Source organism: Dendrobates tinctorius, unplaced genomic scaffold (assembly GCF_039654945.1).
Source record: "Dendrobates tinctorius isolate UK_male_01 unplaced genomic scaffold, ASM3965494v1 ptg000032l, whole genome shotgun sequence".
Lineage (NCBI taxonomy): Eukaryota > Metazoa > Chordata > Amphibia > Anura > Dendrobatidae > Dendrobates > Dendrobates tinctorius.
The window spans coordinates 5,710-77,798 of record NW_027361700.1 but is presented as its reverse complement, the minus strand read 5'-3'; the positions used below and the strand labels follow the sequence as shown (position 1 = coordinate 77,798).

The following is a 72,089-nucleotide window of genomic DNA, read 5'->3' as shown; positions in this document are numbered from 1 at the left end:
AGGGTCCATCGGACTCTAGTTACGCCATGGCATGCACCTCATGGAATCCATAGGAAATATAATAGTGTCTAATAACGACGGTTTGCTCCCAAAGAAGCAGCGATTCAGAGTAGAGTAGTGTGAACCATCATATGCATGAACCGTCCTTCATTCTGGCTGGAAGAGCAGCATATGTGATTACTCAGTGGTGATAACAGTGAGCACTGAGCAGCTATCTATGGATTAGTAATTCACAGCAGTGGTCATGTGCGGTAAAGATTAAAGGGGTTGTCCGGTCTTGTGATAAAAGCCTGCAGACTTAAGGCCCCGTCACACCTAGCGACGCTATAACGAACCCGACAGCGATACGACAGGACAGGGATCGTTGCCGCATCGCTATGTGGTCGCTATTGAGATGTCAGACAGTCCAATCTACCCAATGACGGAGCAACGATCTAGCGTGTGGTGGTCGTTGGCACTCTGTCACATTACATGTTCCATTGACGATTCACATCTCGACGAGGGATGTACGGTGTGACGCTGTATTTACACAGGCGTCGATTGCGCTCCCTTTCTCACGCCCTCTCAGCTGTGAATGGTGGACGCTACCGCATCCTGATTGGCCGTGCATTTAAAAGAAGGTGACGTACTAGAGCTTCATTTCATTGTTCTCGAACACGTTTTTTGGTTAGCAGAAGTGTCCTATTTGCGTTCAGCGCCTGGCCTAGTAGCGTTCACCGGCTGTCCAAATAGCGTTCACGGGCTGTGATTCCAGATAGATACCAGACACCCATTCAGTGTTGACGGTATGTATCTTTGGGGTATATTTTGCTGTACTTGAGGGTGGGCTTTGGTTTAATCGCCTATCGTATGGAAGCCATTTTAGTTGGTAGGTTCATATCTGGCTCGCCCACATGCAATGGAATGATCAGCAATCTGTGTAAAAGCACGTATATTGCCATGCCCGGTAATACGATGGTATACAATTGCATTTGTTGTTAAAGCCACGCCTGGGTAATAGGGTGTTATGGAAGGTTACACGTAGCTTGTTGTAACTTCTTTAATGTGTAAATAGTAAACATATTTCAACTTTATTTTTTGCAGTTCGCTCCATCATGAACAAGGCGCAGTGTTCGGTAGTGGTGGCTGCCTTGCTGGCTAAGGAAGCTCACCGTCGTGATGAGGCCCAGACCCTGGAGAGGCGTTCCAAAAGAAAACGTCGAATGTGGACCAGAGAGTGGCTGCAGAGGAGGTCCGAATTGTCACACATGCAGCTAGTCAGACAGTTGCAGGACAAAATCCCACACGATTTCCGGAACTTCCTGTGGATGTCGGAGGAATCGTTTATCTATTTATCGGAGCTAATTTCTCCACTTATTCAAAGGAGGGATACAAGAATGCGTTCTGCCATCCCCGTAGATGAAAGATTGGCAGTCACGCTGAGATTCCTGGCCACCGGGCGCTCATTTCAGGACCTGCATTTCTCTGCCGCTATTTCAAGGCCCCTCCTCAGTGTTCTTATTCCGGAGACATGCAGAGCGATTTTCCAGTGTCTACGCAGCTTCATGGATTTTCCTAAAACGGACGAGGATTGGAAACAGATAGCCTCCGATTTCCGATTTTGGCAGTTTCCAAATTGTGGTGGTGCCTTGGACGGGAAACATGTCCGCATCACCCAACCTCCAAACAGCGGGTCATACTTCTACAATTACAAGGGCTACTTTAGTATCATCTTGATGGCCCTTGTAAACGCAAAGTATGAATTTATTTATGTGGACGTGGGGATGAACGGAAGGGTTTCCGATGGGGGAGTTTTGGAACATACCCATTTCGGAGAAAGTTTATTTGGCTCTGCCCTTCAGTTGCCTTCAAACTCGGACACTCGAGGAAACATGAACTTTGTGTTTGTCGGCGATGAGGCCTTCCCACTTAATCCACTTTTGCTGAAACTGTTCCCCCTAAAAACTATAACGCCAGAAAGACGTATTTTCAATTACCGCTTGTCAAGGGCACGCCGAATGGTTGAAAATGCCTTTGGGATCATGGCCAATCGGTTCCGTGTATTGCACACGCCAATGAACATGAAACTAGACTCAATTGACTCTGTGGTGATGGCCTGCTGTGTGCTACACAACTTTCTCCGTCAGCGAGATTCCAGTTCGTACTGCCCGCCAGGGTTCATGGATTCTGTGGACGCAACAAATGGCGAAGTTCAGCTGGGTGAATGGCGTTCGACCGCACCCGCAATAGCGGACCTTAGACCTCTTGGACCAGGCAGATGCACCCAGGATGCCAAGGCCTGCTGTGAAGAGTATTGCCATTATTTCAATGGTCCTGGCGCTGTTCCTTGGCAGCATCAGCAGTGAATTGTTTTAAATTTTTTGTTGTACCATGTTTATAAATAAACTCTTTTATACATTGTCGTAATAAAATAAATTAATTTTTCACAAATATTAGTTTGCTGTGTTTATTTCTTCAAAAAACAGATTAAGGTACATGCCAATGTGAAATGTGGTTTGCTTTCGGAACGCTAAAGCGTCCCGTTCTGGTGGTTTTTATGGCGCGGTGAAAAACTTTTAGGTCACTATAGCGTCCTATAAACCGCCGCATGGCAACAATAAATCTGGGTGGAGCTGTAGCGTCGTGGGCGTGTGTTATGACCTAACTGCGGCCTAGACTTTTTGACATGGCGACCAGGCGGCGCTCAAGTCACTGGGGTGATGCAGAGGTGCTGTTTCTAATCAGGGAGGTGGATGAGCAGGATTATGCATGCACGCAGCTGCATCCACACCCCGTACTTCATAAGCAGGCAGTACTCCGTTGTATTAGGCGGGGCTTGGCCAGACAATTTGGAGTGGATCGGTCGACCAGACAGATCAGGAAAAAGCTTGCTGATCTGCGCTACCGCTCAAGCAATCGTATTGCCCGTGTCCGTACCCAGATGGTCTCCCAGCGTGGTAAGTGCACATTGTACAGACACCTGCACAGTACCAGGACAGACACACGGACCCCAATATAGTCGCTGAAAAAGTCCCTCCCAGAACTCGCACACACCCGCACACTACCAGCACAGACACACGGACCCCAATATAGTCGCTGAAAACTCCCTCCCAGAACTCGCACACACCCGCACACTACCAGCACAGACACACGGACCCCAATATAGTCGCTGAAAAGTCCCTCCCAGAACTCGCACATACCCGCACACTACCAGCACAGACACACGGACCCCAATATAGTCGCTGAAAAGTCCCTCCCAGAACTCGCACACACCCACACACTACCAGCACAGACACACGGACCCCAATATAGTCGCTGAAAACTCCCTCCCAGAACTCGCACACTACCAGCACAGACACACGGACCCCAATATAGTCGCTGAAAACTCCCTACCAGAACTCGCACACACCCGCACACTACCAGCACAGACACACGGACCCCATTATAGTCGCTGAAAACTCCCTCCCAGAACTCGCACACACCCGCACACTACCAGCACAGACACACGGACCCCAATATAGTCGCTGAAAAGTCCCTCCCAGAACTCGCACACTACCAGCACAGACACACGGACCCCAATATAGTCGCTGAGAAGTCCCTCCCAGAACTCGCACACCCCCGCACAGACACACGGACCCCAATATAGTCGCTGAAAACTCCCTCCCAGAACTCGCACACTACCAGCACAGACACATGGACCCCAATATAGTCGCTGAAAACTCCCTACCAGAACTCGCACACACCCGCACACTACCAGCAAAGACACACAAACCCCTATATAGTCCCTGAAAATTTTTTTTTTTTTCTTTTTTGCATCCAGATATCGCGAACCAAATGGGAACAGAAGATGAAGAGCCAGAGCCACTGCCAGACACACCGGAAAACAGAGGAGAGGATGCACGAGGATCCGGTTGGAACATTAGCCCCTCACCCTCTGAAGAATCGGAGGCAGGGAGAAACCGTAAGAGTTTATTAAACAAATAAAGTAACCGATAATATGTATCATGTTTTGTATTGTAAAGTTAGAAAATTTCACACCATAGGAACCCCTACACCTGAAGAGCTCCTGCAGTAACTTAGGAGAGTGACAAAAGCAGTGGAGGACCACAAACAGCTGCTGTTAAGGGCGGCGGCGGCCCAAGCAAGTGGCGCAAGATGATAATTTTGTTGTTGTTATGTAAGTTCTTGTTTCATTACAGTTGCCGAAAAGACGGCGTTAAAAAAAAAATTAAAAACATCAACACTTGTTTGTGTTTTCTGTATAAAAAAAAAAAAATACCCTCGCTCTAATGCATGATAACGCTTTTCATTCCTATTGCGACACATTTTTGTTAATAAACGTCAAAGTAAAATGAAGAATTCATTCCAATAAAGTAGAAACACAGGAAAAGTTTATTAAAACACAACAACCAATAAAGAATAACATTTTTTTAGATTATATAAAAAATTAAACAATTGAATAATTTTTACACAGATTGTTGAACAAAAATTAAAAAAGTTACAATTCTTGACACTGAATATCTGAATTTGAAAAAAACCGTCTTGGCGGAGAAGCTAGTTGGGAGATAAAAGACTGCGAGTATTGAGGAAAATGGTGGCTGGGTGGGGTTTGCAGATGATTTAGCTGTGGCCCAATCCTCCGCACTGGTGTGCTCCGAAGGGGCTCTTGAACTTCTGGCCAAGAAGGCTCACGGGCGATCGATCTTTTTACGGTTGAGGTTTCATCCAACCGACCGGAATCAGCTTCACTCAATGTTTCAAATATGACCCGTTCAGCATGTTTACGCTGGTTAGCATCCAGCTTTCCCAGGCGATCAGCCATGAATTGGGCAAAGGTGTCCATGGCCGAGCTTGCCATTATATGCTTGGCCAAACACATAAGGTATGGGGACGTGGGCAAAGTTTCCTTCCTCTTGGGAGTCTTTTGCCGTCGGCATTGGGGAGCAGGTTGTTGACTTGAGCCCTCAGATGCGTCATCCAAACTACGTTCACACTCTATTATGGTGTCACTCCCTTGCGTCGACGAATCTTGTTCACGCTGATGCTGTGGGAGCAAAGAAAACAAAACATTAGATGTTTAACAAACACTGTCATATATGGAGCAAATTTCAATGACGTCTGGGCCATAGGGTAATATTAACATTTTTTTCACTAAAAATACGGAATGTGCATGCAATTAAATTATTCATTAACTTTTTAAAAACAATATGGTACTTACATCTCCAACTGGGGCGTCTGGATCATTCACGATCTCTGTGTCAGAGTGCACATTTGGCCGCATTGAAGACACTGTTTTCCTTGGAATTTCTTGGTCGCGGGTGAAGCCGAGTAGGTCGTAGTACCACAGCGTGGGCACATAAACCTCATCTGTGCCGGCACCCGACTTCCTCGACTTCTCGACCTTGTTGAGCTCTTTTTTATATACAGTGCGGAGAGACTGGATTTTTTTCCGTACTACGGTTTCGTCCACCTTCTCGCTCGGGTTGTGACGCTTAAATAGGCAAATCATCTTTTCATACGCCTCCCTTTTCTTAATCCTGTTACTGTACTCTGCGCACTTTATCTTCCAAAGACAAGGAAGAGATCGATACAGCTCGATCATCTCCCGAATGAACTCCTCGCTGTTGTAAGACATCTGCAAAGAGGAAAATACGGTTTACAAACCATGAACACCAATGGAACATTAAGGTATTTCACAAAAAAAATAACAAAAAAATACAGGGTCTTGGGAGTGTTCACTTCATATAGCCTAAAATGGCTACCCAGATATGGCTCTTTGTTCGCACAAGGAAAATAAATAAAAAAAACCCAACAAAATAAAATAAACCCCCCCAAAAAATATAAAAAAAATATATATATGTGGAATCGCTGTTGAGACCCCCAAAAAATACCTACCGTTAACTGTTTAGAGAAGCTACGAAGATGGCAAAGCAGATGATCTAAAATGGAGTCGCAGCCGTCGGACAAAAAACAGGATCTCAACTGGGACACACCCGGGTCAGGAACACAGAACTGAAGCGCTACTTTGTTTAGCTTCTTTTAAAGGAAGCTGGCCAATCAGGACGCTGTAGTGACCACCAATCGGAGCTGAGGGAGGCGTGGAAATGGGAACGCTAATCCCGTCCCCCCTTTTCTTGTTTGTGAGTCGCTAACGAGGTCGTTAGGCTAGGTGTCAAACGTGACGATACAAGCGACTCAGTGGGACATGAGCGACCAAAAAAATGTCCAGACATTTCGGGCACGATCAGCGATACCCGGCAGGGGGGCTGGTCGCTGGTCTCTGTCACACACAGCGATCTCGCTGGTAAGATCGCTATAACGTCACAGTTCTAGTGACTCAGCAGTGATCTCGCTAGCGATCTCGCTTAGTGTGACAGGGCCTTTATGAATTCTGACAGGGTGTTTGTTGTGTGCATGCTGTCAGGATTCACCAGTATTGGTAGTGAGAGCGTGTGACATATGACAGCAACTATGTAATTTGCATACATGCGGTCACGTGCCAACTAGACGTGCTCAGTTTCCCTCAGTCCACTTATAGTCAGAGAAGCCAGGCACATCAGAATGTGCCCAGAAGTATGCAAATCGCATAAATGCCACCCGCTCTCGCTGGCGCTACCGGCGAATCCCGCAGTCACCAAGCAACTGCCACCTTATCAGAGCGCCAGACTGCCCGACTCACTGCGCCCGCAGAGGGACTGCCGCCTTATCAGAGCACCAGACTGCCCGACTCCTCACTGCGCCCGCAGAGCGACTGCCACTTTATCAGCGCGCCAGACTGCCCGGTGCCTCACTGCGCCCGCAGAGCGACTGCCACCATATCAGAGCGCCATACTGCCCGGCTCCTCACTGCGCCCGCAGAGCGACTGCCGCCTTATCAGAGCGCCAGACTGCCCGACTCCTCACTGCGCCCGCAGAGCGACTGCCGCCTTATCAGAGCGCCAGACTGCCCGACTCCTCACTGCGCCCGCAGAGCGACTGCCACCTTATCAGAGCGCCAGACTGCCCGGCGCCTCACTGCGCCCGCAGAGCGACTGCCGCCTTATCAGAGCGCCAGACTGCCCGACTCCTCACTGCGCCCGCAGAGCGACTGCCGCCTTATCAGAGCACCAGATTGTCCGGCTCCTCACTGCGCCCGCAGAGCGACTGCCGCCTTATCAGAGCGCCAGACTGCCCGGCGCCTCACTGCGCCCGCAGAGCGACTGCCGCCTTATCAGAGTGCCAGACTGCCCGACTCCTCACTGCGCCCGCAGAGCGACTGCCGCCTTATCAGAGCGCCAGATTGTCCGGCTCCTCACTGCGCCCGCAGAGCGACTGCCGCCTTATCAGAGCGCCAGACTGCCCGGCGCCTCACTGCGCCCGCAGAGCGACTGCCGCCTTATCAGAGCGCCAGACTGCCCGACTCCTCACTGCGCCCGCAGAGCGACTGCCGCCTCATCAGAGCGCCAGACTGCCCGACTCCTCACTGCGCCCGCAGAGCGACTGCCGCCTCATCAGAGCGCAAGACTGCCCGACTCCTCACTGCGCCCGCAGAGCGACTGCCGCCTTATCAGAGCGCCAGACTGTCCGGCTCCTCACTGCGCCCGCAGAGGGACTGCCGCCTTATCAGAGCGCCAGACTGCCCGACTCCTCACTGCGCCCGCAGAGCGACTGCCGCCTTATCAGAGCGCCAGACTGCCCGGCTCCTCACTGCGCCCGCAGAGAGACTGCCGCCTTATCAGAGCGCCAGACTGCCCGGCTCCTCGGCTCCTCACTGCGCCCGCAGAGCGACTGCCGCCTTATCTGAGCGCCAGACTGCCCGGCTCCTCACTGCGCCCGCAGAGAGACTGCCGCCTTATCAGAGCGCCAGACTGCCCGGCTCCTCACTGCGCCCGCAGAGCGACTGCCGCCTTATCAGAGCGCCAGACTGCCCGGCTCCTCACTGCGCCCGCAGAGAGACTGCCGCCTTATCAGAGCGCCAGACTGCCCGGCTCCTCACTGCACCCGCAGAGCGACTGCCGCCTTATCAGAGCGCCAGACTGCCCGGCTCCTCACTGCGCCCGCAGAGCGACTGCCGCCTTATCAGAGCGCCAGACTGCCCGACTCCTCACTGTGCCCGCAGAGGGACTGCCGCCTTATCAGAGCGCCAGACTGCCCAACTCCTCACTACGCCCGCAGAGCGACTGCCGCCTTATCAGGGCGGCAGACTGCTCGGCACCTCACTGCGCCCGCAGAGAGACTGCCGCCTTATCAGAGCGCCAGACTGCCCGACTCCTCACTGCGCCCGCAGAGTGACTTCCGCCTTATCAGTGCGCCAGACTGCCCGGCTCCTCACTGCACCCGCAGAGCGACTGTCGCCTTATCAGAGCGCCAGACTGCCCGGCTCCTCACTGCGCCCGCAGAGAGACTGCCGCCTTATCAGAGCGCCAGACTGCCCAACTCCTCACTGCGCCCGCAGAGTGACTTCCGCCTTATCAGTGCGCCAGACTGCCCGGCTCCTCACTGCGCCCGCAGAGTGAACTTTTAAATGTTCCATAAGATTGAAAAAGCGCTTAATAAACGTTTAAAAGAACGAACGTGTGCAGCGCAAAGTAAAAATGACTCGCTGTGCTTCTTTTAGCTGCTTCACATATCTATGTATAGATGCGCAGCAGTTAAAAGACGTGACCTGGTTATTCTTCAGGCGGCTCGGGCACTTGGAAGCCGCTCACCATTTCATACACACAAGAAAAAGTAAAAAAAAAAAAAAAAAGGATAAGACATATTTGCACACTGGTGTAACTTGAAGTCCATAGCCCTCAGTGCAAAGTCTCCAACATGGCCCCCACCTATCAAGGGTCTTTAGCAGTGTTGGGATTCCCCTTTGGGCCCCAGTGTAACTGCCCCCTCTGTCCCCTCGATAGTTACACCCCTGGATTATCACTCACCTCCTAAGCAGAAAAGCACAGCACACTAGTCGCTGGCTGCGGCTTGCCTCCTTGTCCGATCTCTGCTGGGGGCACCGTAGGTCTAAACTGACGAATTCCGATAGTAGATGAACGTGGCTCTATCAGCTTGTATTACCATTGTGCATACAACTTAATTAATTTATTAACTACAAAAAAAAACAAAAAAACATAAAATACATTAAAAAAATTTAAGTTTTCATCTTTGAACCAAAGCCTTGATCAGGTGAAATGCACATGGGTGTTCAACTGACATTTAAAAAGGTGAATCAACAGGTCAAAGGTTTAGTGACTCGGCTACAGAGGCTGCAAAGGGTCAAAAATACAAATTACTATGGCATTCTTAAGGGCCTGTCACACTAAGGCCTCTTTCACACATCAGGTTTTCGGCTTCAGGCGCGATCCGGCGCTTTTGACTAAAACCGGATCCGTCGAAATGCAATGCCGGATCCGGTTTCCCCCCCATTGACTTGCATTAGAGCCGGATCGAGCCGGATGGCCATGCGTTTCATCCGATTTTCGCCGGATCCGGCAATGTGACGCGATCCGGCGTCTGGAAAAAACGGAGACTGTAAAGTTTTTTGTATCCGTCGAAAAAGCCGGACACGCCGGATCCGGCGTGTCCGGCTTTTTCATACAATGAAAGCCTATGAGCGCCGCAATGCGCCGGATCCGGCGACAGCCGGATCCGGCGGCCGGATCCGGTTTCTTTGGTCTGAGCATGCTCAGTAGCTCTGCCCACAGGACATATATAAAAGCAAGACAATGGGACCCTCAGCCACACCCAACATGCCACCCAAGCCAAGAACCAGGAGCAGGAGAAGGCAGCAGACATCTGCAGCAGCAGCACCATCAGCACCACCCCAAATGGAGCAGCATGCTGAACAACGGGAGGGGAGTCCAGAAGCAGATGAGAGACGGTAATTATCAAATCCCCCATTCCTCCAAACTAGGGCTATGAAATATCAAGATATTCATTGGCCCTTTGTTTCTCTTTATTCAACAGCCGCCCAATAGATGCAGCAGCAGCAGCAGCAATGGCAGCAGCAGAAACACCACCCACAGCCATGGAGTCTGGCCATGAGGAAGACAGCACATCTTCTGGGAGCCCTCCCTCGCATCGTCAGCGTTTGACGGTAAGTTTTTATTTCCAAAATCCATCATCTCTGTAATATATGTGTATTCATTGCCTTTTATTTCAAAACAGGAATCACAAGATGAAGAGGAGCTCCCAGAAGAAGAAGGAAGGGGTGGACAGACACTTGGAGTGGGCTCACAATTGGTAAGTTTTTTGCATCAAACGCAGAAACACAACATCACACTACACACAACACATAGAAAACAATGTTCTGCAGACCACACACAGCAAACAAATGCCTACATCCAAAGACATAACATTTTTTGTTTTCTTCTCTAGTCTTCCCAATCTGGTGCTCGGCCAAGAGGTCCTCGCAGTGCCTCCCAGGGTCGTCGGCGACAGCAACGCGGCGGTCACCAGCGTGTAAGTATAAATATTTTTGCTTTGTTTTTTTTGCACTTTTTATTTCATTTCTTTTGTGGAGGCTAATTATGTTATTTTTGTCTTTTTCTTTAACAGCCTTCACAGCGTGACTCTGACGGTGAGGATGGAGGGATTGATGTGGACCGCCTCATCGATCTCGTCAGAGAAAGGGAGCCGCTCTGGAATATGGCTGACCGCCGCCACGCTGACCTTATCGTTACCCGACAACTCTGGGAGGAAATCTGTTCGCTCCTTGTGGACCGCTGGGAGGACCTCGAAGCTCGGGCCCAGATTAAAGAGCAAAAGTATATACAGTACCGGTTGCTTGATTTAAACCAGTGTTTCCCGAACTCCAGTCCTCGTGGTCCCCACGGATCATGTGTTCAGGATTTCTATTTACTTTGGAAATCCTGAAAACATGACCCCTGGGGACCATGAGGACTGGAGTTTGGGAAACACTGATGTTGTATACTAACCACTTTGTCCTTTCTCGTTTCAGGGGAGAGAATTGTGAAGCGGTGGCGGTCTGTGAGGGATCGTTTCAAGAAGGAGTTCAATAAAGAGATGCGGGCCCCGAGTGGATCTGGAGGACGCAGGAGCAAGTACAAGTACGCACGAGCCCTGTCATTCCTCCGGGAGACAATGCTCACCAGAAGGTAAATATTACACACCACATGTGACAAAAAAATGTTTAGATGTAACTTTTTTTTTTCAGCCAGGGCCATACCATGTCACTATTTTAATTGTTTTTTTTCTCTTTATTCCACAGCACGGTGAGCAGCACTCGGGAGCCTGCACGATTGGACCCTTCTGAGGCGATCCCTGAGGAGACCGGCACCGAGGGACACTTCGTCCGCCCCGGTACATCTGCACCTTCCCAGCCTTCCCACACATTCGACCCATCTGTCCCATCCACCAGCACAGGAGCATCGTGGCCGCCTACATTACATGAAGCTGCTGGTGAGGAGATCGCTTTCCCTTTACCCCACCCTTCTGCCCCTGCCACCTCTAGTACACCTGCGGGTACTGGGCGGCAGCGGCAGAGGGGTCAGGAAAAGACTTATGCGCCAGAGTTCTTGCATCTGAATGCATCTTTCCAGAACTGTCTAAAAGTCTTGTCAGAGCAAATCTCCGCAGGCTATCAGCAGATCAACTCCAGCATTCTGGAGGTGAAGACACTTCTGCAAACCATGCATTCAGAAGCAAGATCTTCGCCAAACCACACCTTTTTCAGGTCTGTTGTGGAGCGCATGGAAACGCTCTCTCCTGCCCAGCAGATGCATGTAATGCATTCATGCCACGCTGCTCTCCAGCAAGTTACCTCCCAACCTCCTCCTCCCACCACAGTAGTTCCTCCACCTGCACCCCCTCCAGCCACTTTCCATCCTCCCCCTCCTATTACATCTACACCCCCTCCAGCCACTTTCCATCTTCCCCCTCCTATTACATCTACACCCCCTCCAGCCACTTTCCATCCTCCCCCTCCTATTACATACCATCCACCTCCCCAGCACCATCCACCTCCCCAGCACCATCCACCTCCCCAGCACCAGCAACCTCTCCAGCACCAGCAACCTCCCCAGTACCAGCAACCTCCCCAGTACCAGCAACCTCCCCAGTACCAGCAACCTCCTCAGTACCAGCAACCTCCCCAGTACCTGCAAAATCCCCAGTACCAGCAACCTCCCCAGTACCAGACATCTCCCCACTTCCAGCAACCTGCCCCGTACCAGACATCTCCCCACTTCCAGCAACCTGTCCCGTACCAGACATCTCCCCACTTCCAGCAACCTGCCCCGTACCAAACTCCTTCCCCATACAACTTGCCATCAACATCATCTGCTCCTACAGTCCCTGCCCAACCCTCCACTCCACCACCCACCACCTCTTCTGCTTCCCACATGTCCACCCATTCTGTAGTTTTTTCCACACCTTCACCTCTAACTGTTCCTTCCCCACCACGATCCCAGTCCTCTCTCCACACTCCCAGTGTCGAAGTGTCCCGCAGCCCCTCCAGCAGTATTTCCACCACACACTACACAGATTTATAATGTGTGTATTTAAATAAAAATGACCAGTTTTATGGTTTCAAAGCTTTATTAAACAAGTTTATTAAAATTTTAAAAAAGTTTACTAAAAAAAACATTTTTCAATAAAAGTTAAATTATTTTACACTGGTTGTCTGTCATTTATTTCTGCGGCGAAAAAGGTTAAATACAGGGTATTTAAAAGGTGAAATGGTATTCAAAACCAGGTATATAACTGTGGGTAAATTTTAGCTTTTTGCCACAGTTGTGTTCCTGGTTGTGTTTGAAGCAAAGTATTTCACCTAAAAAGTTGTGTTTATTGTTGGTGATTTCATAACAATGTACACAACTTTTGTTAAAAGGTGAAATACTTTGCATAAAACACAACCAGGTACACACCTGTGGCCTAAAGCTAAAAATAGAGACCATGACAAGATAGCCAACTTTGGTTGGCAAAGGTATATACTGTTGGTACAGAAGGTACACAAGTTTGGTTAGGGCACAAATCTTTCACACTCTGTCATCCTGCCAGTGTACTCTGCCTTGAGGTGACATAAAGTATAGTGCAAAATTGTCCCTCAATACTGAAACCGTCACAGAACTTCTAGTGGTAATGTCATGGTAATCTTGCAAGGTGGTTTCTTCAGAGGTGTCCTCAATGGAAATGGGTTCCTTGCAGATAACAAAATTGTGGAGTACCACACACGCTTTGATCACCTCGTCCACAGTTTCTGTCTTGAGGTTGATCGCAGTCAATAGGACCCGCCATTTGGCTGTCAGAATACCAAAGGTACATTCAACCATTCTTCTTGCTCTTGTGAGGCGGTAATTAAAAATGCGTTTTGGTCTTGTCAATCCTCTGCTACAGTACGGTTTCAAAAGGTGTTCTGACAGCTGGAAGGCTTCATCCCCTACACAGACAAATGGCATAGGTGGACCAGATGTTTGCGGCAGCGGTCTAGGTGGTGGGAACTGGAAGGTGTTTCCATACCGTTTACGCCCCATGGCAGACAGTTTGAAAACTTGAGAGTCATTGGAGCGGCCATAGGCCCCAATATCAACCGCAATAAATTTGTATTCCGCGTCAGCGATGGCCATGAGGACAATTGAAAAATATTTCTTGTAATTGAAATATTCCGATCCCGATCCAGCTGGCTTTACAATGCGGATATGTTTCCCGTCCACAGCGCCCAAGCAGTTGGGAAACTGACATATCTGTTTAAACTTGTCAGCAATTTCAATCCACCTCTCTGTTGTGGGCTCTGGTAAAAACTCTTCAGCTAAGGAGTCCCACAGTGCACGGCATGTGTACTTCACTATTCCAGATATGGTGGAAATCCCGAGTCTGTACTGGAAATGCAGTGACGAAAGGGATTCTCCAGTTGCAAGAAATCTGTGGGGAATTAATAAACAATAAATTAGTTTTAAATCACAGCATTACATACCAAAACTGAGCTATAACACTTGGAGATACAAACTACCACCAACAAGATTGCAGTGAAAGTGTGCTCTGATGCGATCACATCCAATAAATGTGGCTTACCTTAAAGTCACCATCAGACGCTCTGCGGGTGAAACAGAGAAGCGGCAATAGGTGTCCGCTTTTCTTATGAGGTGTGCAATGCGCTCCACCAAGTAATCAAAATTCTCCATTTTCATCCTAACATATCCAAAAAATTTATCCAGGTTTCGTCGAAGGTCCATGCAGAGTGTAGAATAGACCCCACGCGTCATTCTCTTGGCTGTGATGGGGTGGATCCACAAACGTCGTCTACGATGCCTGATGCGCTGCTGTCTCGCTCTCTCCTTCTCCAGAACAATCACCCTCAAACGATTCGCCTCCGCTATAAAATCCGCCAAATTCTTCAAAATATTTCCAATGACAACATCCATCTTCGCCAGTAACTTGCTCTTCTCTCCAACCTGCACTTTCTCCTCTACAACCTGTCAAAGAAGGGCTGTAGGAACATGCTATATATAGTTTTCCAGTAGCCAATCCCGTTCGGAAGGCCACAAGGGTCAATTTTAAAAACCGGATCCGGCGTAATCTGTCGAAAAACGGATAGAAAAACGGATGAACCGGATGAAACGGATCCGGTTTTGTCTGTCAAGAAAAAGACGGATCCGGCAGAAAACCGGATCCGTCACATCCGGTTTTACTAAACATTTGCCGGATCCGGCGTTCCGGCACGACGCCGGATCGCGCCTGACGCCGAAAACCTGAAGTGTGAAAGTAGCCTAAGCGATATAGCTAGCAATATCGCTATAACATGTGACGTTATAGCGATATCGCTGTGTCTGATACTCACCTACAACCCGCTCCCCCGCTGCTTATCGCTGATCGCACGAGAACGTCCTGGACCGTTTCTCGTGGTCAGCTTCCTGCTGTGACGACGAGCGACGCGTGGAGCCGGGCGGGAGGACGCAGGATCGCCGCGTCTGACAGGTAAGTAGCGACCCCCGTCCCCAGCGATGTCGCTGGTGAGATCTGCCTGTGTGGAGGCTCACTAGTGACCATTTAGCGATGTACCAGCGATCCTGACCGCGTCAAATCGCTAGTCGGAATCGCTGGTGCATCGCTAAGTGTGACAGTAGTCTTAGGTTGGCGTCCTAAGGAAACCACCACTAGAGGGCCTCAGTGTGGCTGTTTCTTAACATCCATTGATGCTCGTTTCAAGTTACTTGAGCGCTGCAGCTAATCATAGGCTGCAGCTTGTTCAGTGAGTGCAGGACAGGATAGGCATAGCTTCCAGCCTGTGCTGGGTCCGCAGAGGCACTGGAGGGTGAGTATGCCTCAATTAGTCAATTCATGCTTAAAATAATGGTACTGTGGGACAATCCCTTAATACTTTATATTCCATTTATTTGATTCCTTTGTTTTTTTTGCAACTAAAAAATATATTATCTTGAGAAATGAATCAAGTTCTCTGCTTGATAAACCCTCATTCTTTTACTATTGGAAATCATCATGATCACAAGGCAAAAACACGTGTGAACAGAGTCTTATGGTATGTTTATTTTGCTGCACACGCAGCGTTTTACCGTCCCAGAGAGGTGAATGAGATTTCTGAAACCTCAGCACACGCTGCTATCAGGGTATGTGCACACGCTGCGGATCCGCAGACAGTGTTACAGCACCATGAACAATCCACAGTGCACGTGCTGCGGTTTTTTTCACTGCGGAAAAGCTGCGGTTTTAAATCCGCAGAAAGAATTGACATGTCAATTCTTTCTGCGGATTCTGCTGCGGTTTGCCACCTATTCCATTGTCCAGGTGTCAAACCACAGGGGAAAACCGCTGGCCAAGCCGCAGGTAAAACCGCAGGTCAATTTACCTGCGGATCCGCACGGAAAAATCCGCTGGTGAATCCGCAGCGTGTGCACATAGCCTCAGTGTCATATGTACAGCAGGTCAATTCTTTCAGTATTTTTCATCAATTCTAATGATTGGAAAAAAAAGGACAAAAAACACTTGCAATGTGCATCACACCTTTCCTGCCAACACTTCCTTCAGTACCTGCAGCAGATGTTCTGATACCAAACATGTGCTTATACTCAGGTTGTTTGCCAACAATGAGTTGTTGATATTGCAGATTTTCTGCACCTATTAAGTAACTCAGGTTATTTGAATTTTTTCCATTGCATTTTTTAGTGCATTTTTATCTCCTTTTTTACTGCGTATTTTGTCTCTTGATATGTCATGTTTTAAATAAAGCGGCTTTGTTTTTGGTACTTCATGGTATTATGCTCTGACAACTTTATTGATATAGTCATGTGCAGATTACATGTATTTTTGATGCGGTTTCGCCATGGAAGCGCACAAAAATCACGTGTATTTTTTTTTTTTTACCTGCAGGTTTTCTACATTTAGTGCAATTCTATAGGAAAAACCTGAACATAAAACTTACTGTACTCGTAAGAGAAATTGCCATTTTGTGGATTTGAAACTCGCACCGCACGTCAGTTTACGCTGAGTGAAAAAGCACATCCACGTTACTGGAATTGTAAGACATGGCAAACTTGCCAAAATCTAATTGTGGGCGCACGCACAGAAATATGTGTTTTGCGGTCCATGCATGAGCCGCCCGTGGGTCTCCTGACCCAAAGCAACAGCCTGGTGGATGCTTACATGTTTATATGGCTGCAGATCCATGTGCGGTTCGGACATGTGGCGCCCCTGAGGCTTCAGTCGCCACAGAGGTACTGCACCTTCTCCTAAAGTGTAGTGCCCCACCATCCAGGTAGGGTGGGAACTCCTGACCACGCTCCACACCTGCATTCCACACACAGGATAGTAAAGTGAGGCCACCTAACAGCTTCAGGCTGGGGGTTAGCAGAGCACCCCTCGTGGAACCCTGCTTCATAACACGAGATGTGGAGTGAGATGATACAAAAGAGAGGGAAAGTGTAGGATTTCAAGTCAGTCTGGGGGGAGACCCAGAGAAGAGAGCAGGCTGACAGCAGGTCAGCCTGAGAGGAGCTCAAGGCGGGGGAAGGTAGTCAGTCAGTCAGGAGAGGCTGAGGACTGGTCTGTTTCACACTTCCGTTTTTGATCATCAGTCAAAATCCGCCATTTTTTTGGTGGATCCGTTTTTTTCCCCATTGACTTGCATTACCGGCGGATCTTGACGGATGGCCATCCGTTGGATCCGTTTTTTGCGGATCCGTCAATTTTTTTTTCGTCCGCCGAGATGCGTGAACGGACCATGTAATTTTTTTTTACTGCAGGATCCGCATTTTTATACAGCGCATGCCCGGAGGAATGAAGTCAGGAGGAAATTTGACCCTGAAATCATTTCTGGCAGACAGAGAAAAAGTCTCTCTCTCTCTCTCCTTTAAAATTCTTCATTCTGCGATCCGTCAAAAAAACGGATCTTGTGGCATCCGTTCACATCAGTTAGGAACGGATCCGCTTTTTGGCGGATTTTAACTGAAACAAAAAACTGAAGTGTGAAACAGGCCTTAGTGGAACGAGCTTCTCAGGAAAGGAAGAGAAAGAGACATAGACTGGAAACTACAGATTCCATAAGATAGAACAGATCGGAACGAAGGAGAAGAGAAGGCCGGTGGGAAGCTGGTTGAGAAAGAGAGAGAACCCTTCCAGTCCAGTGGCCCGGTCCCCGAGGTTGTTTGGATCTTTATATCCAGCAACAGACACTGGAGGAGTAGTGAGCCACTAATGCCTTGCTCCCACCATAGACTTGGGACACAACAGCGAAATGGATAGAGAGCCGGGACACAGTGAGGAGTCCCCAAAGTAGGCTACAGCTGTCTGTCATACAAGTAGAGACTAGGAACACCTAGAGAGAGGCATTCCAGGGTAACTAACTACTGGAGTGCTTCGCACCTAAAGGCGCATTGGAGGAGTCGTTCAGGAAGGTACATGTTGGCGGAGTGTGGAAGGGAGAGTCCTGTCCTGCCTGGAGGTTGGCTGGAGCCCTGACCTGGAGAACACAGTACGGAGGCAGGCAGTTGTGTGAACTGCAAACAGTGAGTAAAGCTTTGGAACCGCATACTCTGGTGTCCTCCAGTTATTCCAGCACCACTATACCTGGGTAACAACATCTACACCATCCTGCGTCTCTCCTCATCCATTGCACCTATACTGCCCTGGGACTACAGCTCCACCTGTGGGGAGCTATACCATCTCTGCTGCACCACACCATCAGTTCCAGTGGATCTGTATGCAGCGTTGGCTTGACACCATACTTGCCAAACACCACGGGTGGCGTCACAAACTATTCTAATAAACTCTAAACACCATTAACACCACCGCCATTGATATTGGGGCCCAGGGCCACGGACCGGGTGACCGCTGCTGTGACACACCATCCCCCATGCACCGGCCCGGTACCGAGTACCCCACTGCCCTGGGCGAGCCGCGGGACGACCCAGACACCGCGGTCAGTACTGTGTGTGAACAGGAGAGAATGCCTTCGGAGATGCCAAGGTCAACAGCAGCAATATCACTCATATCTGATAGATTGCCACGAAAGCCGGGATTACTTCCTTTGCAGAGCAAGACAGGGAGTGGGTGGATCAGGTGAATAAGCCCCGCCCATCAGACCGGACAGCGGCAGTTTACATACATCTGAACCGATATAAACAAGGTATTTATGCATGAAAGGTGCGGGGTCAGGGGGAAGCAAAAGTACTAAGAGAATCCTTATGTGACACACAATTGAATGATATCATTATAGGATATCTCAAAAAAGGGGTGACAGATTCCCTTTAATTATAGTTTAGGGGTGTTCCAGGGTCTTTAGGGATATCCAACTGTGAGTGGGGGTGCCATATTGTAACTATTAGGGCGCTAACCTCTGCGGATAGGTAGGAACACTTTAGGGATTACTGGGGAATTTGTAGTCCCCTTATACCCTACCTTGTGAACTATTATAACTTTGGGGGGCCTAATAGACTCTCTATGTTTATATGGATGGACACACCTCTATAACTTTACATTTTAGAGTGTTTTTTTTGAGAGTTGTATAGATAATCAATAAGTTATATTTTAGGGGTCTAGTTTCTTGTTGTGTTGATTACTTATTGGGGCCCTGCTCTATACAGTATTACAGGTGTACCCTGCAGTGTGAGAATGAACCAGTGGTGTGGATGATATATAATCTGCAGCTGAAATTGCCCAGCACTGTGGATTTGTCATCTGCAACATGTCAATTTCAGCTCTGCATTTCCACCAGAGATTTCACTATTAGGCTACGTTCACACGGTCAGTATTTGTAAGCCAAAACCAGGAGTGGGTGATAAATACAGAAGTGGTGACGTGTCTCTATTATACTTTTCCTCTGATTGTTCCACTCCTGGTTTTGGCTCAAAAATACTGAGGTAAAATACTGACCAAATACTGAACGTGTGAGCGTGGCTTTATGCAGAGTGAGATTGGTGGTGCATCAGCAGCATTTCTTCAGCAGGGCTGCAAGTAGAGAATGACTAGCTTGGCCCGTGCGAAGTTTTCGCACATTGGTCGTCGGGGGTGCAAGCAATGTCAGAAAAAGCAAGCTGGTCAAATGTAAATGTATTTCATGAGCTGATGAACACAGACAGGTATTTATATATGTAGATTGGTAATACAATAAGTTGTTTTGATAAGGTAGAGGCCAAAAAATGTTTTCTGAGTTGAGGTGCCACCTGTAGGTCATTGTGTCTTTCTGCAGGTTTATGAAAATGAATGTTTAAACTGTATTTAGTAATAAAATCGTGAATGTGTGGTTTGGTTGGCTGTTTTCTTGCTGAAGGGGGCAAGTTTACTTTTCAAATGGTATGTTGTGGGTGGGGCGAAGTAATCAGCGAAAAAGCAGTGCATGTATACAAATGTGTTGATATTGTGCTTTGGGGTACTGTGGTGCCACCTGCAGGTCACTTTTCCTTACTGCAAGTTTATGAAAATTAATCTTTAAACTGTATTTTGTCATCAAATCGTGGATGTGTGGTTTATTTGGATATTTTCTTGCTGAAGGGAGCAAGTTTACCTATCAAATGGTGTATCATTGTGTGTGTGTGGGTGCAGTATGAACGGAGATACAAAGGAATCACCGAAAAACAGTGTTTAGAAATAATAGAATACATTGCTAATACTGCAGAAGAGACGCACTGCAGGACTCTGCTCTGCCCTCAACAGGGCAGAGCAATGCGCCTGCACAGGAGCCATGACGGGAAGCAAAGTAGAGGATGTCACCGCTAGAAGATCGGAAGCGTCGGACCGGACGGCGACACCCATCAGACCAAGACCGGACCGCCCCCTCCGGTGAGTATAATCTAACGTGTTTTTCTTATCTTTCAGGTTACATCGGGGGCTTATCTACAGCATTATAGAATGCTGTAGATAAGCCCCTGATGTCAGTGCCGGCAGCTGATAAGCGAAAAATAGGTGACAGATTCCCTTTAATATTAAGCTAGTAGGTGCAGTGAGCTGCCCGATTTTGCCGTGGGTGCAGTGAGCTGTCCGGTCACGCCACGGGTGCAATACGCCGCTATATCCTGATGGTGGGCACATAACAGGTGGTTTGTATGCTTTAGTTTTTCGGAGGTGGAAGGGGGCCGCAATTTGCCTTAGGCTGGTTTCACATTCGCGTTAAAACAACGCTGCGCACTGCGTCGTTAAGCCCCGCCCCGATCCGGCTCCCTGCCCGCCCCATCCGGGATCACCGCCTACTTTCGCATTTGCACGCATGCGATCGGCGCACCCTATCTTTAGCATAGGGTGCGCAGATCACGCGCTGCCAGTGTGAAAGTAGCGTGCTGCGCACTTTTGACGGTGCGCCGTGCGCGCCGAAATGCAGCATGTTGCATTTCGGCGCGCACGGCGCACCGTCAAAAGTGCGCAGCACGCTACTTTCACACTGGCAGCGCGTGATCTGCGCACCCTATGCTAAAGATAGGGTGCGCCGATCGCATGCGTGCAAATGCGAAAGTAGGCGGTGATCCCGGATGGGGCGGGCAGGGAGCCGGATCGGGGCGGGGCTTAACGACGCAGTGCGCAGCGTTGTTTTAACGCGAATGTGAAACCAGCCTGAGGCTGGTTTCACATTTGCGCTTTTGTGCGCAGCGCATCGTGCGCACCCGTGCGCATGCGCACTGCGCACCTATGTTTAACATGACGTGCGCATAGTCTTGCGCACACTTGCGTTTTCGTGCGCATACGTTTTTTTGTCTTTTGCGCCAGGCGCGCCAGACGCAACATGTTGCATTTTTTGGTGCGCCCTGTCTCGGCAAAAAAACGCATGCGCACGCTTGCGAACGGAATGCGCAAAAACAACACATTGAAGTCTATGGGAACGCATGCGTGCGCATGGTCTTGCGCACGGTTGCGTTTTTTTGCGCATACGTTTTTGAGTGAAACAAGTCTAGAATGTTCTCTAGACAATGGAAAAAACGTCACACTTAAAAACGCATGCGCATAAAAAACGCAAACGCATGCAAAAACGCATGTAAAACGCAAACAATGCTGCGTTTTTTTACGCATCAGCGTGCGCATAACGTTAAAAAAACGCGCGTTTGTTTTGCGTTTTTCTTTGCGTTTTTTATGCGCCCGATGCGCTGCGCAAAAAAAGCTAATGTGAAACTAGCCTTAGGCTACTTTCACACATCAGGTTTTCGGCGTCAGGCGCGATCCGGCGTCGTGCCGGAATGCCGGATCCGGCAAATGTTTTGTAAAACCTGAAGTGCCGGATCCGGTTTTCTGCCGGATCCGTCTTGTTCTTGACAGACAAAACCGGATCCGTCTCATCCGGTTCATCCGTTTTTCTATCCGTTTTTCGACGGATTACGCCAGATCCGGTTTTTAAAATTGACCCTTGTGGCCTTCCGAACGGGATTGGCTACTGGAAAACTAGATATAGCATGTTCCTACAGCCCGTCTTTGACAGGTTGTAGAGAAGAAAGTGCAGGTTGGAGAGAAGAGCAAGTTACTGGCGAAGATGGATGTTGTCATTGGAAATATTACCACTAGAAGTTCTGTGACGGTTTCAGTAATGAGGGACAATTTTGCACTATACTTTGTCACCTCAAGGCAGAGTACACTGGCAGGATGACAGAGTGTGAAAGATTTGTGCCCTAACCAAACTTGTGTACCTTCTGGACCAACAGTATATACCTTTGCCAACCAAAGTTGGCTATCTTGTCATGGTCTTACTATTTTTACCTTTAGGCCACAGGTGTGTACCTGGTTGTGTTTTATGCAAAGTATTTCACCTTTTAACAAAAGTTGTGTACATTGGTAGGAAATCACCAACAATAAACACAACTTTTTAGGTGAAATACTTTGCTTCAAACACAACCAGGAACACAACTGTGGCAAAAAGCTAAAATTTACCCACAGTTATATACCTGGTTTTGAATACCTTTTTACCTTTGAAATACCCTGTATTTAACCTTTTTTTAAAACATAGTTCGCCGCAGAAAGAAATGACAGACAACCATTGTGAAACGATAATTTAACTTTTATTTAAATTTTTTTTTTTTTTTGTAAAATGTTTTTAAAGTGCAAAAAACTTTTTTAATAAAGGTTTTAAACCCAATGGGCATTTTTATTACAAAAAACACACATTACAAATCTGTGTACTGTGGGGTGGAAATACTGCTGGAGGGGCTGCGGGACACTTCGACACTGGGTGTGTGGAGAGAGGACTGGGATCGTGGTGGGGAAGGAACAGTTAGAGGTGATGGTGTGGAAAAAGCTACAGAATGGGTGGACATGTGGGAGGCAGAAGAGGTGGTGGGCGGTGGAGTGGAGGGTTGGGCAGGGACTGTAGGAGCAGATGATGTTGATGGAAAGTTGTATGGGGAAGGAGTTTGGTACGGGGAAGGAGTTTGGTACGGGGAAGGAGTTTGGTACGGGGCAGGTTGCTGGAAGTGGGGAGATGTCTGGTACTGGGGAGGTTGCTGGTATGTAATAGGAGGGGGAGGATGGAAAGTGGCTGGAGGGGGTGCAGGTGGAGGAACTACAGTGGTGGGAGGTGGAGGTTGGGAGGTAACCTGCTGTAGAGCACCGTGGCACGAATGCATTACATGCATCTGCTGGGTAGGAGATAGCGTTTCCATGCGCTCCACAACAGACCTGAAAAAGGTGTGGTTTGGCGAAGATCTTGCTTCTGAATGCATGGTTTGCAGAAGTGTCTTCACCTCCAGAATGCTGGAGTTGATCTGCTGAAAGCCTGCGGAGATTTGCTCTGACAAGACTTTGAGACAGTTCTGGAAAGATGCATTCAGATGCAAGAACTCTTGCGCATAACTCTTTTCCTGACCCCTCTGCCGCTGCCGCCCAGTACCCGCAGGTGTACTAGAGGTGGCAGGGGCAGAAGGGTGGGGTAAAGGGAAAGCGATCTCCTCACCAGCAGCTTCATGTAATGTAGGCGGCCACGATGCTCCTGTGCTGGCGGATGGGACAGATGGGTCAAATGTGTGGGAAGGCTGGGAAGGTGCAGATGTACCGGGGCGGTCGAAGTGTCCCTCGGTGCCGGTCTCCTCAGGGATCGCCTCAGAAGGGTCCAATCGTGCAGGCTCCCGAGTGCTGCTCACCGTGCTGTGTAATAAAGAGAAAAAAAAACAATTAAAATACTGACATGGTATGGCCCTGGCTGAAAAAAAAAAGTTACATCTAACATTTTTTTCACATGTGGTGTGTAATATTTACCTTCTGGTGAGCATTGTTTCCCGGAGGAACGACAGGGCTTGTGCGTACTTGTACTTGCTCCTGCGTCCTCCAGATCCACTCGGGGCCCGCATCTCTTTATTGAACTCCTTCTTGAAACGATCCCTCACAGACCGCCACCGATTCACAATTCTGTTCCCTGAAACGAGAAAGGAGTGGTTAGTATACAACATCAGTGTTTCACAAACTCCAGTCCTCATGGTCCCCAGGGGTCATGTTTTCAGGATTTCCATAGTAAATAGAAATCCTGAACACATGATCCGTGGGGACCACGAGGACTGGAGTTCGGGAAACACTGGTTTACATCAAGCAACCGGTACTGTATATACTTACGCTCTTTAATCTGGGCCCGAGCTTCGAGGTCCTCCCAGCGGCCCACAAGGAGAGAACAGATTTCCTCCCAGAGTCGTCGGGTAACGATAAGGTCAGCGGGCCGGCGGTCAGCCATATTCCAGAGCGGCTCCCTTTCTCTGACGAGATCGATGAGGTGGTCCACATCAATCCCTCCATCCTCACCGTCAGAGTCGGGAGCACGCTGTGAAGGCTGTTAAAGAAAAAGACAAAAATAACATAATTAGCCTCCACAAAAGAAATGAAATAAAAAGTGCAAAAAAACAAAGCAAAAATATTTATACTTACACGCTGGTGACCGCCGCGTTGCTGTCGCCGACGACCCTGGGAGGCACTGCGAGGACCTCTTGGCCGAGCACCAGATTGGGAAGACTAGAGAAGAAAACAAAAAATGTTATGTCTTTGGATGTAGGCATTTGTTTGCTGTGTGTGGTCTGCAGAACATTGTTTTCTATGTGTTGTGTGTAGTGTGATGATGTGTTTCTGCGTTTGATGCAAAAAACTTACCAATTGTGAGCCCACTCCAGGTGTCTGTCCACCCCTTCCTTCTTCTTCTGGGAGCTCCTCTTCATCTTGTGATTCCTGTTTTGAAATAAAAGTCAATGAATAGACATATATTACAGAGATGATGGATTTTGGAAATAAAAACTTACCGTCAAACGCTGACGATGCGAGGGAGGGCTCCCAGAAGAAGATGTGCTGTCCTGTTGATGGCCAGACTCCATGGCTGTGGGTATTGCTGCTGCTGTTGCTGCTGCCAGTGATGCCATTTCTGCTGCTGCTGCATCTCTTTGGCGGCTGTTGAATAAAGAGAAACAAAGGGCCAATGAATATCTTGATATTCCATGGCCCTAGTTTGGAGGAATGGGGGATTTGATAATTACCGTCTCTCATCTGCTTCTGGACTCCCCTCCTCAGCATGTTCCATTTGCTGCTCCATTTGGGGTGGTGGTGGTGGTGCTGATGGTGCTGCAGATGTCTGCTGCCTTCTCCTGGTTCTTGGCTTGGGTGGCATGTTGGGTGTGGCTGTGGGTCCCACTGTCTTGCTTTTATATATGTCTTGTGGGCAGAGCTACTGAGCATGCTCAGACCAAAAAAACCGGATCCGGCGCATTGCGGCGCTCATAGGCTTTCATTGTGTGAAAAAGCCGGACGCGCCGGATCCGGCGTGTCCGGCTTTTTCGCCGGAGACAAAAAACGTTACAGTAGACGTTTTTTCCAGACGCCGGATCGCGACACATTGCCGGATCCGGCGAAAACCGGATGAAACGCATGGCCATCCGGCGCGATCCGGCGCAAATGCAAGTCAATGGGGGGGAACCGGATCCGGCATTGCATTTCGCCAGATCCGGTTTCTGTCAAAAGCGCCGGATCGCGCCTGACGGCGAAAACCTGATGTGTGAAAGAGGCCTTAGCTGCCTTTTTCCATCTCTACATAGAGGTGAAGCTCCTAGAAAATGTCTCCAGCGGGGAGGACACTGCGCTCACACTGTTTACTCCTCTAGTGTTTACCAGTGACCAAAGCGCCTGTGTCGTCACGTGATTAGCAGAGAAAAGCCATTGGCTGATAAATGCGGATATGGGCGAGGCTTGTAAACCACGCCCACCTTCGTGATATCGTCCAAAGTTCCGAGGGAGGGCCTTGTTGCTAGTGAATAGAGAGGCTGGGGGAGGAGCTTGTAGTGTGGAGGCGTGGTGAGAGCAATTAGCGCGGGAGTATTGAAAGAGCGGGATCCGCTGCAGGTACTGGGGACCGGTCCATATACGGGGCTGGGGCGGTATAGGGGGGGAGAGGGCACCGTGCTGCTGCCTGCCTGTGTATAGAGGATGTGGGTAATGTGCTGCTCGTACACGACGTGCTGGTCATTACATAGGGAGCACATTGGTTTACTGTCTCGCTCACTGTCGTGTACTTAGTGTGGCATGCTGGGATTTGTAGTGTCTTTAATCTCTGGCCAGCCTCATCCTGCAGCTGCTGACTGTCCTGGGGCTGTGCTGAGCCGTAGAATGTGTCCGCACTGTGCACGTCTCTTTACTTTGAAGTTCAACCATTTAGGAAGGAGCATTTGTGAAAAAGGAGCCAATCAGGCTGCAGCTTTCATATTCTAGATGAACCATGGTAAATGTAAGCTGGATGTTGATTGCTTGCTACTACTCCATGGCTCCATATTGGTGTTCATGGACTTTCTGGCCCCATGCGGTAAGCTGTAATGTTATAGGGTGAGGGGAGTTCTGTGGTGGTCTGCAGTCCAGCTCACACTATAAAGGACTGGCCATGGCTGTATGACTATGGACTCGGAGGTCCCCCCTACTGAGCACTCCCTTTATAAGGGGGCTGCCCAAGGTGGAGTGACTTCCGCCCCCCCGGACTGGCGCGGCCTCTCCACTATTAGCCCCGTGCACCTGGCTGCTAACCAGACATAGACGATGTCACGTGACTGCTGCAGCCATTGTCCATGTCAGGAGCCCGGTGGGGTCAGGGCGAAGAGTGGAGGAGCGATGCTGGGCCAGGAGGTGAGCCTCACTCCACACTCTGGGGGTGTTCAGTAGAGGAACCTTCCAGTGAAAAATCCTAAAAGGCCTTTTTAGACTCCATGTAGACCATGTCTTTATAAAATTATGTCTAAACAGACCCCTTAGAGCAGACCCCTGCTTGTTGTAGTTTAGGTGGCCATTTTTTAACAGGAAGTGCCGCCATATTGGCTCTCTGGAACTGACAGGAATTCGTCGGTGTCCACCAGTCGGGACTCGACGCTGTGCTTGCTGAGAAGTCAATGCAGGAATGGTAATAAAGATTGTGTCCATGACTCTTGCCTCATATTCTGATTGTGTTGGAGGGTCACACTTCAGGGGGTATTTTCTACCCGGGCTGTGGAGATGGAGCCCATTTTGGTGGAGTCGGTGTCATGGAAATGAGGAGTCGGAGTCAGGTTTGGCTTCCCGACTCCACCGTCCTGTATTCTCCCCAGGAGTCGCACACCTTCACATTGTACGGGGCTGCACTGTGACAGACTTTTATGGGGTCCGTTCTACAAAGGCCTCACGTACTGCCGAACACACTGACCATCCTTTGTGCGTGCAGCCGTGCTCAGTTTGCCCCCCTTTCTGGCTGTGTCCTTCTTTTCAGATGGGTACAAAAGTGCAGGGGACTATGTTATTGTGCCCACCTAAAAAAGATGGACACTGCCGGAGAGGAGGGCGAAGCTGCACACGCAGATCTCCATTGTCTCTTATTGTACTTTAAGGCTATGTGCACACGCTGCGGTTTTTCCGCGCGGAAACGCAGGTAAAGTGACCTGTGGTTTTGCTGCGGTTTGGCCTGCAGTTTTGCCCTGCGGTTTCACACCTCTACTATGTTAAAGGTGTGAAACCGCAGCAGAATCCGCAGAAATAATTGACATGCTGCGGAAAAAAAACTGCACGTAAAAAACCGCAGCGTGAGCAGTGCGGTTTTGAAAACTCAGGCTAACATGGTAAAGTACCATGTCTGCGGAACTGCTGCTGTTCTGCAGGGCCAAAATCGCAGCGAACCGCAGCAAAAACCGCAGCGTGTGCACATAGCCTAAGGCCTGTTTCACACTTCCGTTTTTTCAAATCCGTCAAAATCCGTTGTTTTCCGTAAAAAAACGGATCCGCCATTTTTTTGCAGGATCCGTTTTTTTGTCCCATAGACTTCCATTAGTGGTTACCGCGGATCCGTCAAAAAAACGGATCCGTTTTTTTAAAAACGGATCCGTTTGCATCAGTTTCCGTCAAAAAAACGGAAACGGATCCGTTTGGCGGACACAAAAACGGAAGTGTGAAACAGGCCTTGGGCTTCTCCAAGCGTGCTGTGTAAATTCCATTTTCCACAGATTATTATAAGCCTTAGTGCCATTTGCATAGTGAATTCTGCTGGCCAACTTTTAACCCGTATACCTCCCTAACCAAATAATTTTATTCCAACAAAATTTACAAAACCATTTTTTTAGGGACCACATCACATTTGAAGTGACTTCAAGGGGCCTATATGACAGAAAATACCCGAAAGTGACACCATTCTGAAAACGCCACCTCTATACAGTAGGTGTTCACAGTTACATTCAAGAAGTTTATTAACCCTTCAAGTGCTTCACAGGAATTAATGGAATGTGGCATTAATTATAACACTCTAATTTTTGCAAAGGTAACAGGAAAGAAAATGGACCCCAAAACTTATTGTTCAGTTTCTCTATATGTGGGGGAAAACTACTGTTTTGGCGCACTGAAGGAGCGCCATTTGAGTTCTTGAATGTAATTAGCGGACGTCATGTCGCCTTTGGAGAGCCCCTGATGTTCCTAAACAGTGGAAATCGCTCACAGGTGACACTATTTTGGAAACTAGGCCCCTCAGGGAACTTATCTAGATACAGTACATGGAGAGCACCTTAAACCCCCAGGTGCTTCACGGAAGTTTATGTTGAGCCGTTAAAATGAAAAATAATTTTTCCCACAAAAATGTTATTTTGGCCCCAATTTTTTTATTTTCACAAGGATAACTGGAAAATTGACCCCAAAATTTGTTGTGCAATTTCTCCTGAGTGCACCAATACCTGACATGTGGTCAAAAACTACTTTTGAGGCACAGTGCAAAGCTCAGAAGGAAAGAAACGCCATATTGGAGTTCAAATTTTGATGGACTGATTTGAGGGTGCCATGTTACATTAGCAAAGCTCCTACGTTCCACAGCGACAGAACACCCCCCCCCCCTTAAGTAATGACCCCATTTTACAAACTACACCTCTCAGTGAATTCATCTACAGATACAGTGATCATATTGACACCACAGGTGTGTCACAGCGTTTTAATATCATTGGTCAGTGAAGAAAAATTAAATTTCTACCAACAAAATTTTGTTTTAGCCCCAGATTTTACATTTTCTCACTGGGAAATGGGTAAAATGGCACGAGAATTTGGAGGAGCCATAGCGCTTTTCCAGAGCCTTATTGCTACCAGTAACACCAGTAGACCCCATAATATTAACAGATAACAGACCTGAGTGAGGACTTGCTTTTTTGTGGATTTAGTTGAAGATTTTGTTAGGGACGTTTTACATAACGTTTGGGATCACATCTATTCGGTGCTCTACGCTGACCACTTACATCGGGGTTTCCATTTAAATCTGAGTGATGTGACAGATGAAACCCCGGATTGATCCACTCACTATAACTCTGGACCCCGTCTGGCCTCTGTTCAGTGGTGTCCTTCAAATCTGTGGCGGACAGTGCTTTTATACACTACTGAAAAGACGGACACGGATGGATCATAGCTGTCCACAGTGCCTCTCTCTGCCTCATTATAGGGAATCTAACGCCAGAGGTTCTGTCTGAATCACGTATTTCAGAGATTTACATAGAAACCCAAGTGTAAGCGCTCATTGTAAAGTACAGGATAAATATCCACTAATGATGAGCGAGTATACTCATTACTCGGGTGGTCTCCGAGTATTTGGAAGTGTTCGGAGATTTAGTTTCGGTCTCCGCAGCTGCATGATTTGTCGCTACTTGACAGCTTGAATACATGTGGGGATTGCCTGTTAGGGAATTCCCACATGTATTCAGGCTGTCCAGCAGTCGCAAGTCATGCAGCTGCGGCAGTAGAAACTAATCTCTGAGCACTTCCAAATACTCGGAGATCACCCGAGCATGCTCGGGAAAAAACTAATATCCACCTAGCCTTACTGTGATCTTTAGGAGACAAAATGAACAAATCAACAGCAGGTAAAGAACTGGTTTTATCTATTTTTTTACGCCATTCTTCGTGCCGTATAAGCGATTAGATGACTTTATTCTTCGGTGTGATTACAGGAATACCAGATTTATATAGAGTTTTTGTTTGGCTGCTGATACACACTAAAAGACGCTTTTTATTGCGCATTGCCATATTTTGAGAGCTATAAGTTTTCCACATTTTGGCTGCCAGTCATGTGAGGGCTTGTTTTTTGCGACACAAATTGACATTTTTATTGGTACTCTTTTTGGGCACATGATACTTTTTGATCGCTTTCTATTCGAATTTTTGGGAGGCAGAATGAACAAACAACCAGCAATTCAGGAATTGCTTTTTTTTATGTCGTTCCATGTGTGGTAAAATTGATGAGGTAGCTTTATGCTTCAGGTCAGTATGATTATAGCGATATCATATTTATTTTTGTTTTTGCGCTTTTACACAAAAACTATTTTATAGCAAAAAATTTCTTTCCATCACTTTATTCTGAGAGCTATAACTTTTGTATTTTTCCACTGATGGAGCTATATGACGGCTTGTTTTTTTGCAGGACAAGATGACTCTTTCAACGGTTTCATTTTTATTTACAAACGTCTTTATGATCACATTTTACTCCACTTCTTTGATAAAGCATATTTTTTTTTTACATGTATTTAATAGATTACGATTTTCTTTTTTTTTGTTTTTTTAATTTAAAAAAAAAACCTTTTACAATTTTTATCTTTTTAATTTTTTTTTACATTGTCCACAGGATGGCCACATTGTTACTGGATGGGACATCAACTTTATACTGATAAATCGGCCATCTAATACTCTGCAATGCTTCTGCACTGCAGAGCATTAGATTAGCGGCTGATATGCAGGAATTAGGCGTGTCAGCTCATTCTCTGAGATAAGTTGACAGGCCACCGTTCCTGCGTGACCCCGCGGCCATCTTTCGACGCGGGATCTCCATGGGGATCATCGGCATAACGTGATCGCTTTTTGCAGATGGAATCAGAGAGGGAGCTCCCTCCCTCTGCGAAGCCCTGCGATGTTGCTGTCACTATTGACAGTGACCTCGGCATCACAGGGATTTAACACCCGCAATTAGTGCTAGCACCGATCGTGGGCATTGCTGCAGGGTGTCAGCTCTCATTTAGAGCTGATGCCCTCATCTGATCGCATCGACAGTCTGTGAGCCAGTGCGATCATAGCGCCATATACGGCGGTACGCGGGAACGCAGCTCCAAGGGGCTCCACACACATATATACGGTGCATGTCGGGAAGGGGTTAAGGGAATCTGTTAACAGTTTTTTGCTTTGTAATCTGATAACAGCATGATGTAGGGGAGGACACCCTGATTCCAATGATGAAACAACACAACCCAGTAAGTGATCCAATAGCATCAGTATTTTATCAGCAGGAGATTATCTCTACAGTGCTAGTCTGGAGCCATATAGTCGTCCTGCTCTGTGTAACCCCACCCCCTCCCCTGATTGTCAGATTTCTGCTGTGGGCGGGGTTATACAGAGCTCAGCATTCAGACAACTGTTAGCAGATAAGTATTTTTATCAAAACTGAAGCAAGCAGCCCTGTAACTGAAACATTGCTGGAATCGGGATCTCTGTCCATACATCTGTCCATGCTACTCTCAGATGAGAAAACCTTGTATGATTTATTCTGTATGAACCGTGCTGCAATCTGTTAATTATAGGATTAACCCCTTCACTACCAAGGGTGGTTTGCACGTTAACTCCCGGGCCAATTTTTACAATTCTGACCACTGTCCCTTTGAGGTCATAACTCTGAAACGCTTCCATGGATCCCGGTGATTCTGACATTGTTTTCTTGTGACATATTGTACTTCATGTTAGTGGTAAAATTTCATTAAAATAACTTGCGTTTATTTGTGAAAAAAACGGAAATTTGGCGAAAATTTTGAAAATTTCGCAATCTTCCAACTTTGAATTTTTATGCCCTTAAATCACAGCGATACGGCACACAAAAAACTTAATAAGTAACATTTCCCACATGTTTACTTTACATCAGCACAATTTTGGAACCAAAATTTTTTTTTGTTAGGAAGTTATAAGGGTTAAAAATTGACCAGCGATTTCTCATTTTTGCAACACCATTTTATTTTTAGGGACCACATCACATTTGAAGCCACTTTGAGGGGTCTATATGATAGAAAATACCCAAAGAGACACCATTCTAAAAACTGCACCCCTTAAGATGCTTAAAACCACATTCAAGAAGTTTATTAACCCTTTAGGTGCAGCACAGGAATTGTTTGAATATTTAAAAAAAAAAAAATGAGCATTTAACTTTTTCACAAAAAAAATACTTCAGGTTCAATTTTCTTTCTTTTACCAAGGGTAACAGGAGAAATTGGAGTGGAAAAGTTATTGTGCAATTTGTCCTGAGTACGCTGATACCTGATATGTGGGGGGGAACCACTGTTTCGGCGCATGGCAGAACTCAGTAGGGAAGGAGCGCCGTTTGACTTTTTCAATGCAAAATTGGCTGGAATTCAGATCGGACGCCATGTCGCGTTTGGAGAGCCCCTGATGTACCTAAACAGTGGAAACCCCCCCAAGTGACCCCATTTTGGAAACTAGACCCCCCAAGGAACTTATCTAGATATGTGGTGAGAACTTTGAACCCACAAGGGCTTCACAGAAGTTTATAACGTACAGCGGTACAATTAAAAATCATATTTTTTCCACAAAAATGATCTTTTCACCCCCAATTTTTATTTTTCCAAGGATAACAGGACCCTAAAAGATATTGTGCAATTTATCCTGAGTGCGCTGATACCCCACATGTTGGGGTAAACCACTATTTGGGTGCATGGCAGAGCTCGGAAGGGAAGCAGCACCATTTGACGTTTTTGGCTGGAATTGAGATCGGACACCATGTCGCGTTTGGAAAGCCCCTGATGTACCAAAACAGTAGAAACCCGCCACAAATGACACCATTTTTGAAACTAGACCCCCCCAAGGAACTTATCTAGATGTGTGGTGAGCACTTTGAACCCCCCAGTGCTTCACAGAAGTTTATACCGCCCGGGCGTGAAAATAAAATAATCGTATTTTTTCCACAAACATCATCTTTTAGTCCCCATTTTTTTTATTTTCCCAAAGGTAACAGGAGAAATTGGACCCCAAAAGTTGTTGTCCAATTTGTCCTGAGTACGCTGATACCTCATATGTGGGAGAAAACTACTGTATGGGCACACGTCGGGGCTCTGAAGGGAAGTAGTGACGTTTTGGAATGCAGACTTTGATGGATTGGTCTGCGGGTGTCTTGTGCGTTTGGAGAGCCCCTGATGTACCTAAACTATTGAAACTCCCCACAAGTGACCCCATTTTGGAAACTAGACCCCCCCCACGGAACTTATCTAGATGTGTGGTGAGCACTTTGAACCCCCAAGTGCTTCACAGAAGTTTATAACGCCTGGGCATGATAATAATAAAATCATTTTTTCCGCAAAAATGATATTTTTGCCCCCAATTTTTTATTTTCCTAAGGGTAACAGGAGAAATTGGACCCCAAAAGTTGTTTTGTAATTTGTCCTGAGTAGGCTGATACCCCATATGTGGGGGTAAAACACTGTTTGGGCGCATGGCAGAGCTTGGAAGGGAAGGAACACCATTTGACTTTTTCAACGCAGAATTGGCTGGAATTGAGATCAGACGCCATGTTGCCTTTGGAGAGCACCTGATGTGCCCAAACAGTGGAAACCCCCCAATTATAACTCCAACCCTAACCCCAACACACTCCTAACCCTAATCTGAGCCCTAGCCCTAACCCTAATGGGAAAATGGAAATAAATACATTTTCTTTTAGTTTTATTATTTTTCCCTAACTAAGGGGGTGATAACGGGGGGTTTGATTTACTATTTATGGCGGTTTTTATGTTTGGCGGCTGTCACACGCTAAAAGACGCTTTTTATTGTAAAAATAGTTTTTGCATCACCACATATTGAGAGCTATAATTTTTCTGTATTTTGACCCACCGAGTCATGTGAGGTCTTATTTTTTGCGGGACGAGTTGACGTTTTCATTGGTACCATTTTCGGGCACGTGACATTTTTTGATCGCTTTTTATTCCGATTTTTGGGACGCAGAATGAACAAAAACCAGCGTTTCATGAATTTCTTTTGGGTGGTGCGTTTACGCCGTTCCGCGTGTGATAAAATTGATAAAGCGGTTTTATTCTTTGGGTCAGTACGGTTACAGGGATACCTCATTTAGGTCGTTTTTTTATGTTTTGTTGGTTTTTTGCAATGAAAACAATTTTATATAAAAAATAATTATTTTTGTATTGCTTTATTCTGCGAGCTATAACTTTTTTTATTTTTTTGCGGATGATGCTGTATGGCGGCTCGTTTTTTGCGGGACAAGATGATGTTTTCAGCGGTACCATGGATATTTATATTATTATTATTATTATTATTTATTGTTATAGCGCCATTTATTCCATGGCGCTTTACATGTGAGGAGGGGTATACATAAAAACAAGTACAATAATCTTAAACAATACAAGTCATAACTGGTACAGGAGGAGAGAGGACCCTGCCCGCGAGGGCTCACAATCTTCAAGGGATGGGTGGTAATACAGTAGGCGAGGGTAGAGCTGGTCGTGCAGCGGTTTGGTCGATCGGTGGTTACTGCAGGTTATAGGCTTGTCGGAAGAGGTGGGTCTTCAGGCTCTTTTTGAAGGTTTCGATGGTAGGTGAGAGTCTGATATGATGTGGTAGAGAGTTCCAGAGTAGGGGTGATGCGCGAGAGAAATCTTGTATGCGATTGTGGGAAGAGGAGATAAGAGGGGAGTAGAGAAGGAGATCTTGTGAGGATCGGAGGTTGCGTGCAGGAAAGTACCGGGAGACGAGGTCACAGATGTATGGAGGAGACAAGTTGTGGATGGCTTTGTATGTCATGGTTAGGGTTTTGTAATGGAGTCTCTGGGCAATTGGGAGCCAGTGAAGGGATTGACAGAGGGGAGAAGCTGGGGAATAGCGGGGGGACAGGTGGATTAGTCGGGCAGCAGAGTTTAGAATAGATTGGAGGGGTGCGAGAGTGTTTGAGGGGAGGCCACAGAGCATGAGGTTGCAGTAGTCAAGGCGAGAGATGATGAGGGCATGGACTAGGGTTTTTGCAGATTCTTGGGTGAGGAATGAACGGATGCGTGAAATATTTTTGAGTTGAAGTCGGCATGAAGTGGAAAGGGTTTGGATATGTGGTTTGAAGGAGAGATCAGCGTCAAGGATTACTCCGAGGCAGCGAGCTTGTGGGACTGGGGAGAGTGGGCAGTCATTTACTGTAATTGATAGGTTCGTAGGGGGGGGTCGCGTGAGATGGGGGAAAGATGATGAATTCTGTTTTGTCCATGTTGAGTTTCAGATATCTAGTGGAGAAGAAGGATGAAATAGTGGACAGACATTGAGGGATTCTGATTAGTAGGGAGGTGATATCTGGTCCAGAGATGTAGATCTGTGTGTCATCAGCATAAAGATGATACTGAAAGCCATGAGATTCTATGAGCTGTCCCAGGCCAAAGGTGTAAATAGAGAACAGCAGGGGCCCAAGGACTGAACCTTGTGGGACTCCGACAGATAGGGGGCGAGGTGAGGAGGTGGTGTGTGAGTGGGAGACGCTGAATGTCCGGTCTGTTAGGTATGATGAGATCCAGGAGAGGGCCAAGTCTGTGATGCCGAGGGATGAGAGGGTCTGTAATAATAGGGAATGGTCCACTGTGTCAAAGGCAGCCGACAGGTCCAGGAGGAGGAGGACAGAGTAGTGTCGCTTGCTCTTGGCAGTTAAGAGGTCATTGGTGACCTTAGTAAGGGCTGTTTCAGTGGAGTGGTGTGACCGGAAGCCAGATTGTAAGCGGTCGAAGAGGGAGCAAGAAGAGAGATGGGAGGACAGTTCAAGGTAGACGTGTTGTTCCAGTAGCTTGGAGGCGTATGGGAGAAGTGATATAGGGCGATAGCTAGATACAGAGGATGGGTCAAGAGAGGGCTTTTTGAGGATAGGTGTGATGGAGGCATGTTTAAAGCTTGAGGGGAAAACACCAGTTGTTAGTGATAGGTTGAAGAGATGGGTTAGGGTTGGGATGAAGACTGTGGTGAGGTTTGGGATGAAGTGGGATGGGATCGGGTCGAGTGCACAGGTGGTGAGATGTGATCTTGAGAGTAGAGTGGAGAGTCGATCTTCTGTAATGGTGGAGAAGTTGGTTTTGAAGGTGGAGGGCTGGGAAGTCGGGATATGCGTCTTTTTGATCGCGCATTATTGCACTTTTTGTTCTGTGGTATGATAATAAATCATTATTTTTTGCTTCGTTTTTTATTTTTATTTTTTAAGGGTTTCGCTAAAGGGGTTAACTAATGGGACAGTTTTATAGGGCGGGTCGCTACGGACGCGGCGATACCAAATATGTGTGCTTTTATTGTTTGTTTTTTTTTTTTTTTGAAAAAATAGGTGTTAGACCTACCGGTAATGATGTTTCCAGGAGTCCATCCTGACAGCACCATGGAGGACGTCCTCCTCCTCCTTACAGGGACAGGAAAAGCACACGAGAGGTTAAAAGGTCATGTCCCACCCCCTTTCCCTCAGTGATTTAACAAGTACCACAAGGTGGATGATGCTAGTAACAGTTTAATGAAACAATCATATTTACAGCATATGACATATCGTAATATAACATAGTATAACATAACAGGGAGGGAACTACCCGTGCTGTCAGGATGGACTCCTGGAAACATCATTACGGGTAGGTCTAATACCTATTTTCCAGGACGTCCACCTGACAGCACCATGGAGAGTACCAAAGCACCTCCTCAGGGTGGGATTACCGCCTGGAGAACTTTCCTCCCAAATGCGGTCTGTTGACCAGATAACACATCAAGCTTGTAGTGCTTGCAGAATGTATTAAGGTTGGCCCAGGTTGCTGCTCTACAGATTTGATCAACCGAGGCCCCCGCCCGTTCCGCCCATGAGGCCGATACCGCCCTCGTAGAGTGGGCCTTTATGGGATCTGGCGGGCTGGCGCCTTCGGCTTGGTAGGCGTCAGAGATTACTGAGGTAATCCAGCGCCGATGGACGCCTTAGAGGCCTTTTTCCCTTTATTTTTTCCCCCAAAAAGGATGAACAGGTTTGGGTCGATGCGCCAGCTATTGGTGGCCTCTAGATAGTCTAGAACTGCACGCCTCACGTCCAGCGAGTGAAGACGCTGTTCCTTTTTATTACGGGGATTGTCACAGAACGATGGTAACACTACCTCTTGGTTTAGATTCTTTGCGGAGGCTACCTTTGGGGTAAATGCCGGATCTAACCTTAGGATTATACGGTCATCTCTTATCTGAAGATATGGGTCCTTAGTGGACAGGGCCTGGATCTCCCCTATTCTTTTGGCCGTGGTAATGGCTACTAGGAAGGCCGTTTTACGAGTGAGAGCAGGGATGGTTATTTTCTCGCTGAGGGCGTAGGGTTCTGTACAGAGGAACCTGAGTACCAGGCCCAGGTCCCAAGGCGGGGTGAGCTGCCTAATCGTGGGGCACAGGCGCTGCGTGGCTCTTATAAATCTGATTACCCAGGGATGTGAAGCTAGCTGGTAGTCGAAGAAGGCACTCAAGGCTGAAATCCGGACTTTCAGAGTGCTGGGTTTAAGGCCTTTATTAAAACCTGCCTGCAGGAAATTTAGTATACTAGGGAGGTCGGGGGTGCCCCCCCCCCCGAGATCGGACCTGCCACCTTCCAGACAGAATCTTTTCCATATCTTTTGGTAGATTGCGGATGTCACCGGCTTTCTACTGGCCTGTAGGGTGGATATGACCTGATCCGACAATCCCTTTGCCTTTAGGATGTCCCTCTCAGGATTCAGGCCGATAGGTGGAGTCTTGCTGGGTTTGGGTGGTAGATCGGGCCCTGGTGGATGATGTCCTTCCGCAGGGGTAGCTCGACTGGGTTTCCTACTGCCATGGCTCCTAGAAGGGGAAACCAGCTTCTCTTTGGCCAGTATGGAACGATCAGCATCACTCTTGCGTGGTCTTCGCGTATCTTCCTGAGCACTGCCGGTATGAGAGCTAGTGGTGGGAATGCATAAGCGAGGGATTCTCCCCAAGTCTGGCTCAGGGCATCTACGCCTTCCGGGTGGTCTGTCGGATTCAGGAAATAGAACCTGGGGATCTTCGAGTTCTTTCGGCTTGCGAAAAGATCTATACTGGGGGTCCCCCAACGCTGACAGAGATGGTCGAAGATCTCTTCGTTCAGTTCCCACTCTGTCGGGTGGATCCGTTGTCTGCTCAAGTAGTCTGCAACTTCGTTCTGAGAGCCTTCTAGGTGTACTGCGGTCACAGATCGGACTGTTTGCTCCGCCCACGCGAATATCCTTCCCGCTAGGGCCTGTAGTGGTTGATGTCTGGGTCCTCCCTGGTGCTTCAGGAATGCCACTGTCGTCATATTGTCGGATAGTATGCGGACGTGACGATTCTTTAGTACCGACTGGTTTCTCCGCAACGCTTCCCAGACCGCGAAGAGCTCTCTGAAGTTGGAGGATCTGGACCTGATGTCTACTGGCCATCTCCCCTGGAAGATCTTCCCTTCTATGTGGGCTCCCCAGCCCCACACGCTGGTGTCTGTGGTGACTACCACATATGGAGAGGTTGTCCAAAGTACGCCCATCTGAAGGTTTCTGGACTGTGTCCACCACCGAAGGGACTCCCTTACTCGTTCTGGCAGCCTTAGGGGTCTGTCTAGCGATGCCTGACTTCTGTCCCACCTCGCGAGGATCTCCTTCTGTAATGATCTCGAGTGGAATTGGGCCCATCGGACACACTGAATGCAGGCCGTCATGAGGCCCAAGACCTCCATTGCCTCTCTTATGGAGCATTGACGCCTCAACAGGTCTCTGGCTCTGGCCTGAATGGTCCTCTGCTTCTGCTCGGGTAGCCAGGATATTCTGTCGGCTGAGTCGAGAAGGACTCCAAGAAATACTTTTCTGGTCTCTGGTCTGAGGTCCGACTTCTCCCAATTGATCACCCAGCCAAGGAACTCCATTACCGTAATTGCTCGGTCTGTCGCGAATGAGCTTTTCTTTGGATCTTGCCACCAGTAGGAAGTCGTCCAGATATGGGATGATCACGATACCCTGATCTCTCAGGTAGGCCACCACTTCTATCACCAGCTTTGTAAAGATTCTGGGAGCTAAGGCCAACCCAAATGGAAGACACTGGAACTGGAAGTGGCAGGTCCGGGCCGGTAAACTGACCGCGAACCTTAGTAACCTCTGGGATGAGGGATGGATAGGGACCTGGTAGTAAGCCTTTTTTAGGTCTAGGGTACACATGTCGGCGTCCCTGTCTATTAGGAGGATTGCGGATCGGATCGATTCCATCCGGAATCTTTTGTACCTGACCCAGGCATTTAGCGGTTTCAGGTTTATGATGGTACGAGCCTCGCCCGATGGCTTTGTGATTGAAAACAGGGAAGAGTAGTGCCCTCTTCCTCTTTCTGTCGGGGGAACTGGTACTATGACCTTTGAGTCTACCATGTCCTGTAGATCCGTCCACATTGCGGAGTCCTCCAGGACAACGGTGGGGGTAATATATCTCTCGGGGGGGAGGAGAATAAAGCTCTATGCTGTAGCCTTCCGCGATGGTTCTGTGGACCCATTGATTGTGGGTGACTCGGGACCAGTTTGTTGCGAAGTGGCGAAGTCTTCCCCCAATACCTATGGCGTCATTGCCTCCTCGATCTTGATGTTGACGTGAATGGGTGACCCTTGTTCCTCCCACCTTGGCTGAAGGAGCTCCTATAGGAGCTTCTATTGGACCTTGCCCGACCCCTGAATTCGGTCTGTCTCCTAGAAAAGGAGCCTCTCCGAAAGGGCTGGGGCCGCCTGGGTTTTTTCCTCTGGGAAACCTTTATTTTTATCGGACATCAGCTCTAGAATGTTATCTAAGGCTGGCCCGAATACTCTCAGGCCCGAGAAAGGGATGGAGCATAGCTTAGTTTTAGAAGCATTGTCCCCCGACCCAGGATTTTAGCCAGACTGCTCTTCGGGCCGCATTAGAGAGGGAGCTGTTTCTGGCTGCAAACCTTACTGATTCGGCCGACGTATCCGATAGGAACGCCGTGGCCGATTTCATGAGAGGAAGAGAAGCTAGGATCTCTTATCTAGGGGTCCTGTTGGTTAGGCCTTCCTCCAACTGCCCCATCCACAAAAACATAGACCTGGCCACCGAGGTGGCTGCTATGTTGGCTCTAATAAGAGCCGCTGACGTCTCCCATGCTCTCTTTAACAAGACGTCCACTTTCCTATCCATCGGGTCTCGGAGAACTGATGAGTCTTCAAATGGGATGGCCGTTTTTTTTGGTAACCTTGGCGACCGGGACATCTATTTTAGGGACTTCTTCCCATGCCCGGGTTTCCTCGGGATCAAAAGGCAGTCTATTTTTAAAGTCTCGGGAGAGTATCAACCGACGCTCTGCCTCCTTCCACTCCTCCTGGACCATCGCTTTGATGTGTTCACTTACGGGGAACACTACCTGTTTCCTGGCCACTAGTCCTCCAAACATTAAGTCCTGTCTGGACTGCGGTTTAGGGACTTCTTCTATTTGCATGGTGTTCCTGACTGCCTGGACCAACTCGTACGTGTCCTCCAGTCTGAACAGGTACTTTCTGCTCGGATCTTGTTTATCCCCCAGGATCTCGCCTTCTTCCTCCTGATCTGAGTCCCGGAAGTCAGGCTCCTCACTAGGGCTTGCTTCCGACTCTGGGTCTGCCTCCCACCTTGGACGTTTGCGACTCGGCCCTGGGCTGGGGGACTACAGCCAGCTGCGCTCGTTGTCAGAGGCCCGGACTTCCTCCCTTATCAGCGATCTCATTTCGGCAAGGAGGGATGGCTGTAACTCGCCTATGACCCTTGAGGTACAGGGTCCGCACAGGGTCTTGTTATAGGTGTCTGGCAGCTTTACCCTGCATACGGGGCATCGGACTGATTTGGAGGTGGCTTTGGCCGGGTCCTTCACCCCCGAGGGGGATTCTGCCGGGGTTCCCTTCTCCTAATAATACAGAAGGGGCTCTACTTAGATCTGGGTTGTGGGGATGGATGGGGGAGGGTGGTCTGCGCTATGCGCACTTACCCCTCCACCTGCTGGAGCATTTCCTTCCATCCTGGCGCGGTGCTGTAGAGCGTTGTGGGCCTCTGAAGCGCGCGCTGTGCTGTAGCGCGCTCTGTGGACCTCCGTAGCACGCTCTGTGGAACTTCGGCAGCGCGCGCTGAGATTCAAGGCCGGCGTGTGACGTCACCGGATGTGACGCGCAACCTCTCGCGATAGGCCGCCCCTCCACTTCCTGCCGGGCCCTGCGCGCGGCCCCCGCCTTGTTGGAGCCGTCGCTCTTCTCCCGGCGCCGACCGCGCCGATCTCCTGTCGGTGCCCCCCTGGCCTGTCGCCGCGGGGAGCCGATCTTCGCCTGCTGCGGCGGTCTGCTGCTCCTGCCACGGGGCCCCGCCGTCGCTCGATATGGCGGCCTGCTGGAGGCCTCTCTCCTGCCTCCCGGGGCCCGACCCTCCATTCTTTCGTCGGTGCCCGTTCGGCCAGCCGCCTACGGGGAACCGACCATCGCCTGTATGGCGGTCCGTGCTGGAGCCGAGAGCCTCCCCTAGGGAGGAACGGCTCCCTCCAGGAGCGTTGTCCTGCTCCTGGCCTTAGGGGCAGAGGGACTCCCCCTCGGAGAGTTTCGGCCCCGGAACCTCTTGACAGGGGAAGGCTTGGACTGGCCGCACGATCCCCTGAGCCCCTCCGGTAAGTCTCTCGTGTGTCCCTCCATGCAGGGACAGGAAAAACACTGAGGGAAAGGGGGTGGGACATGACCTTTTAACCTCTCGCGTACTTTTCCTGTCCCTGTAAGGAGGAGGAGGACGTCCTCCATGGTGCTGTCAGGTGGACGTCCTGGAAAATGGATTTATTGGGGAATATTTTTTTTTTTTTTTTTTTTTTTTACTAATTTATTTAGCGATTATTTTTTTTAATTTTTTTTTTTTTAAATTATTTTTAACACTTTTTTTTTTTTTTACTTTATTACCTTGTCCCAGGTGGGACATCACTGTCCTGTGACAGATTGCTGATCTGTCACATCACAGATCACTGTGACAGATCAGCAATCTGTCACAGGCAGTTCTGCAGACTTCCTCATGCCTGCGCTTTGCAGGCAGTGAGGAAGTCAACTCCCTACAGGCCCCCGGGGGCCTGTAGGAAAAGAGACCCCCGCAGCAGCGCTGCACATTGCGTTGCCGTGGGGGGCTCAGGGAAGCACGGAGGGAGCCCCCTCCCTGCCGTTGCTTCCCTTTAACCCCCGGTACACCGCGATCGCGTTTGATCGCGGTGTACAAGGGGTTAACGTGTCGGGGGCGGTCCGTGACCGCCCCTGACACATTGTGCCGGGTGTCAGCTGTGATAATCAGCTGACACCAGGCCGCGATCAGCGGCGCTCACCACGTGGGCGCCGCTGATCGCTGGGACGTAATATTCCGTCCATGGTAATTAGGTCCAGGGTCACATGGACGGAATATTACGTCCATTGTAGGTAAGGGGTTAAGCCAGTATCAGCCTTTTATGGCATTATAATGCAAGACAAGGAAGTGAGGCCTAAACTTGAAAGCGATGCATTAATTTCTATTATACTTTTATTTTGTGTTTATTCTACTCCTGGTTTTGACTTGCAGATAATACTGACCGACTCCGACTGCTGCAGTGTGAATACTGCATAAAGCTGACATATTGATGGCCTATCGTCAGGGGGGCGGCACTGTGGGTCCTAGGTTCCAATCCCACCCAGGACTACATCTGCGAGGAGTTTATGTTCTCCCCATGTTTGCGTGGGTTTCCTCCGGGTACTCCGGTTTCCTCCCACATTCTAAAGACATACTAATAGGGAATTTAGATTGTGAGCCCCATCGGGGACAGTGATGATAATGCTTGCAATCTGTAAAGTGCTGCGGAATATGTTAGCGCTATATAAAAATAAATATTATTATTATTATAGCTCTGACGCCCATCACCCATGCCGATCAGCAGGATGTAAACGGTGTGTGGAGCTAGAATAGATCTGCTGCTATTCCTTACCGTAGGAGCGGAGCTGCAGTACCCGAGAACGGTGTATAACGTTATGCTGTTTTGACTCTGTACACTGTTGTACACCTTGCCGCCACTGTAAATGGCTGATCTGTGGCGTTGCCAGATGTTGGACCTCACCGATCTCATTGGTAATCTTTGTTGTAGGGGTTTTTCTTGAGCAACATTGCCCTATACACGTAATCGTGGCTGGGTCACAGTTCCCAGCACAGTTGGTGGTCCATGTCTGTCTGTTACTGTTAGTAAGATCTTTCCACCAGTTTGCAGCAAGAATACTTTTTATAAATTAAAATCTATGATTTTTTTTTTTTTTTATCTTTGTTCCTTTCTGTCCATTTGACCTTCTGAAATTGGCTTTTGACTCCCGTGTTTTGATTCAGGGCAGAGTAGAAAATGACCTGCGCAATCATGGAGGTGGAAGACGTTCACAATGTGCTAGCTGTCATGCAGAAGAATTTAGAATGTCCCATATGGTAAGTATGGAATTACTGAGAAATTTGAGCCAAAAATGTCTAGAAAAAATGGCAGCCTTAAACCGAAAGTGATAAAATGTATTCATGTGTTAAAGGGGTTGTCTGGTAAATATGTTATCACCCATCCACTGGATAGACGATAACTTGTTGAACGCTGAGGAATTTGCAGTGATTGGCAGAATGGGCTACGTCAAACTCTTGTTAGAATTGAGTGTCGGTGCACAAGTGCGAGCTGCTCACTGTGCATTCTGTATTCCATAGGGAAGGAATGAAGCTGAAGGCGGGCGTCTGACCTGCGTGCTATATTGTAACGGGGATGAAAGTTCGCCCATCGGTGCAGGTTCCAGCAGTAGGACACTTAATGAGCAGCAAGTTATCACCTATCCAATGGATGGGTGTAAAGGGGTTGTTTGGTTAAAACAATGTTAAAGCATGCAACCTTTTTTGGTACAGAATTTTGGTAAGGTATGGCAGCCAACTGTGTAATATGTCATGGTATTCGGTGTATTTGTTTTGATAAAGTTGGCAAAAGTTTTAGTTGTCTTATTAAAAAAAAAAAAAAAAAAAGCTTTCTACGATACTATTGCTTAAAGGGATTTTCTACTACTATGATATTAATGACCCATCCTTAGGATAGATCATCAATATCAGACTGGGGGTGGACCATTACCTGATTCATCCACTGATCAGCAGGCTTGCAAACAAGTTTGTGGAGCTGGATATTTTGGTTCCATACACTGTTTAGTGGCCACTCCCTGGTACTGTGGGTCAGCTCCTATTCAGTTAGATACCACAGGTCAGTATCCAGTCTCTGTTCCAATGTACAAAATATATTAACGCAATACCAGCGCAAAACATGCAGCTGCGGGGACTTGAATATATTATCCAATCAGACCCAAGATACTTGGGGTAACACGTTACGAAAGTGACTGACCCGGTATGAAACGACCCAACAGTCGGTCGGTCACCAACAGCACAACAAACAAGGGAACACCTGGGATAAAATTACAACGGTGGGCACTGCGATAGGGAACTGGGAAATGGACACCTCCTGCACTCACTAAGGATGTGCCCTGATCTTCCTGATGTCCCTCCCTATACAGGTTTTTTCAATCTGTCGCCGAGCAGGATGCCAAAGCCCTCACTTGCCCTGCACGTATCCCTAAGTAGGGAATTGGCAAGTGAGGATGCTGGTCCCACCGCTTCACTAAGACAACACAATGGGAAAGTATGACATACGAGGTAAAGGAAAACAACACTTAGCTCTCTGCTGCAAATCAGAGCACAGCAGGAATGAAACACCAGATACACCGGTCTTAGCTGATGAACCACTGCTCCCAGCAGGCTCCTTCTCCCAGTTCGGTCGCTGCAGAATGAACTCTAACATCACTGGTCAGCTGATGCATCAGGTGACCTTTTGAAGGAAGGTGGAAGTGGTCACCACAGACATCAACAAACCCAGCAGAAATGTAATTACACCAGCGACCACCAGGGGAAAAAAAATGACATTAACCCCCAATGGCCTGAAAGGAAAAAAGTCTTAATGTGAGAATCCAGATCTGCCACGGATCCAAAAATGGATCGTAACACTCATTATCCGAGCACGTTCGCTCATCACTAGCCACAAACTATAAAAATAGATGAAACTGACAGTGGTCCAGTTCAAAAGCGTAAGAAATAAATAATAAGTCCGAGCACTCTATACTCAGGGGAGATTAGTATGCCTTGCAATAAGACTGACGGACAACAGCTCAAACAGTAAATCTGAAAGGGGTAGATTGACCCTTCTAATTTCTACATCGACCAAGTAAAATATGTGAGAAATACTAAAATATGACATTAATTGTAATAAACTAAAAGTTGTATATATAAAACTACTACTCTCGTACCTACAGGCAAAAAGACATACACAGGATTGATGTCTGGTGTGATGACGTTTGGATGACATCATTCCACTTCACATGATCTCCTGTGTAATATGAATATGTGTAAACTGTATGTGATCTCGACTGCTGTCGGTTTAATCTATTTTTGTAGCATGTGGCAGGGTGGATTTGATTTAAATCTAACTGATTTAAATCACGATTTAAATCACGATTTAAATCACTAGTCAGTAAGGCTTGATTTAAATCAGTGATTTAAATCAAAGTTTCTACCTAAACTAGTTCTTGCTACTTTAACATGCAAGTAGATGAAGATTTTTAGAATCACTTTTTATATTACTTTTTTCTCCCCAGTTTAATGGGTTAATCATTCATATTTGGACACCACTGTTCTGTTGTACTTAGGAAGGAGAAAAATAATCCTGACCTTAATAACAATTTAAATAGATTTATTCAACTGAAACAATAACAACATTACAGCATAAGTTATTTGCTTAAACAAACATCCATGTTTGTTAACTAATTTGGCTAAACAAAATATATATATTTTAAGAAACTTAGTGTCACGGCACCGCCAGACTCAGGGCCTGCTGTCCCGGCCTCGGCCAGTAGGAGGCGCCGGACTATCACATCACCGTCAGACTCAGGGCCTGCTGTTCCGGCCTCGACCACTAGGAGGCGCCGGACTGTCCCTATCACCGTCTGACCCGTGGCCTGCAGTCTCGGCCTTGGTCTCTGGGAGGCGTTGTGCTTCAACCCCGAGTGATGGCGGCGATAGTCATGAGGCTCCTGCGCAGGCGTCCGCTGGACGCAGGCTTCGCTCCTCGGTCAGTCATGAAGGGGCTGGTGCATTACCATCCAGCCTGGTCCTGGGGGCGGTCCGGATGACATCATCAGGCCACGGGCCTGTAAGGGATGACCTGATCCCTCAAATACCTTGGGACTGCTCTTGCAGGCCGCCGGATATATTCTTGGTTCCCCTGCGTGTTACTGTGTGAATTACTGTTGACTGACTCTGACTTTTGCCTGGACTTCTGACCCTTCTTCTGCCTAACGATTCTGTACCTCTGCGACTCTCATGGTTTATGACACTGACTTCGGCCTGGGTTCTGACCCCTCTTCTGCCTAACGATTCTGTACCTCTGCGACTCTCCTGGTTTATGACACGGACTTCGGCCTGGATTCTGACTCTGCTTCTGTCTAACGATTCGGTACCTTTGCGATTCTCCTGGTTTATGACTCTGGCTTCAACCTGGTATCTAAAGATGGATGATTGCTGGATACCCATGTCATAGCTAACTCCTCTTCCTCAGCACTTAGGTTTTGACCCTGATATTGGATATTGACAATATTTGCCAAAAAATGAGCTGGAGTCAGTGCTTGTCCCATTCGTTTGTTTACTGCTTGTAATTTAATTCTGTCCATGTGTAGTTCTGTTTTTAAGTGTTCACTCAGTTCCTTCCAAATTTCAACAGCATCCGCAATAAAACAGCTATTTTTCTGTATTTTGTTTAAAGCTTGAGAGATGGGTTTCAGGAAGCTCAGCATATGTTCAACATTTCTCTTAAGCCCAATGTTGAGGATTTTGGCCGTGACAGTGCCATCTATTTTATCTCGATTTTCTTCACAAAGTGTCATCAGAATAGGCCAATTTTTGATATACTGCTCAAAACAGTCCACCACAGAGTTCCATCTAACATCTTGTGGGAGCGTTAGCTTGGTTCCACCCATCCTTTTCAGAGCTGCTGCAGCAAAATGATTATTACGGAAGTATTTAGCAATTTCAACAACATTAGCCTTTATTTCTGGAACACTTAAGTCTTTGGCTAAGAGGTGCAGCAAATGAGCACTGCAACCATATGTTATTAGCAGCTTTGTATTCCCATCCCTGCTCTTCTAAATCTCTTCTCATCTTGGATACGTTTGCAGCATTGTCAGTGACCAAACTGCGTACTAGACATTTGAATTTTTGTTCACATGTCGTTATAGCTTTTACTGCCACTTCTTGTAAGTATTCTGCTGTGTGTGCATTTCCTGACGTATCAGTTGTTTGTGCAAGGAAGACTTTACCTTCTTCTGTTGTTATACAAGCACATACAATAGGATCATTGTGGACATTACTCCACCCATCAATACTTAGGTTAACAATTTTACCCGCCAGAGCTGTTGCACATTGCTCCATTTCTCTGTCATACACTTGATCCAGCAGTTTCCCTGCAACATCAGTTCTGCTGGGTGGACTGTATCCTGGTCTCAGTGACTGAACCATATTAATGAAATGTGGGTTCTCAGTCAGACAGAAAGAAGAGTTCGTTGCATAAATAAACTGGGCAATTTTTTCATCAATCAACTCTTTTTCTAATCTGCTAGTTCTTATCACAAACCTATCTATGGTGGTTCCAGGAGGTAAAGTTTTTTTCTTCCTTTTGGGTGATGGTGATATGTGGCTGTGGGTGTCTGATGATGATGCTGCTGCTGCTAATGAAGCACTATCCTGGATGGATAACTCTGAAACTGTAGAACAGGATGATGGTGATCTTGGAGGTGGATAGTTTCCAGAATCCATGAATTCCCCTAAACAAAAAAAGTCAATGCTGTTATTTTATTGTTTATACAATTTCTGCTTATTGTTCACAACACATCACTGCCCCTGCCCCAAAAGGAATATTTGTTTTTCTTCATAACTGTACCAAATGACAGTAACATGCAGTAATAATAAGAAATATAATTTTTCTCACACATGACAGTTCAGTCTTTAGAAATAGGATTCAATAAAAATGTTTACCAACCTGAAAATCCTGCCTGTTCAGAAGTGTTTCTTTGGTCATCTTCATCACCGCACTTCTCATGATGTTGCCTCATTCGCGCCACCAGGCCTTGCATCTCTTTGTTGCATCGTTTGCAATTTGCACGCATGCCTGCCTTACCGATAGGCGAAGGAGCTTCATTAAAATATTCCCAAACTGGGTCTCTTTTACGGCCTGCTGCCATTATAAGGAAAGAATGTAATAAACCTCAGATCGTACACACAAACAGATCCAGACTTGTCTGTCTGTGGCTATGCTGCAGTATTGTGCTCAAAGTTTCACTTTCATTTTCTTGTCTGCTTGCCCTTCCTCCTCCTCACACTAAAGGTACTGTCACACTTAGCGATGTACCAGCGATCCCGACCAGCGATATGACGCAGTCAGGATCGCTGGTACATCGCTAAGTGGTCGCTAGTGAGCTGCCACATAGGCAGATCTCACCAGCGACATCGTTGGGGACGGGGATCGCTACTTACCTGTCACACCAGGCGATCCTGCGTCCTCCCGCCCGGCTCCACGTGTCGCTCATCCTCACAACTGGAAGCTGACGACGAGAAACAGTCCTGGACGTTCTCGCGCGATCAGCGATAACCAGCAGGGGAGCCGGTCGTAGGTAAGTATCAGACACAGAGATATCGCTAGCAATATCGCTATAACGTCACTAGTTATAGCGATATTGCTAGCGATATCTCTTAGTGTGACATGCCCTTTAGATTCACATTCTTCTTGTGTTGTGCAGATCTATTCCACTCCAAACAATCAGAAACATATTGTCTAACTTCTTGGACTTGGCACTGAAGGGGTTGATTCTGTATTCATAGGTTTGTAGAACAATAGGATTAAGGTCTTTTTCTCAACTCTGTTCATGTTGTAACATTTTTGCCGTGAAGAAGAGGCTGGGACCTCTGCGGAGTCAAATTCAGTTTTGAGAACTGCGTAAGTAAAGCGAGCGTTTGATAATATAGGAGAGTAACTGCCCACTAATCCTACAGAAACCTCTGGAAGAGCATGGCATTGTGAATGTTACACATATACAGCCTTTATTCTACTGAGTTAAACAACTCAGCTTTATCTCATGATGGAAGAACCTTTGGATGGTAAAATATTTTCCTCAAAAAGCAGTTTATTGAAAAAAATCCGATTTAAATAAAAAAAAAATCCGATTTAAATAAAAAAAAATCCGATTTAAATAAAAAAAATCCGATTTTTTTAAAAAAAAAACAAAAACATTGATTTTTATCCACCCTGGCTTGTGGCGTAATAGGTTATTGGGTATGTCTTTTTGCCTGTGGGTACGAGAGTAGTAGTTTTATATACACAAATTTTAGTTTATTACAATTAGGCTGTGTGCACACTTTCGGAATTCCCGCGGATTTTATGCGTTTTTTCGATGCAAAAGCTCAAAAAATAAGCAGCCTATTGAATTCAATGGCATTACATGCTGTGCTAATGCCTGCGTATTTTTCCGTGGCAAAATCGCATTGCGGAAAAATACGCAGCATGCTCATTCTTTTGTGCGGAATTCCGCATACATAGGCGTGTATTGTTCCGCTTACTTTCTGCATGCACAAAGTAAGCCGAAAATGTGCAGATGGTACCCAGGGTCTGGAGGAGAGGAGACTGTCCTCAAGGCTTTGGGTACCATATCCCTGTTAAAAATGTCATCAAAGGTCATTGTCACAAGGCATCGCTGGGACCGGAAGATAACGGGAGCATCGTGAGGATCGGGAACGCTGCGTGGGACACCGGAAGGTGAGAATAACACCATTTTTAATTTTTTTTAAAATTATTTTTAACATATCGTTTTACTACTGATGCCGCAGAGGCAGCCTCAATAGTAAAAAGTTGGTCACACTCATCAAACACGAGTTTGACGAGTGTGACCAACCTGTCAGTCAGTTCTCCAAGCGATGCTACAAATCGCTTGGAAAACGCTAGCATTCTGCAAGCTAATTACACTTGCAAAAAGCTTGTTTTTAGCGGGAATTCCGCATGCGAATTTCCCGCAGCAGGGAGTTGCGGAATTGTAGCGGAAATTTCCGCGACAATTTCGCAATGTTTGCACATAGCCTTAAAGTCATCTTTCAGTATTTCTCACATATTTTACTTGGTCAATGTAGAAATTAGAAGTGCCAATCTACTCCTTTCAGATTTACTGTTTGAGCTGCCAAAGTTGTCTGTCAGTCTTATTGCAAGGCATACTAATCTCCCCTGAGTATAGAGTTCTCGGACTTATTATTTATTTCTTATTTTTTTGCTAATACTTGTAGCATCTGCTCCATTCATCTCTCATGAAAATTCCCAGAGGCTCCACTTCCCTCTAATTGCTGGAAATCTCTGATTATGTGAGCAGCGTGCCACCATTTATATTCTGCTGACCTCTGTGTATTGATAGGTTTTCAGTATTCTTATGCTGCCCTTCTTTTATGTCTCCATTCGGATGCTCATCCATAGTAATCACATTAGCCCATTGCAGCGAGTTTTGGCCTTTTACAGCTGGCAATTATGAGACTGATGACTGTATCGGAGATTGAGATCGTGTGCCATTTTGTCATTGATTTCAGCTGTCTTTGTCTTGAATTTGTCAGGCTCTATTGTCCCGGTCTCTGGATATTCTGTTCACGATCTGCAGAATAAGTAGGGTATGTCAGGTTCTCTATTTCCGCTTTTAACACCAATCATCAGTAAATTACTTTATACATTACATTACAATTTAATTGAAAACCTATAATCACAAAGTGGTTATATATGATGGCAAGTTTACATTTTTTTTGTGTTATACTCATGAAAACCAGCAGAGGGAGCTGTGTTGTCACCCATATATCTCAAGTGCAACTTTGGACTTTAAGAATCATTTTTTGAATAGCTTTATTGTGCAGCCGAAGATAATTTTTTTTTTTTTTTTTAACAAAAATTATGCTTGCCTCCTAGACCAGTGATGTTCCTTAATGTTTATGCTGTTCCACTGGCGGTCAAATGACAAACACTGTCACGCAACTACTGCAGCCAATCAGTGGCCAGTGATCGACTGCGACCTTTGGCGTTTCATTACAGCAGAAGCAGTATTCCTTTCTGGTGGAATAGTGAAGGCTGCAGTTTACCAGCGGCCTCTGGTTGCAGCAGTCGTGTGACATTGTTTTTGACTCTGGGGGGACACAGTGCACATCTGAGAGGTAAGTATAGGTAGGATTTTTTTTTTTAAATTATGGTCTGCTCAATTGAACAATTTATAAGAGGATGTCCAGTGTGGTGGAAACCCCTTTTTACGTCTTTGTCGGAAATCTGTATCAGATTTCCTCATATTTGATAGCAAAATTTGCTTTTCTAACATGGTATTTTTCCTTCCACGGAGAAAGACACTTTGGCAGAACTCGACAAACTTCATAGTAAGTCAGTAGAAATTGCCAGATAACGAATGCAGCGGAGCCTTGTCATAAAAGTGGAAGCCAGAACACAGATATGATCTTAACCTGTTAGTACAAGTATGTTAAAATGCATAAATTTGCTTTACAGGTTTTTTCTGGCATGACTTGTTTACGATGCTGATGTCATTGCATTGACAGATGCCTGCCAGGACATGGGCACATTTCAAATGTTTTGGCAGATATCATGCACCTCACCTTTTGTAATGAACAGGACCGGTGTATGATACCTGCTGGCCATGCACGTGTCCTGGCTGGCACCTGTCGATGCATCCTCATTAGTGCTAGAAGACTAAAGAAGCACTCCTCCCATCAACATTTTTATCCTATTAATATATTGCAGTCCTCTTATTATACAGCACTGTGTACTTACAATTGCTCATTTTGCCTTTCTACCCAGCTAATTCTTCTCTTTTCTATTAGGTTGATTACATCACATGATTAAAACCCGACTAGCTGAATCCTTCTAAGCTCTGTGTAGAAACAGGAGGTCAATTGTATTTGTATCAGTCATGGGTCACTGCAAAACTCCCTTGCAGGGGGAGGAGGGAGCATCTGGGTCAGGAGTTGAAGAGGAGTGATTTCTGCAGCGACTAGAGACAGCCTGTTTCTAGAGAGCAGAGAAAACAGAAGAATTAGCTGGGTAGAAAGGCAAAATGAGTAAAAGTTTCATAAAACTTCAATTTGAGCTATTATACCATAATCTACACAGTGAACGTGTTGGATATTGCTGCATCATCACTTCAATTGCACGTTTGCTTAATTCAACGTTTACCACGACCACAAGTGTAACTCTCTTGCAGTATCATTTTTTGCCTGGAAATTAAAGTTTTTCACAATTTTTAGATCTGTTCATTGAGGTCATTGTTTGCATATGGACTCCTATACATATAAACATCAACAATTTCAATAATAAAATGAAAGTCCTACTGAAACCATATCCAACTATATTTTCTATGCCATGCCGTCCACAGATCGTACTGCATGAACAATCATTGCCAAACATTTTAAGACCATTCTTTGACAGTGTTTTGAGGCGAAATTGTGAAAGAGTCCACTCACCTGGATGGAAAGCAAATGCCCACATGAATGGTCTCTGGATACTTTATTGTTGGCATGGCACAGGACTCATGGTAGCGCTCACCTTTTCTTCTGTATACAACCATTTTTCCAGATGTCCTAAAAAGTAGGAAGGGGCTTCATCTGAGAAAATAACTTTGCTGCAAGTACAAGGATTAGACTGCAGAGAGCTATAATTATTTTCGCTGATGAAGCCTCCTTCACACTGTTTGGGACATCTGGTAGGATGATTGTCCCAAGAAGAAAAGTTAAGCACTACTTTGAGTTCTCTGTCATGCCAATGGTAAAGCATCCTGAAACTAGGGAGGCTTTTCATCCATGGAGTGGGCTCACTGACAATTTTTCCTAAGAACACTGCCATAAATAAAGAATTGTATTTAAACCTCCCCCAAGAACAGCTTCTCCTAACAATTCAGGAGCAACTTGGTAATGAACAATACTTTTCCCAACATAATGGAAATCTTGTCACAAGGCAAAAATGATATTGAGGCGGTTCGCTAAGCAAAACCCTAAAATTTTGGGACCATGGTCAGGAAACTCCCCTTCCCATTACCCCTTCAAGACCTTGGGATTTACCGGTTTCATTTTTTGCTCCACTTCTTCCCAGAGTCATAACTGTTTTAAAATTTCTAGTGTGGTGCAATTTCACTATTTTTCTTCTTTTTTTTTTTTTTTTTTTATATATATATACTATGTTCACATAATGCCAAAACTGACCTGCCATTATGATTCTCCAGGTCATTTTGAGTCTGCAGATACCAAACATGTCTAGGTTCGTTTTTATTTAAATGGTGACACAAAAATCCAAAGTTTGCGCAACAAAAAAAACAAACAAAAAAACCACCCCGGCTGTCATGCCAACTCATCTGCACCCCCAGCTATCGTCTGCCAGTGGCGCCGATGGGCGGGGTTTATGATGCGCTTCCAGTAAGTGTGAGTTAAATGCCATTGTCAGAGATTGAGAGCGGCATTTAACATGTTAACAGCTGCTGGTGGATTGCTATCAGCTCATCAGCCGTCATGTACCTGGAAAGATGTGGGTTCAGCGCCGGAGCCCAAATCAAATGCCGGGACATGACCTATGAGGAACCTGCAGGCAAACAAAAAACAGAAATTGTGATAAATTCCAAGCACTGATTAGACAAGAATGGGTTGTCCTCAGTTAGGATTTGGCTCAGAATCTGAGATCCAGCTGCCATAGCCAAGAGCAGGAGGTTTTGAAAAATAAGGGTCAACACTGTAAATATTGTCTTTTACATAAACTTCATATATTTGTTAAAAACTTTAAACATCTATGCAACTCTTATAATTGAACTTCAGTAACTTGGGGAACTTTTTAGCATTATCTTCAGGCCTTGTTTTCCAGAATTTCTAATTTAGTTAATCATCAGGACTTGCAAATTCCTGAGACCTGTATTTTTTTTTCTTTTTTCTTTTTTCCCTCAAACCTGACTAGCACAAACACGTTTCTCTTTATTAATCCGAATTCTGTGGGATGGAACAAGGCATGTAGTATATACTTGTGTGCTGTAAGCTGTGTGTTTGGATTTATGACTTTGATTACAACTTCTTGTTTAAGGATCTGGAGTAATCCTATCCGTGAGCTACAAATGCTGTAAGTCCTTGCTGGCACCGTGCAGTAATAATTATAATCACTGCGTCCTGTCCTCACAAATGAGCGCGGGTCACTCACTATGTAAGCTGGCATGTCAGTGCACCCAATTTTCTTAAAGCCTTTTTATTTTGTTTTTTAGGCTTTATAACTTGATTAGTATTGGTTTTCACCTCGGCTTCCCCCTCTCAACCCCACATATATTTTCTAAAATTATATTTGTTTCATCAGATGTATAAATTGATAGTGCAGGTGAATACTGTAATATTAGAGAAATCTGCTCTTTTTCCACTTATCAGCCACTTCTTTCTCTTCCCCCTGCCTCTTTTCTCACATCCTCTCTAAAAAACATCTCACATTTGTCTTAGTCAAAGCAAGACGGATTGCCAGCATATTGATGTGTCAGGCTCCACAGCTTATTATACTCTTTGGAGAGAGAAATGTGGAGGAAGAGTGATACACAGGTAGGGATGCACATATACTGATCCAGCAGCAGCTTTCCAGTAAATTTAGTTTCTCCTATAACTTGATTGACATCTACACTGTTTAGTCCTGCCATATAATGCCTGACATTCTGCTGTTTCTGTCTGTGCAACACACTTGACAACTGATCGCAAAAGTAGGATACGAATCACTTTATGGTCAGAAATAAAGTTACCGTATATACTCGTGCATAAGTCGAGTCTTTTCAGCACATTTTTTGTGCTGAAAACACCCCCCCCCCCATGGCTTATACACGAGTCATTTTCCCAGAAGACAGCGGAGCAGCGAGTCGCAGGAGGCTGTGGCGGTAACTGTGCCCGCTGCTAAAGATAAATGATTATTCATTTCTCTTATAGCGCGCACAGTTGCAGCCGCTGGCTTCCAGCAACTGCCAGGTTCTCATTAAGGTAACGAATATTCACCTCTCTCCACTCCCATAGGGGTGGAGAGAGGTGAGTATTCATTACCATAATGAGCGGGGACACCTGATCACCCGGCCGCAGGAATTGCTGGCATCGAAAGAAAAAAAAGGATCCTCCAACCGCAAAATAGTGTCTAAAAAGTAAGCCCGAAAGGGCAGGGCCCTCTCTCCCCTCTATATCAGTCTGTGATTGTTAGTTTACTGTAAGTGATATCTGTACTTTGTATGTAACCCCTTCTCATGTACAGCACCATGGAATCAATGGTGCTTTATAAATAATATAATTTAACAATTATTTTAAAAAAGGATATAATTAAAAAAGGAGATGGCAACACATACATACAGAAAACGAAAAATGCACTGTGCAGAGGTTATATTAAGAATCACTCCGTTTATACATATAAGAGCCTGTAAACTAGTAATAACCTAATATTGATGATGGAAATATATGCTGCAGTCCTAATCATACTATCTATGCTATGTAAATGAACATCCAAGACAGTAACGGTTACTATGCAATAAGTGCTTAGTATGTATACAAGATGCTGGAGACTGTCCCAGGTGTGTGTTGCAAACCAGATGGCTTGAACATTAGAAATAGGGCTGTAATAGCATGATTCCAAACCATATGGTAGCAGACAGACCAGGGGCAGTGAAACAAATATGGCTTACTAAGCGGATATCTAGGCAACACTCTGTATCGGCATACAGACAGGCATACAGACATGCACCCCTTCTGAGGAAGAACTGCCGAAACGTACGTTAAGGGGGGTCCACTGTTGCAGGTTGGAGCTCCTGGTAAATATGCCTGTCTGTATGCTTAATACTGAGTGTTGCTTAGATATCTGCTTAGTAAGCTATATTTGCTTCGCTACCAGATGGTTTGGAATGGGGATAAGGAGCCATGCAGACAAGGATGGGGATAAAAGAGCCATGCAGACAAAGATGGGAATATGAAGCCATGCGGACAAGGATGGGGAAAAGGGAACACAATGCATACCCGGCTTATACACGAGTATATACGGTATTCATATGACGACTTTTTCTGAGAAATTGCCTGAAACAACTGATATGCTTCAAAATTCCTGTGGTAATACTACCATAGCAGCAGCATGTAATCCCGTAACAAAAAGATCAGCCAGTGGAATGCCAGCAGGTCTGTTATGGGTTTACTGCAACAGAGAGGAGCCAGAAGACCGCAATGTCTTTCTACTACTCCTGCACTGTTTAGAAGCACTTCACCTTCATAATAAACGTTGCAGGTTTCTTTTAGCACTGCAGGGCTTAATCTGCTCAGTTGAAAGCTCTTAGAAGCTTTCCTTCTTTAAGGCTCTCAGATGTTCACTGTTAGCCATTCCCATCTCTTATATAATCTGGGTCTTGGCTAGCACTCATTGTCAGAGAATAGCTTATGCTGCATGGTTAGGAGATGGTGGTTGTTTGAGAAGGCGTTTGGTGGATTTATCTGAGACTGTTGCTAGGTTTTGGGTGTGTGCTAATTCTCCTCCTTTGGTTTTACTTCATATTCCACTCCCCGGTGTTTACCTCATGTTGTTTGTATGAGTATATTTGTATGATTGGTATTTTCCTTTATCCCTGGTTGTATTACCTTTTGTTAGTCTGGTTTGTGTAGTACGGCACACTACTACTCCCCTCTTCCCTGGTTGGGGGAAGGGTACAGACTGAGGGCGGATTCAGGAGCTAAGCCAAGGTATGTGGCCCAGGCGTCTTCACCATCAGATGTATTCTGGGGAACAGGGCAAGTTAGGACGCCCCTAGCATTAGGGACAGGGAAGGAGCCTCTGGTCCCGGGACACCCGACAACAGAATCGTGACATGCGCCTTCTGTCACTAGGGTTGAGGCTGAAGTTCAGTGCTATAGCAAAGTTTGGCTCCGGGGCCACATACACACCTATAATTTTCATCTACCCTCATAATTTCAGGTGAAGAGAGGCAATACTTCTACATCATCCTGAGCTGCAGTTGAGGAGTTCAATCTCATCAGAGGCCCCATATGTACAGTGAGGCAAGGGCTGCAGCAGCAGCTTAGGATTACACCGTACTCCCCATATGGGCCACTTCATGGACAACCATATCATAGTCCTTTGCAGGTCTTGCTGTAGGCATTTGCAGACAAGGGGAGAGCTGCATGTCCTCTAGACTTCTGCCAGACCCAACTTTCTGGTAACATTTGGTACCCCCAACAATTTTCACCTGGCTGCAGGATATGGAGCACAATACAAAACAATGAAAGTGCAGGATATAATCGGCCTCACTCTTCAGAAAGACTACTCTTATTTTTGCAGAAACAGGATATTCTATTTTGACCCTGTTGTGGGCTCTTGCAGGTTGACATCTAGTATAAGGCCGGAGTCACACTAGAGAGAAATACGGACGAGTGAGAGGCGTAAAAACCACGCATTGCACATGGACCAATGATTCTCTATGGGGCCGCTCCCATCAGCCGTATTTTTGTCGCGCATATTTTACGGTCCATGCCAATCGCAACATGCTGTGATTGTCAGCGTATTCCGGCCGAAATACGCCAATGCAAGTCTATGGGTGCGCAAAAACAACACATTAGGCTACTTTCACACTAGAGTCGGCCGACGGACATCGAACTGCGTCGTGCCGACGTACCGTCGCACGCTGTGAAAGTTTTGCACAACGGGGGCAGCGGATGCAGTTTTTCAATGCATCCGCTGCCCCATTGTAATGTTCAGGGAGGAGGGGGCAGACTTTCGGCCGCGCATGCGCGGTCGAAAATGGCGGACACGATGCACAAAAAAAGTTACATGTAACATTTTTGTGTGCGTCGCGGCTGCCAAAACACGACGCATCCGTCGCACGATGGATGTGACGTGTGGCCATACGTCACAATGCGACGCTAATGCAAGTCTATGGAGAAAAAACGCATCCTGCGGGCAACTTTGCATTATGCGTTTTTTCGCCAAAACGACGCTTTGCGATGTACGTCGGCCGGCGCTAGTGTGAAAGTAGTCTTACACACGGACCAGATGTGTGACTGGCGAGAAATACGCACCCAGTGTCCTTTAGAAAATCCAGCAATTCAGTGCGCGATACAGTAAAATCACACTGACAGGATTAATACAGAAACGAAAGAATAGCTATATACACATGAAGAGAAGAAAAAAAAAATATTTATTTTTCATAGAGTTCTACATAGCAGAATAGCCGCAAAATCAATTTCCGGCTTCTGTAAAATCATTCCCAAACCCGACATGAAATGACACATGCTTTACATAAAGTAAACCATTTTTATTTATTTATTTTTTTTTTTATATGTCCCTGACTAATAATTAAATTAGGGTTTGCGTGTAAAATTTGTGACGTCTAGTTGTTAAATTAACGGGTTAATTCGTTGTAAAAAAATGTGTGGGCTCACGTGGCAAAATCGCAATCAGAGAGGTAAAGCAGGTGAGCGAGGGCAGATTTTAATAGCTTTGAGAGAGACCATTGTTTTTGGCTAGCTATATATATATATATAATATATAATGTCTCAATGACGTGTGTGTGTGTGTGTATGTGTATATATATATATATATATATATATATATATATATATATATATATATATATATATATATATATACACACACATAAAATATATATATATATATGTGTATATATATATATATCTCTATATATCACAATGTATTCTAAGTTTATATATCCTTTCGTTTGGGTTTTAACCTGACAAAGGGATCCATTATATGTCCATTTTGCAAGCCTGCGAGAAAATATCGGCATACAGATGCTTACATGCGCAAAATACTCGACCACACCTTGATTACAGATGACATACGGAGCACTATTTAGGGGTCATTTCTCCGTATTACACATGTAAAATACGGACCGTATTTATCGTCAGTGTGACCCCGGCCTTACACAATAAATAACTTTTTGATATATAAAATGCTTATAAGGAACCTGTCAGGTTCCCGAACTGTCCAAGACCACTATCACACTATGGGTGTTATATACTAATGTTACATTTCTTATAATCATGTTCACATGCGTGTGATTGGCATCCTTTTTACAATCCCCATCTTCTTGGGACCACTGGCACATTGCGCTTGCACAACATTTCCTGCTGTCCTACCAAGGTGTGCTGACTCTATGGAGGATGCCAATCATGCCCTGGGAGATGTGATTTGAGTATCCGAGGAAGGTCTAGTCCAGGGGTAGCATCTGATCTCTTGTTATACACTGCAAAACTGCTGTATAGAAGAATATAGCTAAATCACACTTTCCTATGAGTCAAACCTGTGGCTGGGCTTCACATGAGTACTGACATGGCAGCCACGGGGGCTCTCGACTGCCATAGCAATCCACTGGCAACCCGTGATGGTGTTGAGGAGGGAGAGTCGTAGGGCGCGCAGAACATTGCTCCACCTGGATTACACGCTATAAATGTTGTCAGAAATTGACAGCGGATTTTAAGGGTTTTACAATGATTGGCACGTAATATCCTCCAGAAATGGTGCAGACTCAATTCCTGAGCCTGGTCCATACACGGGCACCTAACATACAATGTACCAGTAGGTCCTATATCAGGAAGGGCTTAAAGAACATTGCCACATGTCTCAGTATATAAAGCCAAACCTGATCTCCAGCTGTTTTCAGACATTTTGCCCTCAACAATTGCCAAATGGTGCAGTCACCATATGTTTCTCTTTTTGTTCTCAATTACTCGTATGTTATCCTGAGGAAGTCATTGGGATCTCTTGTTGGGACCCCGGGGTCTCCCTTAAACTTATTATATTAAATCACTTCCCCGCCATTTCTTCCTCGGACAGCTTTATGTCTTGAGTTGTAACACGATGAAATGTTTCCTTGAGGCTGTTTTTCCGCTAAACTCGTCCTGTTCATTGTGTCCCTGTGTGTTCTTTTCCTCCGTTTGGTTCAGCATTTTCTTGTCTAGTGGTCAGGATTTGGTCCCCTAGTGATGCTGCTGTTCTGGTAATGAGCTTCCTCCCGATTCTGCTCGGTGGCCCCATCTCTTTGATATTCCGTCTCTGTTCTCCATGCAGCCGTCCTGGCCACTGGAGCTTGTGTACAAGACAAATAGCATTCCAGTACAATCTCCCAGGAACATATATTGATGAAATGGCATTTACTTATGAGATGTTTCCTGGAGCCAACATTTTGTCAGAAAGCCGGCAAGAGATTATTTTGTGTGCCTATTTCTCAGATGTTATCAAAGGTGGTCATGTAAAAAGAGAGCTTTCCGAGGCATGATTGATTTCTGAAAGTTAAATAGACTTGTTTTCCTCATATTGCTTCAGCATAGACAACGGATGTCAGAGCTCGGCAGAGGCGGCGTTCGCAGTCTTGTAACATATCAGTCTAATAGCCCAACTCGCATCTTATTCAACCGAAATTTAATTAAATTTGATCAGAATGATTCGGGGGTCATTACAGGCCTCATTGACTTCACTTTAAATAGATTTTTTAAGAAAATAGTATGCACCACATGCGAATGAGTGAGTGTCAGAGAGTACATGGGTGATGGTGGTCTGCATTATTTCAATAGCATTTTGGTCTTTGCACCAGAATGTGAACTGGGCAAGGTTAGTCTGGGACTGATCTATCTGTGACTTATCTTCAGAGGTCTGACAGCGGCACCCTCGCTGATCATCAAATACCTGGCACACCTGTAATTACACTTTGTACAAAGTCTGGTTGTTCGTTGGGTACTGCAGCTCAGCCTCCATTGAAGTGATACAATGGTTTGGTGCAACAGGAGGTTACGAGAATAACTTCCCTTTATGAAGTCTATGTGTTGTCACGGGGCATATATGCTCTTTATACCATTTATGTTATCAATAAATGCCTGTTACTCTGTCGCCTCATTGGGGGACACAGAACCATGGGTGTTATGCTGCTGTCCACTAGGAGGCGACACTATGCATAATCTGAAAAAGATTAACTTTGGTTCCTCCTCTGCAGTATACACCCCTGGACGGCGTCAGCCTTCTCCAGTTTTTGCTTAGTGTCGCAAGGAGGCACACCTTTTTTCTTCCGTTTTTTTTCCTTTTTCGTCCGGAAATACAGATGAAGAAAAGTGGGTCTCCAGCGAGACTCCCGGCATGGCTCCCTCCTCGGTCCCCCATTAGGGGTACCCGGTTGAGGTCGAGGTGGCTATTCCCCATGTCGCTCCCTCCCCAGTCCCTCGGGTCCTGGTTCGAGGTCGAGACCCCCCTCCTTCCCCAACCCCTTTGGGGTCTGGGTTGAGGTTGAGGCGAGGATGAAGACCCCCTGATGGTGACAGACGCACCCTCCCTAATCCCCCGCAGGGGGCATTAGGTTGAGACGCCTCAGGTAGGGTCGGAGAACAGGCAGCATTCCGCAGCTTCCAGGGACCCCAGACCAGCTGAGGGATCCTGTTGGGGCCGGGGGAGGGTGCGGACTGGATGGCACAGCAGAGACGGGGCTTTTCTGCATCCCTGTCTCTTCAGCAGCAGCGGCGGCTCCATAGCGCTCCAGGGGCCCCCCATACAGAAACCGCTACCCCTGCTACCCCCACCGCTATCCAGTTGACCATTCTGGGGGGGGTCTGGTACAAATCCGCCCCCCCCCCCCCCCCCCCCCTGGACTACCGCGCCGCTCTGGAGACCTCCTGGGCATCAGGCCTCTACTTTAGACCCTTCCCAAAGAGAAAAAGCAGTCAAAAGTCCATAAAAACAGAATTTTATTAAATAATGTAAAAAAATATATTTTATAAGGACATACGGTGCATGGTAGGGAAAAGACAGGAATGAACAGCATCATGGTCAAAAAAGGGAACCAGCCACGACTTGGAACTATGGAAGTCGTTTGATTCATCTACGATGAAGACTCTGGGATCTCTTATGCGTCTACACCCACATCATGTGGATTTTAATCATCTAGCGTAGCTTGATGGGCTGGGTATTACCCATTTTTGGCACATTTGCACCCCTTATGTATTTTTTGTATCTTTTATTTTTCATTTTTTGTTTATTCTATTTTTTGTACTACTATTCTATTATCCCATTTGTACACATATGGATATTTTGGCTTTTGTGTATACCTTGCATTGTGCCATTTCCCATGTACATGTGTGGGTGGGTGTGTGTGTGCGTGCGTCTGTGCATGTATGCATGTGTGGGTGTGCGCTTATAGTGTGCATGCATGTGTGCATGTATGCACGTATACATGTGTGCATGCAGTCACGTGTGTATGTGTGTGCACACATTTATGGGGTATTTGTCGATGTGTATCTGCAATATACGGTACATTATATGTGTTGTATCATCTGGGTTGCATTTATGCACATAGAGATATAGGCATGATCGCGTAATTTCACAATAGGTTTTATGCTGGTGAGACTTTATACTTTTGATCCTTTTCTCCATATATATCTCGCATGTGATTTTTGTTGTCATGACACCTATTGATTTATTTCTGTATTCTATGCCATGTACTTTGCTGTTATACCCCTCTATGCACTGATACTTTGCAGTATATCGGTGGCATGATGCATTTATGTATGCACAATTTGTTCCCACCTTCCCCCTGCACTTTGGGTTTGCCCATTTTTTGCCCTTTTTACATGTGGCGGCTCCTGCCCGACGCTGTCTGTGCGCATGCGTGATGTCCGTCGCGCGGCCGCCTCGGTTCCCTGCCTGACGTGCTGGATCACGTGGGCCCGCGTGCTTCCAGTGACGTCACGGCATGGATCCGGTCGGCGCGGGGCGGGCATCTTGTGCGCGCAGACGGCCTCTGGCTGGGCGCGCGCTATATAACCCTGGTGGTCGCACCTTCCTTAACGCCCCCTGAGGAAGGAGTCCTTTGGCTCCGAAACGTGCGTCGGGGACTGGACCGACCCCACTGCCACCACTGCTTCCAGGTATAGCAATATTATCTTTTACCTTTATCCCTGATGCTTTACATAGCATCAGTTATGCATGTTATGTGCTCTTTACGGGCAGGGCAGTTTGTCATCTAACAGGATATTATCCTTTGGCTATGTGGTGATGCCTCTGTACACTCCTTGCCATAACAATGTTTGCCATTCTTTCCCTGTCTGATTATTGTCAATTTGTTCACCTTAATACGGTTTATTCCTGGTGCGATGCTTGCAGTGTGGCTGGTTCCCTTTTTTGACCATGATGCTGTTCATTCCTGTCTTTTCCCTACCATGCACCGTATGTCCTTATAAAATATATTTTTTTACATTATTTAATAAAATTCTGTTTTTATGGACTTTTGACTGCTTTTTCTCTTTGGGTAGTTTCTATTAAATGTGCAGTGTCCTCTACATTGGTTAGTCCTAATATGTGGATCATGATATACAATATATATTATTGATCATAATTTATGGCCGTGTAGTCATTGACTTTCCAGCCTCCACATTATTATGTCTTCTACCTATTTATTTTACTCTACTTTAGACCGCGGCTTCGGCCTAGCCGAAGCTGCCGCCTTTTCCCCGCCCCCCGGATTGAGGCAGAAAGGGCGCGTTTTTACACAGCCCAGCGCGCCCTTTTCAGCTCTCCGCCCCCTCCTCCCTCTCCTCAGAGTCCCGGTGGCCATTTTTTCTGGATGAGATCCAGCAGAGGAGCATCACAGCGGTCTCCGGGGGGCACAGAACTGGGATCTGTCGGCGCTGGACCTAGGGGCACACCGGTGGGGTAAGCTCACAGCTGGGTTCTCATTACTCAGCTGTGAATCTATACTTCCTATAAGGCTCTCTGTGGGTTCCCTCTGCGTAGCCACCCCTGTACGATCCCTAATAGCTAGCCTCTGTGCACTATGCCGGGCTCAAGGAAGAGAACCAGGCAGGAATGTTTCTATGCATTCTGCACAGCCTGCAAAGCCACGCTCCCTAGTGGCAGCACGTATCCGCACTGCCGGGACTGCATCCAGAACTCTGGGTCAGAACCCCAGGGAGTCCCTACTGACGCTTCAGTGTCACAGGCCACGCCGGAATGGGCAACTCAGATGTCTCAGTCTATGACACAGTCCATAGACAACCTAACTGCCACATTGCTGCAAGCTCTGCAGAGTCGGGCTCCGGCTATGGACGTTACACAGCAAACAGACAGCTTGTCTCAGGAACATGCTGCTTCCGACTCTCACAGACGTAAGCGGACCCACAGGTCTCGATCACCTGAGTCGCCCTATAGCACAAGGTCGTCCCCCTCCAGGGAGAGGCGGCATCATTCCAGGTCTCCTAGGCAGTCCCCTGCCACAGACAGACAGTGCAATTTACCACAGAGATCCCCCACCACAGAAGACCCCCGCCCCAGGTCACCCTCCAGGGATCACCTTAGCGAGGCACAGGATTCGGAGGGCATCTGTGACTCCGACTCAGATAACGAAACGGAGAGGTCCGTGGTAGCTTCTCCCCCTAGCAATACAGCGCTAGTTGAGGACATAATCTCTGCCATTCATCGGGTGCTAAAAATTCCAGAGTCGGCCCCGGAAGTCCCAGAACATAGGATTTGCTTCGAAAGTGTTCAGAAACCACCTAAGGTCTTCCCTAATCACCATGAGTTTGAGAAAATACTTACCAAACAGTTTGCGCAGCTTGAGAAAAAATTCGCTAATCGCAAATATTTGGAAGCGAAGTACCCCTTCCCACAGAAAGACACCAAACAATGGACAGATCCACCTGAAGTGGAGCCTCCGGTTTCTAGGCTAGCAGCGCAGACTTTACTCTCTCTGCCAGATAGCTCAACCCTCAGGGACGCAGCAGACCGACAAGTAGAACGCATGGCTCGTTCTATTTTCGAAGCGGCAGGCGCCTCTCTGGGCCCTGCGTTTGCTTCAGTTTGGGCGGCCAAGGCCATCCTGGCTTGGGCCAAAAAACTACAGGAGGGTCTTCAAGCTTCAAATCCTGAGCTCTCGGACCAAGCGGTCCAGATAGCAGTGTTAGCAGACTACATGATTCATGCAGCCCTGGATTCCGCAAGAGGTGTAGCGGGAATAGCATCAAACGCCATCACGATCCGACGCATCCTCTGGCTGCGAGAATGGAAAGCGAATGCGGCCTCAAAACAGTCCCTCACGCGACTTCCGTATTTTACTGGAAGACTTTTCGGCGAAAAATTGGACACCATGATAGCCAATGCCACTGGGGGTAAGAGTAGCTCTCTCCCTCAACTAAAACCGAAACGCACGTTTAAACGAAGAAACCAGACGCGATTCCGATCCTTTCGGAATTCCTCGGGCTGGTCCGTTTCGCTCCCAGCGCAAAACCGTAACCGCTCTCCACGCAGGGACAACCCACGGACGCAGCAGCGACCGGACAGGTCTTGGCAGTCGAAAGCAGGCCAAGCGAAACCCAAGGGAGGAAAACCTCAGAACTTCGCTTCATCATGACTCGCGAACTCCGGAAGACACCCCACCAGTAGACGGCCGACTTTTACTCTTCCAGCAAGTCTGGCTGCCTATTACAGAAGACAAGTGGGTCAGGGAAATAGTGTCTTCCGGATACAAGATAGAGTTCACTTCCGCTCCACCGAACCGGTTCTTCCTTTCTATTCCTCCAACACCACCCGACAAGGCTCGCGGTTTCCTCTCTCCTTCAATCAGGAGTTGTGGTGCCGGTTCCGCGTACGAGAGATTCCGAGGGTTCTACTCAAATTTGTTCGTAGTCCCCAAGAAAGGAGGGGACTCCTGACCCATACTTGGCCCAAAACAGCTCAACAATTACGTACGGGTCCGTCATTTCCGCATGGAGTCCCTCCGGTCCATCATTGCATCCATGGAGCAGGGAGAATACCTCGCCTCCATAGACATACAGGATGCGTATCTGCACATACCAATTGTTCCCTCCCACCAAAGGTTTCTCAGGTTCGCGGTCAACCAAAACCACTACCAGTTTGTCGCCCTTCCGTTCGGACTCGCCACGGCTCCAAGAACGTTCACCAAAGTCATGGCGGCCAGCATGGATGTTCTGCACAAGAGGCATTCTAGTCGTCCCGTACCTGGACGACCTCCTCATCAAGTCTCCCACTTTCAAAGACTGCGAGGTCAGTGTTTCAATCACACTAGACACTCTGAGTCGCCTGGGATGGCTAGTCAACCTACAGAAATCGTCGACTATCCCAACTCGGACTCTAACATTCCTGGGAATGGTATTCGACACCTCCAGGGGCCTGGTGCTCCTTCCCAAGGACAAGACACTGGCCATCCGCCTGGGAGTTCGCACACTCCTTCGCAGTCCTCCTCGATCTCTCCGGTTTGCCATGAGAGTCCTCGGCCGGATGGCAGCAGCAATAGAAGCAGTGCCATTTGCCCAGTTTCACCTCAGGGTCCTTCAACTAGCCATACTCAGATCTTGGGACAGGAACCCCTTCTCCCTCGACAGGGAGTTCAGGTTGACGTCATCAACCAGGAGGTCCCTGCATTGGTGGCTCAAACCAACCTCGCTTACACGAGGGAAGCCCTTCCTCTCGGGACAATGGAAGATCCTGACTACCGATGCAAGCCTGACAGGCTGGGGGGCGGTGCACGTACATCACAGGGCACAGGGCAAGTGGTCACCGAGGGAAGTGACATTGCCCATCAATGTTCTGGAAATCAGGGCCATCCTCTTGGCACTGAGAGCCTTTCATCACTTGCTTTCAGCCTCGCACATACGGATACAGTCGGACAATGCCACGGCTGTGGCATACGTGAACCACCAAGGCGGGACCCGCAGCGCCCAAGCGATGAGAGAAGTGGCTCATATCCTCCGCTGGGCGGAAGACACGAAGTCGGTACTTTCTGCGGTCCACATTCCAGGTGTAGAAAACTGGGAAGCCGACTTCCTCAGCAGGCAAGGCATGGACTCGGGGGAGTGGTCTCTCCATCCCGAGATTTTTTACCAGATCTGTCAACGCTGGGGAACCCCGGAGGTGGACCTAATAGCATCCCATCTCAATACCAAGGTCCCCAATTTCATGGCCAGGACACACGACCCGCGGTCGCTCGGAGCGGATGCCCTGGTCCAGGACTGGTCCCAGTTCCGACTCCTGTACATTTTTCCACCCCTCCCCCTAATCTCCAGGGTCGTGAGGAAGATCAAGCAAGAGGGAGTTCCGACCATCCTCATCACGCCAGACTGGCCCAGACGTACATGGTACGCCGACATCGTCCAACTTACAGCAGACGCCCCCTGGCGTCTACCCGACCGTCACGACCTTCTGTCTCAAGGTCCGTTCTTCCACCAGAATTCAGGGGCTCTCAATTTGATGGCATGGCCCTTGAAACCTGGATTCTAGCCCAGGCAGGTTTTTCACCGGCAGTCATTGCAACTATGATCAGGGCAAGGAAGCCTGCCTCCGCCAAGCTCTATTATCGTACCTTGAGAGCTTTCTTTTCTTGGTGTGAATCTCATGGACAAGTCCCACTCCCTTATTCCCTCCCGAAGGTACTAGGTTTTCTTCAATCGGGCCTAGACGCCAAGCTATCCTTAAGTTCGCTTAAGAGTCAGGTGTCGGCGCTTTCAGTCCTTTTTCAAAAGCGCATTGCTATTAAACCGCAAGTAAGGACTTTCATCCAGGGAGTTTCCCGATTGGTTCCTCCCTACAAACGTCCGCTGGATACGTGGGACCTCAATCTGGTCCTGACAGCATTGCAAGCTCCACCCTTCGAACCTCTTAGAGAAGTTCCACTCTCCATTCTGTCTCAGAAAGTGGTTTTTCTAGTGGCGATCACCTCGTTACGCAGAATGTCAGAATTGTCAGCACTTTCCTGCAGACGGCCTTTCCTAGCCTTTCAGCAAGAAAAGGTGGTTCTCCGCACGGTACCATCCTTCCTTCCGAATGTTGTGTCCAACTTTCACCTCAATGAGAAGATTTCACTGCCATCCCTTTGCCCGGTTCCGGTTCATAGAGTGGAGAAGGCTCTGCATACGCTTGACCTCGTCAGAGCATTGCGGATTTACGTGTCCAGGACTGCACCTTTCCGGAAATCTGATTCCCTCTTCATTCTTCCGGAAGGTAGTCGCAAGGGCCTGCCGGCTTCCAAGGCTACCCTTGCCAGGTGGATCAAGTCCACCATACATGAGGCCTACCGACTTAACAGTTCCCCTCTTCCGGCTGGTATCACGGCACACTCTACACGGGCAGTAGGGGCCTCCTGGGCCATTCGGCATCAGGCTTCAGCACAGCAAGTGTGTAAGGCGGCCACTTGGACTAGCCTACACACGTTTACGAAACACTACAGTGTTCATACCCAGTCCTCAGCGGATGCGAGCCTGGGTAGACTGGTTCTGCAGGCGGCAGTGCCCCTAACTTAGGATCCTGCTAGCACAATATTCGTCCATTGCTTCCCACCCAGGGACTGCTTTGGGACGTCCCATGGTTCTGTGTCCCCCAATGAGGCGACAGAGTAAAGGAGATTTGTGTACTCACCGTAAAATCTCTTTCTCTTAGCCTCTAATTGGGGGACACAGCTCCCACCCTGTTGCCCTTATGGGCCGTTGTTTACGGTTGAGTTCTCATATTGTTCTTTGAGCTCGTACAAAGTAGCCTCCTTACAGGCATGGTTATGTTATTTGGTTACGTTCCTCCTAATGCTTTGGCACAAAACTGGAGAAGGCTGACGCTGTCCAGGGGTGTATACTGCAGAGGAGGAGCCAAAGTTAATCTTTTTCAGATTATGCATAGTGTCGCCTCCTAGTGGACAGCAGCATAACACCCATGGTTCTGTGTCCCCCAATTAGAGGCTAAGAGAAAGATTTTACGGTGAGTACACAAAAATCTCCTTTTTGTACAGAAATGAAATCTTATTTTGTAAAAGAACCCTTAGGGCAGTGGTCCCCAACGTTTTTTTTTTACCCTGAGAGCCACATTGCGCTTTGAAAGACAGTCGCAAGTCAACAAAGAAATGATTAAGCCTTATGGAGACCCATCATGGATATCTGTTATTAAATGAGTTATCACTAGTCGTTAGTTACTCTGGGCTCTCCAGGTTAATGTGGGTCGGTGTGCGAATGTATCTACTACTATTTCCTATGCTACATTCAGACAGCTTGTTGTAAAACTTGGTCCAGCTATGTTCTCAAATTTAGAAATTGACGTGTTCTGTCACCAGAGCCTCATTAGATCTGGGTGAATAGAGACAAAAACAAATATTACCCCATTATAAACTTTTGATTACATTTACATTCCAGCGCAACATAATGTAGTTGCAGAGACCCTGATTCCAGTGATCTATCCAGTGTGCTTTGTATCCCCCCCACCTCATTGTAGATTGTAAGCTCCACGAGCAGGGTCGTCTTATTTCGCTTTAATTATTGTATTGTTAACGTTGTTACTTATGACTGTTGTGTTTGAAACTGTTCAACTGTAAAGCGCTGCGGAATATGTTGGCGCTATATAAAGATTATTATTATTATTATTATTATCTATCACTTACTTGGCTGTTTATTGCACATTAGGTAAATGACCTTCTGCAGAGATCTACCAGTTCTCTGAATGCTGAGCTCTGTATAGCCTCAGCCACACTACCGATTGACAGCTCTCTGTGTACACTGCGTAGGCAGAAAGCTGCCAATCAGTGATAGAGTGAAGGATTATACAGAGGCCATGAATATGGAGGTCTACATGGCAACCAGTTTACTAGTCTTAGTGATAAAATAACAATTTTATTAGTAGGATATTATCAAAACTACAGCAAGCAGCCGAGTAAGTGACACATCGCTGGAATCTTACTCTGCCTCTACATTATGCCCCTCTGGGGTGGCTAGACAGCAAAAACTTGATGACAGGTTCCCTTTAAATAAATTAAAACTCTAATCTCTTTAAAACATATTTCCATGTAAAAAATACAAAAAAAATGACCTCATTGGATTTGGGAAGATGGAGACTGAAAAAAAAAAAGTGTATATTTGATTGGAAAACCCATCTTAAAATAATTAAGTTTGTCTTGGACTCCTCTTTATTAGGTGGTGTTTTTTTTTTTTTTGCACAATGCCAAAATACAACATTTCTCCACTGTATTTACATTTTCTAGTTGTCTTGTACATTTGGGTCAAGCCTGTTTGACCAAGAGAAAAATGTCGTCTTTTTCAACAGCTTGGATCTAATGAAGGAGCCTGTAGCCACCAGATGCGATCATATATTTTGCAGGTATGGCACATGTAAACTCTTACCTTGTGAAATACCATTTATAGCACAGTTTCATTTCTTGGTTTGCTTGTGATAATTCAGGTGTGTTCATGTCTGGCCCACTTTCCTTGCCTTAATGGAATGTCTTAATGGAAAATAAAAACCCTAAAGTGCCCAGGCTTGTCAGAATGTATCATTATTATATCAATTCTAGTTAAATCGTGTAGAGCATCTGCTGAAATAACTTCTTGTTACTTTTGATTCTCCACTTCCAGGTTTTGCATGCTAGAACTTCTTAGCAAGAGAAAGAAAGGCCGGGCCCAGTGTCCTATGTGCAAGAAAGAAGTTACTAAAAGGTAAATTGTTACAAACTCCTAATCTACTTGTGTAAGTCTAGGGATACATTACACTTATGGCCCACTGTCAGGCTCTTACACTAAGGAGGTATACGCCTGTCGGTGGCCGCAGTCAGGATGGATGCCTGTCCACAATATAGACTCCCTGCAAAAAAACAAACAAACAAAAAACACCCACTTATTTTGTAGTGGCCTTGTGTATTGTAAAGCACAGCCTGCTGCACCTTTTTAGGCTGGGATCAAACTGCATCTGTGCATAGTGCCCGGCCCATATAGTCAGGATGGATGCCGAAGCATCTGTACACATTACGAACCCACTATGAAGAAACGGATTACGCATGGTATACATATCTTTGTGATGTTTCTTTCCTTTCGGAAGCACACTTTGCTGTGCTTTTCTATACGGTTATACAAATGGTAAGCAGGTGCTTACCAGCCAGTGGGAGGCTGAAAGAATACATTTTCAGTGTCCATCTTGGGCAATGGTTGTCTATGGTGTCTTTACAGTATATAGTGGCTTGTGAACATATTCACCCTCCTTTGGCATTTTTCATATTTTGCTACCTCACAACCTGGGATTTCACAGGTTTTTTTTTTGTTTGTTTTTTAGAGTTTGCATCAGTTCATGTAAAGAACACAACTGTGAACATTGTTTTTTTGTTTTTTTGGTGATGCAAACAACATATAGGATAAAATGACAGAATAGCTATTCATCCCCTAAAGTCAGTACTTTGTAGAGCCTCCTTTTGTGGTAATTACAGCTGCAAGTTGCTTTTGATAAGTCTCTATGAGCTTTCCACATCTTGCCTCTGGGATTTTTGAATCTTCCTCAAGGCAAAACTGATGCAGCTCCTTCAAGTTAGATGGTTTCCTCTGGTGAACAGCAGTCTTCAAGTCTGACCACAGATTCTCAGTTGGGTTAAGGTCTGGGCTTTGACAAGGCTACTTTAAAACAGTAACACATTTCCCCATAGATGACCTGAGTGTTGCTTTAGTAGTATGCTTGAGTTGATTGACTTGTTGGAAGATGAACCTCTGTCCCAGTCTCAAATCACTGCCAGACTGAAACAGGTTTTGCTCAAGAAAATCCCTGTATTTTGCACCATCCATCTTCCCCCTCGACTTGGACCATTTTCTCTGTCCTTACTGCCGAAAAACATCCCCACAGCATGATGCTGCCACCACCATGTTTCACTGTGGGGATGGAATTCTTGGGGTGATGAGCTGTGTTGGTTTGGCCCCAGACATAGCATTTAGCTTGGTAGCCAAAAAGTTCAATTTTGGTCTCCTCTGACCATATCATCTTCCTCCATACATTTGGGGAGGTTCCTACATGTCTTTTGGCAAACTCTCAAAATGAGCCTTACAATTTTTGTGTGTAAGTAGAGGCTTTATTCTGCCACCTGTATAGAGTGTAGGGCTTATTGTGGTGATATCTACAGATACTCCAGTCTCTGCTTGAGAACGCTGCAGGGTTGCCTTTGGTCTCTGTGATGCCTCTCTGATTAATGCCCTCCTTGCCCTGGCTGAGAGTTCTGGTAGGCGACCCTCTCTTGACAGGTTGGTTGTGGTAAAATGTTCTTTCCATTTGATAATGGATTTGATGGTGTTCGGGTGATCATGAGAGATTGGGATGTTTTTTCATA

General features: G+C 46.8%; 1 long non-coding RNA gene across 1 annotated transcript; it reads left to right on the top strand.

The window, feature by feature from the left end:
- The first annotated feature begins 25,555 nt into the window (after window positions 1-25,555).
- On the top strand, window positions 25,556-70,443 carry LOC141086669 (uncharacterized). The gene is made up of 4 exons (XR_012231630.1): window positions 25,556-25,689; window positions 43,198-43,290; window positions 70,055-70,108; window positions 70,363-70,443. It is a non-coding gene; the product is annotated as an uncharacterized lncRNA (long non-coding RNA).
- The last annotated feature ends 1,646 nt before the right edge of the window (window positions 70,444-72,089 follow it).